Raw genomic sequence first — 72,089 nt, 5'->3', positions numbered from 1 at the left:
CCCAGTCTCACCATAATTCAATACTGGGGCAAAACGCGTAGCATCAGTATCGACCCGCTTCTTTCGAACTACATACAGCTTGATTCTCACGAAACCCGAGACATGTAGACAACTCGAAACGGGTTCGGCCATAATTCCTTCCACCCTATAATAATTTCCACCAATTCTCCTAACCCATATTTTCTCAAGTTCTTCTAAGTCATATTTGTTGGTCGGAACAAAATTGGCTACTACGTCAACTTCTTCGCCCAAAAACTCTTACATCGTCTCCGGTCGAAGAGGGGCATCTGTTGACACCCAATTTTGTCCCTCCTTTATTCCAATTCATTTCCTTGAGCTTCTAAGTTATTAATAAATCAAATATCTTATTTTTCACCCTTACTTTATTATAATTTCTACTACTATATTAATATTGTTAAATATTAATACGTCGTACATCGCTACTTACTTATTATATATTGATCATAAGATATAACTTAGGTAATATTTTACTCTATTATTACTTTGCTTATATTTTATATACTAATGATAAGATTATTATATTAACGTTAATTATGAAATTTATTATTATTGTTATTATTATTATTATTATTATTATTATTATTATTATTATTATTATTATTATTATTATTATTACTACATAATATATTTGATCTAATTTAGAAGCCCAAATTATTAATTCGGTCCATCTAATTAACCTTGTTTAGTCATGATTAAGAGTATAAATTAACTAGTCTTTTCTTAAATTTTGGTTACTAATTAAAACAAGTGTCAAGTCCTCACATATATACACATATATACATTAATACACACGTGTATACCTGTATATCAAGTATATAGGCCCCATTTCTGTTTCCATCCAATCTGGACCGAGCCCAATCCATTTAAGGATTTGACCCGGCCCAGTTCAACAAAATACAAAACGCCTTAAGCCTTCAGCCAAACAGCCCTAAAGGGCCATTTTTTTCACTTTCTCTACTAGGGTTGAAACCCTCACGCCGCCGCACAGCCCCTCTCTCTACTCTCTCTCTCTCCTTCACCATTTTCGGTTACAAAACACCTTCACTGCCTCGGTCTACCCATTTTCATACACAAGTTGTCTACACGTCTGTTTGACCTGAGCTCTGTCATTGACAGAGAAAGGTTTTCCCCTTTTTTGCTTCAAGATGTGTTGATTCTCAAAGATCAGGAATGGTCGAACCATTTTCGGTAACACCCGAATCGAATCACGTGAGGATTTGTTCAGATTTCAACGGTTCATTTTGATTCGTTTTCAAAAACCAAAATTCGAATCCCGCCCAATTTCGAACCGAGCAAACCCTAAATCATCCTATAAATATTCACGTTTTGATCCAGAAAAGGGGGTTCTTTTTTAGCCGCCTGGATTCCTCTAAAAATCAATATTTTTCTCAATACCTATACTGTCGGGTATTCTTTCGAAACATTAAAACATTTGTTACACTGTCGCTACTTCGAATTCGGGTGTAGATTCGAGAATCGAGCCCAGTTCGCTGCACTCGAAGAAGGTAAACAATCCTTCTTTAATTAGTTTAATTCCAGTTTTAGTAGTTTAAGAAGTGATTATGTGTTCATACATGCTGGTCGTTTCAGTTGGTCGGGTTGCAATTTAGTAACTTAGTATGTACATTCATGTTTTAATTAGTTTAACTTCGGTTTTTAATAATGTTTGTATGTGCATGTCTTAGTTTAGTTTTCCAGTTTAGTAGTTAACAGTCCTACACGTTTAAGTTTTAATCTGGTTTGTTTTAATTTCAGTTTATTAGTGTTTATGTGTTCATATGAGTTCATGCGTGGATGATTATATCAAATAGTAGTGTCACACGATATGTTAAACTGAAACATGATCCTGCGTGCTCAGATATTAGTTCAAAACAAAAATGTGAATCATCTAGATTGGGTCTGGTGTCTTTTAGGGTGTGCATTGTGAATGTTGGGAATTTGGAGCATGTGTATGAACTATGAAATATGATATAACGAATTAGTCCCTGTGTTTGAATCTGGTATCTCATTTCTATATTTGTCAAATATGTCCATTTACAAAATATGAATATCCCTGTTGAATGTTGTTGTTTTGTATGAATTGGTGTCGAGTTAACTGGTTCAGTCTCCTTTCCATATGGACTGAAGTCCTTACAAAGCAACTGTGTTTTAAAAAGTTTAAAAATGACAAGCATAATTTATGCAGTTTACTTGTGTAAAGAATGTCGATTGAGTTTCTTTTACTGCATTGCAGATTAAGCATACTGTTTCAAAATGCCTCTAAATACACCTCCTCTATGTATGGATTATAAGTCTGGATGTTAAAAGTGTCAATGTAGCTTAAGTGTAGATGAGAAATGGCTGTTTGCACCAGGGTCCTCCTTGTTCCTTTTCCTCTTAAGGTGTTTGTGTTATCTGTACTTGATACATAAGAATAGGTCTGAAATTTTGACATAATACCTTCTTGTATTCTAGTTTACTTGATCATTTATAAGACTATGCTAGTGTACAAGTGTTGAGCATATTTATAGTGTTCTCTTGTTTTGAAGTGGGATCTTCCCTATGCAAATCAGTCATTTCTTTGTGCTTGTCCTTTGTGTTATGTTTGAATATAAACCATCTTATCCATTTCCTTTGGGCTATATGTCTAGGTTAAATATAAACTGCTTATCTTACTTTGCCTTTGGATTTGCATAGTCAAAACCTAGGTATGATTATTGTATTGTAAACTAGGGGTGATAAATACATGTTGGGGAATCTCCACATATAGAAATGAAGTGTTTTCCCTTGCATGTTCTTCTTTGTCAATGCTTAGTAAATGGTTGAATGAGAATTATATATTAGGTATATGTTGTGAAAGCAAAGGTATATACATACCTCGTATAAGTATACAAGGGTATATCTTCTGTATATCAAGCGATACTTAATATATATCGGTGATTTAGTATGTATGAACAGGTTACATTTTTCCCTTTCCCTTTCACTGCCTTCATGCGAGTTGTTGGGCTACGAGCTATTCTTTCTTATTTATGATTGAAGATGTTAGGCCTGTTGGGTCGCATGACATTTTTGCAGGCCTTAACAGCCTGTTTGTCATCGTGAATTGTTTTTTAAATCGTGTGTGAATTGATCATTCTTGTGTTAAGCTTTTTTCTTGATTGAATTTGCTAAGCATGGATACCATCTAATCATTATTCTCCCTTTCTTTTACATGTACACTCCGAAGCAAAATGGAGTCTTCATAAAGACTCCCACTGCCCGAGCAGTCTCATTTGGAGACTATGCCGTCGCTAAATCCGATAACATCTCCTCCTCATTTCCCTCATATACTCCTCTCGAACTACAGCCAGACAGAGAACGAATGAGAGGGGTGATGCAAAACAGTGGACATCCTGATTATAGTTTTCAATATTCTTATTCTTATACACTGTTTATGTGGTTTTCTTTGTTTGTTTGGATGATTGTTTGACCATGATGCTAGATCTTGTGATAAGATTATTTTACCTAGAGCTTGACCCTATAAGAGTTAGTCTCAAGTGATTAATTTTAGGAAGCAATAACCAAGATGTGTTAATCATATTATTAATCGTAATTGAACAAATACTTTTAGTAAAAAATGGCTTTTATTTCAAGTAAGTTTCAACTTTAAAATCAGTTAAACAATTGGGAGTCTCTCGAGTTAGGGCACATTTTAAACCGGCTAAGTTTTCAAAAAAAAAAAAAGAGGTGATTTCAGACAAGCTTAATATTCGGATTTCATTAGGGACCAAGGTCGTTGAAATTTAATGAACTATTATCAAATTTTCCTAATCCTTTAAATCAAAGTCAGTTACTTCCTTTTGACATATATAACTATTTTCCAGCAAGTTTAATTCTTCTCAACTATTGCATTTTTTTTTTATTTTAGTATTTTTATCATCTATGTATAAGTCTTATAACTTCCACTCATATTTAGCATCAGTTAACTATTTTCCTCTCAACACTTGGACTTTAAAAATGATTATGTTTTATCTTATACTTAGCCTTATAAATAAGTCTGGTCGGTTAACCATTTTTAATGGATTCTAAAGGATGCCTAATACCTTCCCTTTAGATTAATTGAACCCGTACCTAGAATCATTTGGATTCACAGACCTTAAAACGGAGTTAAACTTTAGAAAATAACTTTAATTAACTTTAGGTGCCCTAATTCACCATAATTAATTAGGTGGCGAATCCTTAACTTTAATTAACCCCGGAATTACCGGAATGTTGTAAACTATTTTGACTTCGGTTAAAATAGGGTATAACAGCCGTTACGGTACTTTTGACCCCGTTGACATTTTCCCGAGCTTCATTAGCATAGATTAGACTTGCGGACACGGGTGGTATGATTTTCGAGGTCATCAGATGAGTATTAGATTGGTTTTTGTGAAAATAAGCCTTAAAGCGGAAAACGTTTGACTCATAGTTGACTTTTCGGTAAAAAGACGTTTTTTGAAAATCCATCGATCCCGAGAGGTTCAGATGGGTGTTTGTAACTTGTGGGTATGTTCAGTTCGGTTCTCAATACACTTGGGTGCGTTTTGGGACTTGGGCTGGAAAGTTGGTTTTAGGCTATTGGGGGTTAAATTGGTCAACGAGACCTTTTTTGAGAATTTCGAGCTCGCGAGTGAGTTTGTAGCGCATTTTCACATATGTATGCAAATTTGATTTGTGTCTGGGAGGTTCCGGAGTGGTCTCGGTTGTTGATTCGAAGTTTAGAAAACACCAAAAATTTCTGGTGGCTACCATAGTGGCGGGGTGACCGCCATAGCGGTGGGGTGACCGCCATCGCGGTGGCACCATAGCGGTGGGGTGACCGCCATAGCGGTGGTGCCATAGCGATGGTTTGACCACCGTAGCGGCCGATGGATCAGTTTCTTATTTAAATGCCTTATGGAAACCCTTATTCCTCCCATTCCTAATATTACATTTCTTTAGCATCTTGGAGACGATTTGAGGAGAGTTTGGTCAGATTTCTCATGAGGGTAAGTTCCCTAGTCTCAATTACCTTCATGTATCTTTCCTAAGTAAGAATTCATTGTTGTAAATTCATAGAACATGTAGAATAAAATAGGGTTTTATGGTTTCTTCTTTAAAAGGGTTTAAGTCTTTCTTGAGGAGTTATAATTGATGAATTTAGCTAAGTTAAGCATGGAATTGGTTAGATTAATGTTGTTAGGCTCGAATTTATCCATTTATTGGGATGAAATTGAAGAGGGAAAGTTGGGTTTTATGAGGAATTCCTAAAATGGGTTTTAGACTTCCTAAATAGAAATTATTGATGAAATTGGCAAGTATAACCTAAGATTCTGATTTATCCATTTTTGTTAAGCATAAATCTTCCATTAGTAGAGATTAATTCATGAATTAGAAAGTTAGGGTTTATACCCAAATTCGGGGGGTTTTCAATTTACATACGAATTTAGCTTAATCTCGAGTTAATCTATAAATTGATTAGTGGGTTTTGATCATCTATCTTGAATTGCATGATTCACTTTCAAATTTTTCGTTTTGGCCTTGTGGGCCTGTTTCCCCAAATTCCATAAGCTAAATTTAACCTAACTAGAAGTTATGCATTATGGGTATCATTCTTCATGATTTCTAATCTAGATTATGTTATAACTAAACTTTGAGTATTTCGAAGCGCAAAGGAAGGGAAAGGCTTTGTTGGGTTGTTCATGACTTGTACTCGGCCTTCCAGGTAGGTTATGGCTTACCTTCTCGGTTAAACTCCGGTTAACTACTCGTATGTAGTACTAGAAAATTGTTAGAGACATCATGGGAACCTTCGAGTATGAATTGGGATGGAATTCTTAGGTTGGTACTGTTGTGTCTTGTGTGTTCGGGCTTGTGACTTGTTAGAATCTCTAGGTTTATGCTTGGCTTTTCATATGTAAATTGGCGGTTTCTATGTATTATGGGAGACTAGTTAGAAGGAAAGGATTCATGCGATATTTGTACTGTGATGGCTGTCTTTGTGTGAATTTACTGGAATTCATATGTTATTTGTGACGTTAGACGCCCAATCAGTATTGAGCATCCACACCTAAGGTACAGCCCCCGGATTCAAATCAGCCACAAAGTTCACGAGGACTTGATATTTGATTGTAGTACGGGGCTTATATTCAATATCAAACTCACTTAACTCGACCGCGCACTTTGCCAAATTCCCTGACAATTCGAGTTTGTGAAGCACATTCCTCAAAGGGAACGTGGTTACTACGACAATTGGGAGGCATTAGAAATATGGCCGGAGCTTTCGCAAAGCCATTACTAAAGCGAAGGCCAGTCTTTCCAGGAGAGGGTACCATGTTTCGGCCCCAAACATAACTCAACTTACATAATAGACAGGAAATTGCGTATCTTGCTCTTCTTGTACCAGGACAACACTTACCGCTACCTCAGAAACGGTCAGGTAAACTAACAACAGCTCACCGTCTTTCAACTTTGAGATGAGTGGAGGAGAAGACAGGTACGCTCTGAGGTCTCGAAGCTCCTGCTGACACTCTGGCGTTCATTCAAAGTTGTTATTCTTTTTTAGCAAGGAAAAGAACTTATGGCACTTCTTTGAAGACCAGGATATAAACCTAATGAGTGCAACTATGCGGCCGGTTAACCACTGCACCACCTTCACATCCTCCAGCGTGTCCAAGAAGTCTTCTATAGCTTTTATCTTCTCCGGGTTTATTTCTATCCCCCTTTGAGAGACAAGGAAACCCGAGAACTTTTCGGATCCGACTCCGAATGCACATTTCTCCTGATTCAGCTTCATGTTATACTGCCTCAGAACCTTGAATGTTTCCTGCAATTGACTTAAATGGTCCCCAGTATGAAGACTCTTAACTAACATATCATCAATATATACTTCCATCGTTTTGCCTATTTATTTCACAAACATTTTGTTCACAACCCACTATAAGTGGCTTCAGCATTCTTCAACCCAAAGGGCATTACATTGTAAATATAAGTACCTAAATTGGTGGTGAAGGAAGTTTTCTCTTGGTCCTACGGGTGCATCCTTATTTGGTTATACCGAAGTAAGCATCGAAAACTCATTACTTCTTGACCGACTGTGGCATCAATCATTTGATCGATGCTTGAAAGCGGAAATGAATCCTTCAGACAAGCTTTGTTAAGGTCTTTAAAGTATATACACATTCTAAATTTATTGCCCTTTTTTGGTACTACGACTACGTTCGCCAACCAGTCTGAATATTATACCTCCAGATTAGATTATATATTTAACAAACAGGGCAACTCTTCCTTGATAAACCTATGACGGACTTCATCAATGGGCCCTTTCTTCTGGAGCACATCTGGGAAGTTGAGGTCCAGCCCGAGCTTGTGGGTTGCCACATTTGAGGGTATACCTATCATATCTTTATGGGACCAGGCGAAACAATCATTGTTATCGCTTAAATAATTAAGTATTATTTCCCTGAGCTACAGGGTTAGCCCCATGCCCAGGTTACCTTTCATTCTAGTTGTTTTGGATGCAAGGTGATCTGTTCGAGCTCCTCAGCCATAGACTTGGTGGTATCTGAATCATCGGCTGGCTGGAAGTATCTCGAGACTTCGTTCTCATCTTCAATCTCTTTCGATCCCACATCGTTCTTGATCTCTGACCAAACCTACTAAACTAGGCCTAATGTGGGACCCAAATCCTATAATTTCTATTGATCAAGTATGGTTGAACTTTCAACTCCTGTGGGCTTCGCGATCCGAACATTTCCTTTGACGTCGGCTACTCCCCTCTGATCTGCCTGATCCCCTCTGGAGTAGGAAATTTGAGTAGCAAATGGAGTGTTAAAGGGATAACCTTCATATCATATAGCCAAGGCCTCCCAAAGATTGTGTTATACTGTATATCGACATAGATTACATTGAACTTTGTTACCTTGATGCCCCTCCAGCTTTCACTAGCAAGTCGATCTCGCCTTTGTTAGTTTCACTAGACATATTGAAGCTAGCAAGAGTCCTTACTGCCGATATGATTTTCTCTAGAAGACCCATCCCCTCCACTACTTTCCAACGAGAATGTTAGTTGAGCTCCTCGGATCAACCATCACTCGCCTTACCCGACAGCTGCTAATAAGCACTGTGATAACCAAGGCATCATTGTGAGGTAGAGTAATGCCCGCCGCATCCTCGTTAGAGAAGTTAATAAAGTCTTCCTCTGGGAAGTCCTGAGTTCTTTTTTCCCATGTTACCAAAATCTTCATCTTCCTGGACGCGGTGAAGCTGGTCCGAAAAATCACGGATCTGCCATAAAATTATGTAAATGACATGTGGTGAAGCACCGGGTGCACTTTTTCTTTGTCTGATCCGGCTCTACCATAGTTATTCCTTGCCCTTTCGCTGAGGTACTCTCGAAGATGTCCTCTAGCGACCATATTGGCCACTTCCTCCTAGAGGTGTCAGCAATCGGTGGTTTTATGCTCTGGTCTCCCAAGGAACTCGCACCAAACCATCAGATCTCGAGTATTGGGATCTGACTGCAATTTCTTAGGAGGGCGTAATGCTTGATAAGCCTTCAACACGGACACCATTTGAGTTTCATTGATGCTGAAGTTATAATCTGCAAGTATAGGATACTCTATCCCCTTCAAAGCGGTCCCGAAAGCATTATTTTTAGGCTACAGCCTACGACCGTCCTTCCCAGGGTTCTCATTTTTGTTTACATATGGTGTTTGTAACGATCGGTAGCCTGACTTGCCATTGGTCGCTTCCGGAGGTCAGTATGGTTGGATATGATTCTTTGATGAATTTCAATTTAGCCCGAAGCCTTTGTCTGTCTTGGCAGGGAGATTTATTAAGGGCGCCCCCAGCAAGTGGTCCTCAACCCGGATCTTCGACTCATATCCATTATGCATGCCCTCCCAAGTAGTAGCCTGGAACTCCATGTGGTTCTCTTTGAGCTTTCTGGAACTATCTGAACTTAAGGGGTTCAATACCTTGGTGAAAGCTTTGGCTGCCTACTCGTCCGACACAGCAGATAGAAGCATGCGTTCCTTCTGAAACTGTGGAACGAAGTCCCGAAGGCATTCAGATTCTCCCTGCGCAATGTGAAAGATGTATGTTTTCCTGGTTTTTATCTTTCCTACACCGGCGTGAGCTTAGATGAATGTATCGGCCAACATGGCAAAGGAGTTGATTGAATGCTACAGCAGTTGGGAACACCATGTCAGAGCCCCCCGAGCGAGAGTCTCACTGAATTTCTTGATTAGGATTGACTCGATTTCCTTCTCCTTCAAGTAGTTTCCCGTCACCGCCAATGTGTAAGCCATGATATGTTCCTGTGGATCTATCGTCCCATCATATTTGGGAATGTCAGGCATCTTGAACCTCTTCGGGATCAACTCCGGAGCGGCTTCAAGTTTGTACGCCCGTTGAATGTTTTTTCTTGCTGATAAACTCAAATTACACCTATTAAATGGTGTAAATTGGACAATGTCAAATATATTAACCCAACTAGGTTGGGGTCGAATCCCACAGAAAATATGGTGTGAAAAGGTTACTACAGTAGTAAAGTAATTTCTTGCGGTCTAGTTTCGTATTCCGTTGAGTTGTAAAAGATTGTTATTCATTAACTAATTGCTTTGATTGTAATGAATATGATTAAAGAAACCAAGTTGTGTCCCCCTTTATATAGAGTGTATACTATGGGTATTGATCTTGATACATTTCTAATGGATCATTGTAAAAATATACTTAACCTCTAATTGAATCCCTAATATTTGTCAATGGTTAAGGACTATCTCTCTTTATGATTTTCCCAAATTTAAAAGAGTTGGTATAAAGAACAGTTAATATGTGCCAAGTAAATTCCTCTTATTCCTAAGTGAATCTATTAAACGAGGGTTAACGCCCTGAGTTCTTGTTACTTGTTCTTACCAAACCCTAGCTGATTTTCCCAAATAAATTAAGGTTTATGGCTTAAGTTAATGTTTGTAACCATCAACTAAAAATGAATAATGAAGAATAAGTAAATCCTAACAATCCATTATGCATATGTCAATCTCAATTCCCAATCACATAACACCCATCTTTGGGTTAACAACCTTAGTAGAGAAATTAGCTACTCATAATGAAGAAAGAATAACAAAATAATAAAGAATTCATATTTCTTACTATTGATTAAAATAAGATGAAAGTAAAAGTCTTGATCTCCAAAAGCTCCAAAAACAATGAAGTATTTAATGCTCTAGGTCAAAACACAAGTCTACAACTGATAATAAAATAAAACCCTACAAGGAACTATTTATAAGGTCCTAAAATGTGAAATGACACTTGGCAAAATTTCTCCTGACAGTATCAAAAACTGTCCGTATAACAAGATACGAACCGTATAAAAATTATACGATCACTTGGTCTCTTTTCTTTACTTCAAATCACGAACACAGGATACCGCCCGTATATAAATATACAGTCCGTAAAACTTGGCCATATTTTATCATCCTCAAACTTGACATTCTGCCTCAACTTCATCCACTAAATACGAGCTGGAATACGACTCGTATAACAAAATGTCGTCCGTATTTCTTGTCCGTAACTTAGCATCTCCAACTTCAACATTTTGTTGCCATTATCCTTAATCACGACCAGGAATACAGTCCGTATAAATTTATATGGTCCGTAATTCCTCACAATTTTTTGTGAGTTATGTTACTTCACTGGTTTTGTCTTTAACTCGTCGATTACCTGAAACACCATAGATACACATCAAAACAACACAAACTTGCTTAAAAACACGTAAAACTTATAGTTAAAAAGCATCATATGTGTCGTAATTTCACGGCACATCAATACCCCCAACTTAAGTCTTTACTTGTCCTCAAGCAAGTAATACAACAGAAACAACTCAACTAAACATAGATACACCATAGTAATAATGTTACAATGGTTTTGCTAAAAACTACCGGCATGCATCTCTTTCACAACTGACCCTCTCAATTTCACAATCTCAAACAAGATGTATCACTCAAAACATGTTACAATTCACAATGAAGCTTCAATCCATGACATAAAGTTATTAGAACTATCAATGCATAAACAAACACTACTTTGGATAATCACTTGTTTTCACAATTTCGTTCAACGCTAATACCCTCACGAAGACCAAAGAACGTCCCACACACATATATACAAGGATAAACGAGACAAAGACAAAGAAGAAGAGAAATGCTAACACTCACAAAGAGGTTCAAGTACTACAAATGCAAATGCCATATGCTTGCACCTATTTTCAATGCTTTCAACTTCAGACTGTTCGGTTGTGATCACATTAGGAATTTTTCAGGCTTGTAATATAGGCTTAGGGATGGGTATGATACATATTTAGATATTAGTGACTCACCCTCCTTGAACACTACATTTTACTTTCCTTGATATTCTTTCTCCTCTTTTCACTTCTTCAACTTCGATGTGGTTTCAACAAACTACTATGTATTAACTATCTTTTTGTGCAATGATTTTCTGATTTTTCTCTTCTTCTTCTTCTTTTTTTTTTTTTAAATTTTCAATATTATTATTATTATTTTATTTTTTCGATAGAAACTATATACAAACACAACCACATTGAATCCTTTACTAGGTCACTCACACCACCCCCAACTTAGGCTTTTAGCCTCTTTCTCACATATGTTTCACCCCCAACTTAGGATTTTCGGCCTCTTTCTATTCTTTTATATCGTCAAGGAGGGAACTGGTGCAAAGATAGAATAATTTCACACAAGGGTATGGGTTATTTAACGGCTAGCCAATGAAAAGGTTAAAGGCTCAAAGGGGGAAACTAGAGAATATATACATGAACGGGTAAGGCTTATAAGGCAATCAGGGCTTCAAATTCATACAAAGAAAGCCTAAGATCATTTCCACACTCAAACTATCCTTAGTAATCAAGCATGAGCAACAGGGCAAGTTCTAGATTGCAAGTATAAAATATGAACACATGCGAACGACTCACACAAACATTGGAATAAGGATTGTTTTATTGACTACCCAGGCACACATTCATCACACATAATAACCCAATATTCAAATGTCATAAAAAGAAGCATACATGTCAATACACTAACACATTTTGAGCATATACATCAATTTTTCAGAGAGGGTCATTTTTCATCAAAAACACAAAATCACATATGCATTGCCATAAGTTCATCAACCACTATCATATAAGTCATAATTACTCTATTTTACCTAAACAACCTAAACATGCCGGTTTCAAGAGAAATAAACCCCTCAAGAAAAGAACTCTAGCAAAGAAAGTCCTAAACCCATATATACAAATATACAGCTCTAGTAGCCCCACCCCCAACTAAAAAACTATGCATTGTCCCCAATGCATCAAAATAAGCATGAGTAGGGTGGCAACTTTGATCAGTTGGAGAACTGAATGAGACTTCTTAGTTTCAGCCATTATCGATTGGGTGGCAACTTTGATCTGTTTTGCCACATATGACCTGAATTGCTCTATAATAATACCAACCTGCTTCTCGGCCTTTCTTGCTATGATGGATACGTCCCAGAAGTTGTCTCTGGTCAATGTGAAGAGATCAGCCCCTCGCTGTGCTGTCGGTGGGGGTACAATTGAAGAAGTGGCACCTGCTGAAGAAGCAGGTACGGCTGTATCAGTGATGCAATATCAGCAATATCTGTAGCAGAAGTGAACACCGAAGCAGTGTCAGCAGCCACCGGGGTAGTAATGGAAGGTGCCTTAGTGGTGGCATCCCCCGTGGTCCCAAGACTCGACTCAAACTGAGTTTCATCATCATCAGCAGGTAGCTCTAGATCTTTGGCAGCATCATTTTTGCTCTTTCTCGAGTCACTAATACGAATGGCCTTAACAAAGTGATCTCAGTCGGGAATGCCTGTCACAAAGGCTCTCCGACACAACTCTATAATAAGGCATAGAAATAATAGAGAGATGGACGGCTGTGGTGCTCTCAACCTAATCTCCTCACTAATCAGACGGCCCAAATTCATAGGATGCCGGGACATCATTACTGTGATTGTCATAGCCTGGGCACTAGTAAGAGTGTTGTCATTTTGCATTGGTAGCACCCTGTATCTGACCAAATTCCACAAAACCTTGGCTTCAAAGGTGAGAGAACTCTTGTCAATATTTTGATTCGGACTGGTCGCCCAAGTTGGAGTACCCCGCGCTATTACAGCAGCCACCCACTGTAGCATAGTCCTCTCACTCTTCCTTTCTCTTTTGTCCATAAAGTCAGCCTCATTGATCGGATCCGCATAGTCATCACCAAAATAGACTCTATTGAAGGCCTTACTGGAAATGTCGACCTTAACGTTGCGGACAATAATATTCTCAAATAGTGGTACTTGTGCATGGCACACTTAGTCGTTTCATCAAAAGTAACACAACCCTATAATTGGCATAGAACTCTTGCACAAGTACCGAACAATAGTCTCTAGGAAGATTGCCAAATACTGCGAGCCGATACAACTGGAGTGCCTCAACAGTGTGAGGGTAGGCAGATAGGCCCTCGAACATCAATCGCCGCTCTTCCCAGATATTCCTTTGCGGCTTGCCCCCTCTCTTTGTTGGAGTTATCCCCGCTTCATACAATTTTTTGGCTCCCTTGGACCCGAAACGCAAAGCCTCCTCATCAAGTCGTTTACTCTTTATTTCTAATTTTCAGACCTCTTCTTCATCACCTGGAGCTGACAAACTAGGAGGAGTAGTTGAAGGCTCAGTAGAGCCACACGCCTATTCAGCCCTCTCAAACTCAGCATCCTCCGAAGCAGATGATGAAGATTCCCCCTGTTCAGACTAGAAGGAATCAGAAGCTGATGGTGTCATGATCGGGGGATCAGATGTTGTAGCCCCTCTGTTCTTCTTTTGCGGCATAACCTCCTCCTCCTCTTCAGACTAGGAGGGGGATTCATGCAATTTGTGTGTTACGTCAGCCCTATCTCAACCTCAGCCTCTTCTAGCTGGTTTGGGTCCACTACCTCTCCTTACGATGTGTTTTGCAGGCATATCTGTAAGAGAGGCATTGTTAGTACCAGGCCATAAAGAAAAAATACAAAGGAAAGACAAAATATTTTTGTACATTTTCTTTAGGTGGTCGTAAAAGAAATATACGGGTCGTATAAAACTATATGGTCCATATAAGCTTGTCGTAATATTTCCATCTCAGACATACGTTTAGAGATATGGTCCATATTTAAGAATATATGTCTAAGAGAAAAATATCAAGTTTTTATCTCAGAAATACGGTCTGTATTTAAGAATATATTTCTGGGAAAAAAACTAATCTTCTTGGCCAATTACAATATGACCCAGGATACGGTCCATATAGTATTAGACATTCCATATCATAGGTCATTTGTTTCTTATCGACCCCTGATTTTTTTATGTACAGTTTTGCTTCGGTTCAAAATCAAACACCACACACACATAATTTGTAATGGTTTCATTTCTCATGGGAGTTGGATTATTCAGGATCACTGGTATTTAATCGAACAATTAGCGGGCATAACAATTTCGGAATCTAAAGTCGAATTCGTCAATCGGAATGCCCTTAGACCCATTGGGGTTTCGATATACTCATCCCCAAGAGTCTTAAACCACATCAATTTGCTTATCCCCCACTAAAAAGAAATCATCAACCATGACTTTGACATTATTAAACCCTAGGTGTCAACATTACCCATCATCCCCACCAATTAAATCATACCATAATATGCAAATAAAAGGGATTAGAGCATCAACATCCTGTGTGGCGATGACTTGTGGACAACACTTGATGAAAACTAAGAGAAAAGCAAAGAAAAATCCTAAGCTAGAGCAGAGGGTAGTCGGGTTTGGCAGAGATGGTCAGTATGGATTTAGGTAATGAATTGTGAGTGTATTATGGGAATTTAAAGGGAAGAATATGGTAGTAAAAGGTGGGTGATCATGGGTTATAGCAGAGAATATGGGTGTTAATGTTTTACAAAATGGGGGAGGTGTAAGGCGTGATTGCCTTTTTGTTTAAAACCCTTCTACTCTTTTTTGGGCATAAGATACGGGCCGTATTTTGAAGTACGATCTGCATTTTTACTCAGTTTTGCGTGTGACTTACTGCTTTATGTTATGCCTAAATACGGACCGTATGATCGGTTGTATTTATAAAAACGGCCCATACTTTTGGTCGTATTTATGCATATCACAAAACAGTGTCCGCTTATTTTTTTTCTTACCTTTTACGCCTACAGAATATGGTTTGTATTACAGAATGCGGTACATCCTGACCGTATTTAAGCATATCACCAAAACAGTGAGTAACTTTTTTGTGCAACAGTATTACGGTCCAAATGTACGGTCAGTATAAATAAGTACGACCCGTTTTTCTACCTCTCACACTCAAGTTTTCCTGCATTATCATCCTACACCAAAGCAAACGTTAAACCACACAAAAGATACTAAAACTACAAAATAACCAACTACAAGAATTAAAAACCTTGGGTTGCCTCCCAAGCATCGCTTAATTTAACGTCGCGGCACAACGGTGTTACCGTTTTACTCCAGGTCAAGAATGTATCCATGCTTCAGCCTGTGTCTGTCAACGACCCTATCTCCATCAATGCACCAATAGTAGTGCTTCACCCTCTGGCCATTCACTCGAAATGTTCGAGTCCAATCCATGGTTTTCAATTCCATTTAGCCATTGGACAAAACACTTAACAATTCGAAGGGTCTGGACCATCTGGATTTCAATTTGCCCGGAAAGAGCTTTAGCCTTGAGTTATACAGCAGGACAGAATCACCCTTCTGAAAGTACCGCTTAAGGATCTTGACATGATGATAGTATTTCATCTTGTCCTTGTAGAAGGCTGCACTTTCATAGGCATGATACCAGAATTTATCCATTTCATTCATCTGAAACAACCTCAGCTTGGTTGCTTCTTCCCATTCCATGTTCAACTTCTTCAGTGCCCACAAGTCCTTGTGTTCAAGTTCGACTGGAAGATGGAACGCCTTGGCAAAAAACATCCTATAAGGAGAAGTCCCAATGGGCATTTTAAATGTTGTTCTATACGCCCAAAGAGCATCATCAAGTTTTCGAGCCCAGTCAGTTCTGTTTACATTGACCATCTTGGCCAAGATGCTCTTTATCTCCCGATTGGAGACTTCCACCTGGCCACTAGTTTGAGGGTGATATGGTGGCTACCTGATGATCAACACCATACTTTTCAAATGGTACTGCAAATGCCTTGTTATAGAAGTGTGTACCGCCATCACTGATAAGAGCCCGTGGGGTGTAGAATCAGGTGAAGATATTCTTCTTGAGAAATTGGATGACACTCTTCCCCTCATTATTGGGTAAAGCCACTACTTCTACCCACTTTGAAACAAAATCAACAGCTACCATAATGTATTTCATGCCACCGGAACTCACAAAGGGCCCCATGAAGTCAATACCCTAAACATCAAATAGTTCAACTTCCATTACGAAATTCATAGGCATCTCATGCCTCTTAGAAATCGTCCCTTAACGTTGGCATTGATCATAGGATTTCACCATTAAGTTCGCATCATGATAAAGCGTTGGCCAATAATACCCACACTCGATCACTTTAGTTGCAGTCCGATTTCCACAGGGGAGTCATGGCAGTCCTTCAAAATAGCCATCACTTCCAACTATAGGACACAGTGCCGAATGATATTGTCAGCGCATGTCCAGAACAAGTATGGCTCATCCCAATAGTACTGACAAGAGTTCCTCAAGAACTTCTTCTTCTGATATGTCTTGATTTCATCTGGAATAAGACCCGTCACCAAAAAGTTAGCGATATTTGCATACCATGATGCCATCTCTGATGACACCACTAGCACTCTCTCATCTGGAAATGCATCATCTATATCAAGCTCTTCTGACGGTCTCCTAGCTTCTTCATGCCGTGAGAGATGATTTATAACTTGATTTTCAGGCCCTTTGCGATCTTTCACCTCGAAGTCAAATTCTTGTAGCAAGAGGACCCATCTAATCAATCATGGTTTTGCATATTTCTTCGCCATCGGATACCTAAATACTGCATGATCAGTGTATACAACCATCTTGGACTCTAACAGATAGGCCCTGAATTTCTCTAACACAAAGACTATAGCAAGCAGCTTCTACTAAGTAACAGTATAATTCATCTGCACCGCATTGAGCATTTTCCTGGCATAGTAAATTAGGTGCATGATCTTATTATGCCTTTGACTAAGGACAACACCAATAGCAAAACCGCTCGTAGCACATATCAACTCGAATGGCAGTAACCAATATGGTGAAACAATAATAGGAGCAGAAGTAAGACGCTCCTTCAACTCATCAAACGCCTTGTGGCATTTCTTATAAAAGTCAAACTTAGCCTCATTTTCAGACGCCTCGTGGTATTTCTCATCAAAGTCAAACTTAGCCTCATCAAACGGCATATGGCATCTCATCAAAGGCCTTGTGGCATTTCTCATCAAAGTCAAACTTAGCCTCTTTTTCAAGAAGCTTGCACATAGGGCTAGCAATCTTGGAGAACTCCTTAATAAAGCGTCGATAGAAACCGGCATGCCCCAAGAAACTTCAAACTCTTTTCACATAGATGGGTGGAGGAAGCTTAGCAATGACATCAATTTTATCTTGATCAACCTCAATCCCTTTCTCAGAGATTTTGTGACCGAGGACGGTCCCTTTTTTACTGTAAAATGGAATCTCTCCCAATTAAGCACAGACTAGTCTCCTCACATCTCTTCAGCACTCAACCCAAGTGGTCAAGACATTCATCAAACGAATCACCCACAACTAAAGAATCATCCATAAAGACCTCCAAGAAGTCCTCAAGCATATCCGAGAAAATAGATATCATACACTGCTGGAACGTAGCCGGTGCATTACAAAGACCAAACGGCATCCGGCTGCAAGAAAGCGTCCCATAAGGACAAGTGAAAGCAGTCTTCTCTTGGTCTTCAAGAGTAATATTAATTTGGTTATTGCCAGAATACCCATCTAGGAAGCAATAGTATGACCTTCCCGCCAGTCGATTAAGCATCTGATCAATAAAAGGCATGGGGAAATGGTCTTTGCACATTGCAGAATTCAGCTTCCTATAATCCATAAATACACACCACCGGGTAACGGTTCTAGTTGGAATCGACTCATACTTAATATTAGGTACCACTGTGATACCTCCCTTCTTCGGAACACATTGAACGGGGTACCCATTTACAATCTACAATAGGATAAACATCGAACCGGGCTCACCCATTTACTAGCTACAATAGGATAAACAACTCCAGCATCTAACCACTTAATAATCTCTTTCTTGACCACCTCTTGCATGAGGGGATTCAATCTCCTCTGATGTTCAACACTCTATGTGCTATCCTCCTCGAGCTGAATTTTGTGCTCATAAATACTAGAAGGAATATCTCAAATGCCAGCAATGGTCCACCCAATCGCACGTCTATACTCTCTCAAAATCTCTAACAACTTTTTCATCTACTCATCATTCAACAATGCAGACATAATCACTGGTAAAGAATTATCCGGACCTAGAAATTCATACCTCAGATGTGAAGGAAGCTGCTTAAGCTCAAGCTTAGGCGGCTCTACAATAGATGGCTTCGCTGGAGGAGTCTTTCGGTTCTCAAGATCAAGATCCAGCTTCTTTAGCTAGTAAGAGTATAAAACCAACCCCACAAGATAATTAACAGTCTCCATGTAACCTTCCATATCATTAGCATTGAAGTTCACCAATAAGGCTTCTAGAGCCTCACCCAAACATTCTTCTTCCATTTTAAAACAGCCTCATCTATCAAATCAATAACTGAAATGCTTTCGTAAGCACTTAGTAGCTTCATTCCCTTGCTAGCCTGGAAAGTCACCTCTTCATCATTGACACGGAACTTGATCTCATTATTCTCTGAATCCATAAGAGCCCTTCCCGTAGAGAGAACAGGTCTCCCCAAAGTAATAGGAATATCTCGATCAACAGCACAATCAAGAATTACAAAATCTGGCGGTAGAAGGAATTCGCCAACCCGAACAAGCACATCATCAACAACCCCAACTGGCTTATTTATAGATCTATCAGCCATATTTAATATCATGGTAGTAGGTCTAGGCATTCCCAACCCGACTCCTTATAAATAGCAAGCGGAATGAGGTTAATGCTAGCCCCATTATCATATAAAACATGAGCAAAATCATGGTGACCAACAGTTTATGGAACAGTAAAGGCCCCTGGATCCTCTTTCTTCCGAACACTGATTGTAGATATGATAGAACTAACACGATGAGTCAGATTCACAGTGTCATGCTTGATCGGTTTCTTCTTTGTCAACAGCTCTCTTTAAAAATTTTACAAAACCCGACATCTCTTGGAAGGCATCAAGAAAAAGAATGCTCATTCATAGTTGCTTCAACTGATCATAGAACCTCTGACATTTAGCATTCTCAATCTTCTTCACTAACCTCTGTAGAAAGGGAGGTATAGATTTAAATAGTTGGGTCAAAGGGCGAAGAGCCCCTTTAACTGTTGCTTTGCTAATGTCACTACTACCTTCATGCTTTTTACAATTTTCCTGAATATTAGCAACCTACTTAGCAATAGAAACCTCTTTCTGGACCTCATCAACAATTGTTGGCACATCAGATTGTGTCTCTTCTTCTTCAGCAACTAGCTCGAGATTAGTCATCTTCTTCTCTTCACTTTGAAGTAGTTTCCTACTTCGATCGCTAATAAAAGCACACCTCACATAAGAATTACCTCCACCACACTTCGGATTTAGAATAGTGTCACTAGGAAGTCCTCCCTTCTGTAGAGGGTGTTGTTCTTTGGAAATATCTCGCATATGCGACTCGAGATTCTGAATGGAAGCGGTGTGAGATACCACAATTTCAGTCAGCCCCCTCAATGTTCTATCTGTTTTGTCTTGGTTGGCTAGCATCTTCTCAAGCATTCTCTCTAACTTAGAACTCCCTTACTCATTCGACTGACCTTTTAGGGGAATATCGGAATTGTAACTTCTATTTCTAAAGTTATTGTTATTGTTGTAGTTCCCTTGGTTCAAGCCACCATAGTTGTTGTAATTACCTTGTCCTTGTTGAGTTCTCCATTGATTCTGAACATAGTTAGCATCTGCAGACTGCATAGGAGGCCCCTCTTGAACTTAGTACATGCCCTTGGGCATTCCCGGAACTTCTTTAACAACATTAACTTTCTTCGCTTTCTTTTCTTCAAGTTTCTTGATCAGTAAAGAAATATTGGTTGCTATCTGAGCTAGTGTCTACTGAGTCTCTTGATTCTCCTTCACAATGTTATGGATCATTAGAGCTCCATAGGCTACACTGTCTGTGCCACCCAAATGCCATGCTTGATTGTGACTAGTAAGCTTATTAAGAAACTGAGTGATTCGGGCATATGTCTTGTCCATAAAGCACCCACCAGCTACATAATTCGCCATTGCTTGTGTCAATGGATCTAGCCCTCTATAGACCTTCTCCATCAATATATGTTCTGGAAAACCCATGATTTAGAGACTTCTGCAAATATTTCTTGAATCTCTTGTAAACTTCAAATAGTTGTTCCCTCGGAAGCTGTTGAAATCATATATCTTGTCACAAATTTGAGCTTTCTTGCTTGGCGAAAATCACTTCTTGAGAAAAACAGCAACCAGCTCTCCCCATGTATGAATAGTGTTGTGGGGAAGCTTCTCAAACTAAACTCTTGCTTCACCGGTTAAAGTGTATTTGAAAACTCTTCGCCGAATAGCATCATATGGAACACATTCTGCATATGTTGGGCACACACACCCACGAAATTCTTCAAATGTTGGTGAGGGTCATCATCAGTAAAGTTCCAAAAATATCCCTCAAATTTGAGCAATTGGTAGATAGTGGAGTCAATCTTGCAGTTTGCAGCATTCACCCTAGGTGGAACAATAGCAGTTGCACATTCCACCTCATCTAGCATATCCACAAAGACATTCTCAACCTCCGCATCAACTAGTGGGTCTTGCGCTTGGAAATTCCTATTACCACTTGCTCTATGTCCTTCTCTGTTGTTCATGATCACCTGGTTCACAGTAAACAGCAAACAAGGTGTGAAGGAATAGAAAAAGACTTTGAGTAAAGCACAAACTCTTTAGCAATTTCAAAACTGTATTCTCCCGAAATTTGATACGCTCAAATTACACCTATTAAATGACGTAAAGCGGACGATGTCAAATATAGTAATGCAACTAGTTTGGGATCGAATCCCACAGGGAATATGGTGTGAAAAGATTACTAAAGTAGTAGAGTACTTTCTTGCGGTCTAGTTTCGTATTCCGTTGAGTTGTAAAAGATTGTTTTTTATTAACTAATTGCTTTAATTGTAATGAATATGATTAAAGAAACCAAGGTTGTGCCCCGCTTTAGATAGATTGTATGCTATGGGTATTGATCTTGATATACTTCTAATGGATCGTTGTAAGAATGCACTTAACCTCTAACTGAATACCTAATATTTCCCAGTAGTTAAGGTCTATCTCTCATTATGATTTTCCCAACTATAAAAGAGCTGGTATAAAGAACGGTTAATATGTATCAAGTAAATTCCTCTTATTCCTAACTGAATCTATTCAACGAGGGTTAATGCCCCGAGTTCTTGTTACTTGTTCTTACCAAACCCTAGATTATTTTTCCAAATAAATTAAGGTTTATGGCTTAAGTTAATGTTTCCAACCATCAACTAACAATGAATAATGAAGAATAAGTAAACCCTGACAATCCATTATGCATATATCAATCTCAATTCTCAATCACATAACACCCATCTTTGGGTTCACAACCTTAGTAGAGAAGTTAGCTACTCATAATGAAGAAAGAATAACAAAATAAGAAAGAATTCATATTGCCTATTATTGATTAAAATAAGATGAAATTAAAAGTCTTGATCTCCAAAAGCTCCAAAAATAATGAAGTATTTAATGCTCTAGGTCAAAAGACTAGTCTAACAACTGATAATGAAATAAAACCCTACAAGGCACAATTTGTAAGTTCCCAAAAAACGTGAAATTACACTTGGCAAATTTTCCCCTGATGGCATCAAATATGGTCTGTATAATAAGATATGGACCGTATCAAAATTATACTATCACTTGGTCTCTTTTCTTTACTTCAAATCACGAACACAGGATACAACCTGTATATAAATATACGGTCCGTAAAACTTGGCCGTATGTTAGCACCTCAAACTTGACATTCTGCCTCAACTTCATCCTCTAAATACGAGCTGGAATACGGCCCGTATAACAAAACACGGTCCGTATTTCTTGTTCGTAACTTAGCATCTCCAACTTCAACATTTTGTTGCCATTATCCTTAATCACGACCAGGAATACGGTCTGTATAAATTTATACGGTCCGTAATTCCTCACCATTTTGTGCGAGTTATGCAACTTCACTAGTTTTGTCCTTTAACTCATCGATTACCTGAAACACAATACAAACACATCAAAACAACACAAACTTGCTTAAAAACAAGTAAAACTTATAGTCAAAAAGCATCATATGTGCCATAATTTCACGGCACATCACTTGCGTTGGGGCCCTCGATAACCGAGGGAGCCCCAAGAATTTGGCTCAAACGCCTTTGGAACTCCTCGGCATTCTTCTCGGCTTTCTTGGAAGTTTAATCTCTTGTCCTAGTGATTTCTCTCATAAAACTCTTGACTTCGGCTTGCAAGGAATCGTCAGGAATGGACTCACTGTCGGAGGCATCACAGTTCCTTCTTACGGTCTGACCGCTACCGACGGCGGCAGTGTTTCCACCAGTAGGAGTTGTGGGGACTCCGCCAAGAGCCGTGACTTTGACCTGTAGACCGGACGCGAGGGACGCAATGGTTTGTCTTATCTGATCCATCTCCTCCCTCAGCGAGTAATATCGCTCCCTTAGGATCTGCAATTATTCTCCATCAGTCCCGTCGGTAGGAATGTCGTCTTTGGTGGTGCGGCGGTCCTGCTCCCTTCCTGTTGCATCCCTGTTTGGATCTTGAGGGTGCAAACCATCCAATGGTATTTGGTGGGGCACGCCATCCGGACCTAATGGAACATTGCCTTAATTGTTTCCAGTATTCGTGTTGTCGTTTGCTCCTATCATACCTGATACTTAGGAAAACACGAAACTCAAGAAAAGTTAGCAAGACAAACAATGGTCACAATGACAACCACAACTATCCTGGCCCCACGGCGGGCGCCAAACTATTTACCCAAAAATCAGTTCAATTGAATTTGTGTTCGTGTTCAAGGACACGTGCATAAAAGTGACCAGGAAATTAGTACAGTATGCAAATAGTTTAGATTAAAATGAAATAAAGCAAAGCAAGGTTAAGAATAGCCTGAGCCTCGATTGAACCCGGTATTAGTTCCTCCGAACAAGCTAATGATTAATAACTTAGTAAAATAGAAAAGAACTTTAAAATAGAGCAACTGTATATGGGAGTTACGTATTCCTCTTGAATTTCGTGTCCTTACAATGGGGATGATAATCCATATTTATACTAAAACCTACGGGCACATATTTCATGTATTATGCCCCTACCTATAATGAGCATTAATTGTGTAATAATATTAAGCGATAAAGAGGACCATTAAGCCTAATAACACCAGAAGATAACATTCAACCCAATCCGTAATGGCCGCCCGTTGAGATCTCCTCCGTAGCTATTCCAATAGCCTTCCAGACCAAGCGGTACTTCCGGTGACACTAAGTGCTGACTCATCCTTGACTTATCCACTTAGCCACGTGGCTTAACAGTACTGCTCCAGTTGGGTTGTACAAATTTAGCCCAATACAATATGTCTTTTTTATTAGTACCGTTAATTCTAGAATGAGTTTTCTACTAAATGGAAAGTAATCTCTTGTGTATCTGCAGGAAATTCTTGGTCGGAAGATTGTTCAACTGGAATAGATTAACAATCCCCTAACTATTATCATTGCGAGTTTTACACCTAAAATGTTGGGTGTTTCTGTTACACCTCAGGACTATAACTCCTTTTAGATTAAAAATTTGTAGTTAAATATGTGGCAAAATATTTGAGATAACTTGCTGAGAGACACGTGGGAGATGAAAAAAGTCTTAAATGAGTACACCTGGCACATGGAGTTCATGGTAGTTCATGTGGTTCTGTAAACAACCAATAGTTTGGGTATGAAACTGGCAAAATAAAGATAGTTTAGGGAGTTCTTAACCTATTCACTGAAATTATTTTCCACGTGTACTGGCACTTGAAACTTTTTGTAGGAGCTTTTACGGTGTGATGTTCACATAGCATATATCATATTCCTTCATAGTAGTTAAGGAGGTTATGTGAACACTCAATAGTTTAGACAGGAAACTCAAAAATCGTTGATTATTTAGGAAATCTTTAACCTATTCACTCTTTATGTTTTGGATGTGCCTTTGCACTGGTAACTGTCATTGTCAGCTAAAGAAGTAAAAGAAATGGATACTTTTGTTGATAAGAACTGCAATGATCCTTATTTAGTTGTTCAGATGGGGATTGATTTATTCCTCTGATCTGATCTCCCCACATTGACATAATTGGGAGAATCCTACGCATCATTCGCCTTTGCACCCAAAGGCAAGTAGCATATTAATGAGGAAATTAAGATGCATGATGGCTAACAATGTAGAGTGGATTTTGTTAGCGCTAATTCTGCTGAAAATGAGAAGCATTATTTTTGGCTAAATATATTGGTAGCCCTTTAAATTTAAAAGGTAAATTGCATTTAGATACTCGAACTACAACTTGTTCCAATTGAGTAGCTAAACACGTAATAAAGCCTTCCTATTAATACTTGTGGCTCATATTTTTGAACAATCTTCTAAATGTGTTCTCAAGCGTCAATTAGGTAGTTAAGTTAACCGCATAAAATATTTCATCTCCGTTAACTATACACATCAGCCTCAATTGAAACATACTTGAGGTTTTACGACTTATTGAGGCTTATGTGTATAATTAATAGAAGCAACATACTTTAAGTGGTTAACTTATTTATGTAATTAACACTTGAAAACGTGCACAAAAGTTTTTTCAAACTTTGTACCAAAAATGTTTAATAGGAACACTTTGGCATGTGCTTAGTTGCTCAACTAGAATGAGTTGTAATTCGAGGGGTGTCTAAATGAAATTTATAAACAAGTTTAAGCATTGTCGATGTATTAAGCCATTATTTTTCAAATAACTAGTACCAATTGTTGTAAGGAATATCAATGATTTAGTCTATTTCCACTAACTTAAAATTTGGATTTGGATATATATATCTACAAGTAAAATAAATGATAAATGTTCACACTCTTTCTTTCTGCCAATTGTAATTTAGTTAAGTACAATAAAAGACTAATGTTCACACTCTATATTTTTGCCAAATATAGTTAAGTACAATAAATAAACAACAACAACAACAACATACCCAGTGAATCCCACAATATGGGGTCTGGAGTTGAGTACAATAAATAAAGATATATAATTATATAAATGCTCACACTACATTTCAACCAATTACGAGTCAAACACAAAGATTGTGAAGATAAACCAGAATTAAGTACACTATAATATAACGTGCTCTTCACTTCAAAGCTTCCCCTTGGGTAATTGTAAGACAAGAGTGTTGAATACAAACTTCTCATAGCCAGTGGTGGAGCGACAACTAGTGAAGGGATCAATTGAATTCTCTCCATTGAAAAGTTGTACTGCATGCACAAATAAGGTAAAATTATTGTATTCTTTATATAGAAGTTTTTGGATCCGCTTGACATAAGAATTTCTTTTAATTATAGTTGTAAAGATAGTTTAAAAATTGCTTTAGCGAGTAGAATTGAAGTTTTTGAATCTTTTATGTAATGCTTTGGTCAGCCACTACAATCATACTCCAATCGAGCAATGAATGTGAAAACCTCGCCGCAACCAACAAAAAGTATTTGGAGTATTTGCTAGGAGATGGATATAGAATTGGTTGAAGATCATAATCAGAGGCGAAACTAGAATTTTGAACTTAAGGGTTTTAGATTCTAGCAAAAAGAATTATTAGATTTTTGCCAAATTATTTATACTTATTAAGTGAATTTTTAACATAAATACAATTTAAATTTGCGCCAAGGGGTAAATTCTGCCGAACCCCTAGACGGAAGGTTAGCTTCGCCCCTGATCATAATAGTTATCCCTCCTAAGATAGTAATGAACCTGTCTATCTTCTGGCAAAACCTCAAATAGGTTCTGCTGAGGTAAAAACCTTCATTGGACATTTGGAGTTCTTCTATGAGCAAGCACCTGATGCTATAACAAGTTTATGTTTGCTTATGAGTGGTAAAATTAGTCATGTGGGTCATTCCGGGCACATACTATTTAAAAGTTGAACATATTTGAATTAAATATGTAGCTCAAATTAATTCACAAAGAAAAAAAACTTTTCTTTGTTTTATAAGAAAAATAAAGCCATAAAAAATTATTAAGAGTTGTGGTGGGATGGGTATAGTTCCTCCGTCCAAGTATGCAAAATATTGAAGAGAGTGCTTCCATCACAAATCATGATTAGTGCAGGCCTCAATATGAATATCACATACCGCGTAGGAAACAAAAAAAGCCATAATCAAAAAAAAAATGTGCTAATTTTATTTGGTAATTAAACAAATTATAAGAAAACAATAAAATAAATTAAACTTGATTAGAGTTGGGCGGTTAGATTATGATTCTTTATTTAGTTCATGTTGACCCAGTTCGTCTCAACCGAAGTAACATTTGGATTAAGTTTGACTCAAGCGAGTGAGTGAAAAAGCGGCAAGAATGAACGATCAACAAGAGGACCGAATTAACCCGCCCATGTATTTATTTAACCTTATTTTAACCATTCAAATTTAGTTTGACCCGTCAATTTAATGCGGTTAGCTTGTTTTGCTCTTTCACTTTCAACAATTGAAGTTAGCAACTATTTGAGTACACTTTTGGTCAATATAGTTATATGCTTTTTAAAAAAAAAAAATTGTCCCAAAAACTTGCTTTTTTATATTTAAAAATAATTTTATTTTTTTATTTTTTATTTTACGGTTAAGAGATGATTTATAGTCATATAAATATAAATGACTTATTTTAAACCACAAGTTTCAAAAGTCTTGTTTTCTTAATGTTCATACCCAAACAAATATAATATCATATAAAATGGGAAGGAAGGAGTATTACTTTTGACACAAAAATGAAAATTAAATTTACAGGTAAAAATCTATAACTACATCAAATTAGCAATTTCAGACTTTAGTTAAAATTCATCTAATCCTTCTCTCTCCTTCTTGTGATGGGAGGTGAGTGGGCAATTTCCATTGAGCGTACATTGTCTATCCTTAATGATTTTGATCGATTTAGTTAAAAAAAAATTAAAAACAACAATTGTTGGTTTTGGTTGAGCTTGAAAAAGCTTGTTGAAGAAGATGAGGTGGGCCAATTGATTTTTTAAGATTTACGTTGAATCTCACCATGAAAAATTATTTAAACTGTTATTAGAAAGCTATTTATTAAATTTGGAGTCATTTGTAGTTGATTTAGATCAATTTGAAGCAAAAAATGTATTGGTAAAATTTTTACGCAACAAGTTACGGCGGCCGGTCAGGATTTTGTAGTCACTTCGAGCGAGTTTGGATTTATGGTCATAATTCTGACAATCTATCAGAATTTGACCACAAATTCTAATAATCCCTCAGAATTGTGACAAGATAACTTTTGCCATCAATTTGAAATTTGCCAAGATATGTAGACAAATATTTTACCATTCATCAAGGATTTAGCCAGAAATTCTAGCGATTATTTCACAAGACAAGTTTTATCCATCAATTTTGATGGAATACAGGCATAAACAGCGGAAGCAAATAATCAGGATCGAACTTGCATGTAATATAGACAACACATAATCAAAGATATTGATCAAACATAAAATTGATACTTATCTCTTGAAGTGTGACCGCGACCAAGAATCGAATCTTCAACCACGAACACACACCATCTAAGAGATCGTCATCCTTCAGTTCCACAGTCTTCTGCTGCGTAACCCGAATAATACCAGAATTTGTGAAATTCGTGTGGGCGAATTTCTATGGAAAAGTTGAAGAAACTTCTAAAACCCTTAGCCTCCTTATGGAGTAAGACCCCTATTTTATAACTATAGGTTTTAGGGTTTTCCCCTTTTTCCAAAACCTGTTCGGTCTTTATTTTCCACCAAGAAATAATATTCCATTTAATTCTTTATTTTTCGGGCACAGCAGGGACCACAAAATTTAATTAACGAGGCTTCCTATTATGGAATTAATTCGAAATAACTGAATTAATCCTACCATAATAAATTACGAATTATTCCACTAAAAAATCGTAACTGCACTCCTCAGTTCAATTTCGAAATCATACATTAAAACTTATTTAATTCCCCATGTTAAGATTAATTACAGATACCAATAAATTAAATTAAATTACTGAAAATTTAATTCATTGACTAATTGAATCCTTTATATTTCCGCTTAACTTATATCATGTGACGGATACAAAATCCACCTGCAGGATTTTCACACGAGACTTATAAGCATTCATAAAGGGGTATCATCAATCTCAAAGTCGAGACATGGATTCTATCAACTAATTATTATTTCACAAATATAATTTGTCATTATCCAATTTACCAGGAATACATAGACCCGCAATTGAGTCGTACCTTTTAATAAATCAAAATAATGAACAAATCACATTGATCATAATAATTATATCAAGATTAAGAGTATAAGTACATTTAATGAACTAGACAATTTGTTTTACATGTTCAGTACAAAAACACTTATCTCTACTTGGTCTGTTCAATACATACAAAATGTACTAGCACAAGAAGATGGAATTATACCATTCCTATAATGAAGATACATTATATTAATCTTGGGCTACAATCATACCGATGGCTTTGTCCAATTTTCATCTTAGATTGTGAACATAAATTTTATACTTATAAGAACCGACGATTTAATCTTCCGTGTATAAGCTAAACTCTATACATTAAATCATGTACTATATAAGTAAAGGACACACATACTAGTACATGATCTATTTAACTTTTTAATAAACAATGAATAAATAATTGTTCTATAATAAATACTATATCCAAACACATGGTTAATAGTATATATCCCAACAATCTCCCTCTTAGATTTTTAACTACGACAATTGTTAGAATATATCATATCTAAACGCATGGTTAATGGCATATACCTCGACAATCTCCCACTCTAGACTTTTAACCATGCATCGACAACTTTCATATGTATTCTTTTTGCATGACTACCAAAAGTCTTAGTAGTGCGTCGTCGTAACTGGCCGGTTCTGTATTAAGATCTTCAGGGATCCTATCATGAAACTCTCCCAAAAAAATGTATCTCTTTTCAGGATCCTATCATGAGACTCTCCCAAGAGTATACACCGAACCGATCTTGATTATGTTCTCCCACTACGACTAAGTACTACTACTATTATAGTCACACTATCATATTCCTGAGTCTTAATATTATCTTCATAGCCTTTCGGTATTGAAATATTAACGACTTCATATAGTGTTATTTGCTCAACATCACTCCCACTACTTATACATAGTGAATTTCCTTACGCCTATTAACGTTTCTCCCACTATTTAAATGCAATGGAACGTCAATCCTGACTTGTTGGTTAGATGTTCTTGAACTTCTGAATTTTAGATGACTCATTTGTTATTTCTTTGCTCAGTTCCTATAAAACAAGTTTACATCTAAGAACTTGGTTTATTAAATAGTGCTTTTCTAAAAATCTAGCAATTGTATTAACAATTACTTTATTTTCTTTTAGGACAGTAAATAAACCTCCTTTCGTTCCCTTTGGATATCTAATAAACATGCGTACATCCGTTCTTGATTCCCACTTATCTCTTTTCCCTTTGAACACATGTGCTAGACAACCTCATATCCGAACATGTTGCAGATTTGGCTTACATCCAATCCACTGTTCTATGGGTATCAAAGGTACTAACTTAGAGGGAATTAAATTAAGAATGTAATTCGCAGTTTCTAAGATATATTCCAAAATGAAAAAGCAAATATAAATAAGCCAATCATTAATCTTACCACTTTCAAAAGAGTCATATTTCTTTTCTCTTCCACACCTATCTATTGTAGAATACTTGGTGTAGACAATTGAAAATGCAATCCCTCTATCTAATAAGTAACTAATGAACTCTACAAAGAGGTACTCGCCACTACGATCAAATCGCAGTGACTTAATGTATTTTCCCTGAAGCTTTTCATTTTCGCCTTAAATACCTTGAAATTTTCAAAACATTCGGACCTACAGAGCATCAAATAAATATATTCATACCATGAGTAATCTCTATGAATGTCACAGAATACTCAAAATCACCTCTTGCCTTGAAGTTCATTGTACCACACAAATCAGAATGGATTGGCTTAACTTATCATTAACTTTATTTCTTTTTAAGATAAAAGGTCTCTTAGTCATTTTGCCTTCTAAGTAGGACTCACAAGATGGTAGTGCATCCACTTTCAATGAACATTAAAAGTTCATCCTTTGACCAACATCCGGATTAAAATGACCTGACGATGCTGTTATCATCCAGATTAAAATGACCTAGATACAAGTGCCAACAGATAAGCTCATTCGATTCCCGAAAGAAAAAAAAATTCTTATGGGACAGATTAACATTATTCAGTTCAGGGGAAAATACATAAACACCCCCCAACGTATACTCGGATTAATTATGACGCACCCAACCTTTGCAGGCGACCTATTACCCCCTGGCCATATATTTTTTGTACTTTTGTACGATTTTTCGGCTGACGTGGCATAATCAAACTTTGATGCCCAGTTGCATAATGGAGAGTGTGACTCTCCGCCACATTGGCGCCACATCAGTGCCACGTCACTGCCACGTCTTCTTCTTCTTCTTCTTCTTCTTCTTCTTCTTCTTCTTCATTTCAAGAAATCAATCAACCCATTTTCCGCCATTAACACACACACATTCAATTTCATCATCAATCATAAAAAGCTTATTTTCAAGAAATCAACCAACCCATATTCTTCCTCCATTAACACACACACACATTCAACCCATTTTCTTCCTCTATTAACACACACACATTCAATTTCATCATCAATCATAAATATCTTTTCAAGAAATCAACCAACCCATTTTTTTTCCTTTCAATTAAAGCTTGATAATTTATCACTAATAGGATTAGCGATGAACTTTTTCTATTTAACGACATACAAATTCTATTATAAATTCCTTTTTCTTGTAGTGTTGCTCCATAACTGCCATACTTTCCCAGTCCATATTGATTGTATTATTGCACACCTTAAGAAAATACATTAATAGTCTCAATCACAAGAATATTTCTCTTAAATTTCATTTATTTGAGCAAGTAAGGGAGATTTGAAAGAAATAAAATAACTTCTTCTTTTTCCAAATTGTTAATTATTTTATACTAAATTCAATTTAGCAAAAGAACTGCTCAATATTTAGGATAGGTTTCGCAATAAGACTTACACATCCATGGATTGAAATAAAAAATAAAAAATAAATACTCAGTTGAGAATTGTAATCCATATTATTAATATGTTATTATTAAAATTTCTAAATGTGATTGCCACAAACAAAAACTAAACTTGTTCGATCTCCGACTCAAGTGCAATATTCAACCACCACGGGTCGTGATATTTAATTAGAGGTCCCGAATTCAAATTCTAAAAAAAAAAAAAATCTTTCTTCTACTCTTTTACTCTTGGGTTACAGAAAGAAAAAAAAATGGAGAAAACAAAGGAACCATGCTGTATGGACCATCTATAATGCAAAATGTTACAATTGCCATGAGGTGCAAGATCGAAATTTAACTTTCGATTCTCTTATTCCTTCCACTACTTTATAATTGGGTCCAGAAACAAAACAAACCAAAAGAAATTGCACGAACTGCCCTTCAAATGGACTAGATGCCCTTCAATGTGTGTGTTAATGGAGCAAGAAAATGGGTTGAATGTGTGTGTGTTAATGCAGGAAAAAAAATGGGTTGGCTGATTTCTTGAAAAGATATTTATGATTGATGATGAAATTGAATGTGTGTGTGTTAATGGAGGAAGAATATGGGTTGGTTGATTTCTTGAAAATAAACTTTTTATGATTAATGATGAAATTGAATGTGTGTGTGTTAACGAAGGAAAATGGGTTGATTGATTTCTTGAAATGAAGAAGAAGAAGAAGAAGAAGACGACGTGGCACTGACGTGGCGCCAATGTGGAGGAAAGTCCACTGTGCAACTTGGCATCAAAGTTTGTTTGTGCCACGTCAGCCGAAAAAGGGTACAAAAATACAGAAAAAATAAGTCCAGGGGGGTAATAGGTCACCCGCAAAGGTTGGGTGCGTCATAATTAATCCGAGCATATGTTTGGGGGGGGAGGTATTTATGTATTTTCCCTTCAGTTCAGAAGAGATATTAATTTAAAGTGTCCACACATCAATGTACCACAAGAGATAAAATGTTTATCAAACTCAATAACACAAGAGTTACAGGAAAAATAAACTAACTATCCATCTCTTGTTTGGTTAGAAACTGAAAATAAATTCTTTCTAACAGGAGTTACATATAATACATTCTTTAATTAACCTCTTATCTCTATCAGAAGAATTCTTGACTAGTAATAAGTGGGCTGGATAAAGTCTATTGAGAATTTGAGATATAATCATTAAATAGATCATTAGTTATGTAGTAAGAATAGTAAAATTCAAAACACACATCACACATACAACCATGCATACTGAATAGCTAGATTCGATAGGGAAACTTAACTATTCATGCAAACTATATGAGTCATGCCAGATAATTCACCCCATAAATTAAAAAGGGTCAACTCAGATGGAGAGTAAACTGCTTATTTAAGTTAGGTAAATATCACTTTTAATAAACCCTAGTTCCATTGAACTAATGTGTAACTCAGTTGGAGAGTCAAGACAAGCTATCAATTAACTAGGGACTGAAGCACAGTAATTTACCATAGTGAATCTATCCGATGGGGAAGAACACCTACGTCAACATATAAACTCATTATATCACTGTTATATACAATGGAGACCATAGAAAATGAACCCTACCACCACTATTTGAAGAAATGAAATTTTTATTTAATAAAAAATTTCTAATAAACAGCAAAACGACCAAAAAAAACCCATCTAAACGACCCCGAATGGCCAAAAAGGGCCAAGTTCATGAGCAAAACTCGTGAGTATTTCTCAGTGGGTTGTTTCCGATGAACCTACCAAATTTCGAATCAATTGGAGTTCGTCAAAAATCAAAATTCCGAAACCATGACCAATTTGGAAAGAGATTTTTTTTTTCCAGCCAAAACAGAATTAAAAAAACATATACATTTGTTCGGTAGTTCTCATCACATATCATCATTAGCCTACTAATATACATGAATCAAGAACAACGAATAAAATTTTAAAATATGTTTACATAATCTCAGTGTTGCTTTCTAGAAATTAGCATGTTTATGTAATCATTGAATGTAAAATTCAAAACACACCACATAGATATCCATGCATCTTGAACAACAAATTTCAATATAAAAGAACAATTCATGCAACATATATATGTGATGCCAGATATTCACTCTATAAATTTAAAACCAGAGCTAACTCAAACGAAGAGTATGCTGCTAATTTAAGCTAAGTGAATACCATTATTATTATCTCTAGTTTCATTGACCCAACATGTAACTCAGATGGAGAGTTAATACAAGTTATCAATAACTAGTGAATATACCTAGTGACAACCCATAATAAATCTATCCGATGGAGAGGAAGACCTAAAGTCAACACATAAATTTATTATTTCACTAGTATTTAGTCATGAAAACCATAAGGAAGAATCTCTATCACCATTAAATCATAGCCAAGTAAATTTTCCTAAAAAATTTTTTTTCATAAAACAAAAATTGCCCAAAACACCATCTAAACAATCCCAAATCACCGAAAAATGACATGATTCACCGCAAAGCAGTGACTATTGCTTAGTGGGTTATTTCCGATAAACAGAATTCAAATCAATTAGAGTTCGTAGAATTACAGATCTCTAAATCTATGACCAAATTCAAAAAATAACTTATTCAGGTGATTCAAGAAGGAAAAATATGATCTATATCCTTAATTATCACATATCAATTCATGTTAAACATCATATGTAATCATGTTCCAGATTTAACATTAATAAAACTGACATAAAAAGTAGTTTTTCATACTCGTTTTAATCCGAAAGAACAACATAAAACCCATCTAAACAGCCTCAAAGATTATTTCTTACTGGACGTTTCCAATGAACACACCAAATTTCAGGTCAATAAGAGTTCATGAAATTCTTGATCCCCACAACTAACCAAATTCGTCAAAATAACTGTTTTAGGCATAACTAAGGATTAAATAATCTGATTTAGGTTTCTATTCTCCTTTTATAATTATCCCATGCTCAAGGCATACATTGTGTCCCTTCTTCTGGGCAAGACACACAACACCTAAATACAACAAATTGTCCTCACAATTAATACACCTGAGAATCAAGATATTCCGTTTCTGCCTTTCGGGTGAAAACTTCGATATCTCTTCTCATGAATTAATTAAGTGCTACTAGTAACAAAAGATAAATTTTGTATCGATGGATAAAACACCACAACTAGTATACACTTATTCAAGAATAATTTTCACAATACATTGAGAATGTTTCAATGACTCAAATAAATAAACCATTTAAATGGTTCCTATTTATTAATCAAAAAAATCTCAATCCATGTATTGATATAATCTCACATGTATAATACTTTAAGAATTTTCAATGATTTCATAGAAATAGACCATTTCAATAAAAACTATTTATTAATCATAAAATTCTTAATTTATATAATATTATATACATGAACGAGAAAATAAGAAAAAAAAAATTGCTCGTCTAATTATAACCTGTTAAGACCATGGTCCAGCTCTTAATCAAACAAAATTCAGTAAGACAAGGTCCATCAAATATTTCAAGTAATGATGCTAACCTAAAATAATACTCACTATCAACCAAAAGGAAATATGAAACACAAGGCTTAAGGATACCTTTTATCGAATACCAGTGAGCAAAATTCACTTGATCCACCTGTCAACCTACATATTCCCTCCTTGTTTTTATTTTGTTTCATCCCTTTCCTTTTAAAAAAAAAATAGGCTGGACCAATCATAGTTAAGCCATATCAAAAAGAATTACTAGGAAAGACGGTAGTGGGTTTTCCCAAGGACCTAGGTGTTAATCCACGCCTAAACCACGCCGCCGCCGACCTTAGTCCTCTTTTCGAACCCTTGATCAAATTTTACAGAATCATGAAGCATTAAAAATGGCTGTCATTCGTGACTTAAAACCCGATGCCAACAAAAACACCTTTTACAGAATTCCCTTGTCAAACATCAAATTCGCCCAAAACAGCTACGGCGACATAGCTTCGAGGGCAAATTGATTCGTTTCACACCATGTGAATCACGACTCATACATATAATCGAACATATATATATTATTTAGATTATCTATTTGGATGTAAGCAGGCTCTTGATGCCAATTGATAGAATATAGACATAAACAAGGGAAACAAATAGCCAGGATCGAACTTGCATGTAATATCAATAACACATAATCAAAGATATTGATCAAACATAAAATTGATACTTATCTCTTGAAGCGTGACCGCGACCAAGAATCGAATCTTCATCCACGATATCGTCCTCCTTCAGTTCCAGTGTAACCCGAATAATACCAGAATTTGTGAAATTCGTGTGGGCGAATTTCTATGGAAAAGTTGAAGAAACTTCTAAAACCCTTAGCCCCCTTATGGAATAATATCCCTATTTTATAACTATAGGTTTTAGGGGTTTCCCCTTTTTCCAAAACATATTGGGTCTTTATTTTCCACCAAGAAATAATATTCCATTTAATTCTTTATTATTCGGGCACAGCAGGGACCGCGAAATTTAATTAACGATGCTTCCTATTATGGAATTAATTCAAAATATCTGAATTAATCCTACCATAATAAATTACGAATTATTCCGCTAAAAAATAGTAACTGCACTCCTCAGTTCAATTTTGAAATCATACATTAAAACTTATTTAACTCCCCATGTTAAGATTGATTACAGATACTAATCAATTAAATTAAATTACTGACAATTTAATTCATTGACTAATTGAATCCTTTATATCCGCTTAACTTATATCATGTGACGGATACAAAATCCACTTGCACGGTTTTCACACGAGACTTATAAGCATTCTTAAAGGGGTATCATCAATCTCAAAGTCGAGACATGAATTCTATTGAGTCGCAATTGAGTCGTATCTTTTAATAAATCAAAATAATGAACAAATCACATTGATCATAATAATTATATCAAGATTAAGAGTATAAGTACATTTAATGAACTAGAGAATTTGTTTTACATGTTCAGTACAAAAACACTTATCTCTACTTGGTCCGTTCAATACATACAAAATGTACTAGCACAAGAAGACGGAACTATACCATTCCCATAATGAAGATACATTATATTAATTTTGGGCTACAATCATACCGATGGCTTTGTCCAATTTTCATCTTAGATTGAGAACATAAATTTTATACTTATAAGAACCGACGATTTAGTCTTCCGTGTATAAGCTAAACTCTATACACTAAATCATTTACTATATAAGTAAACTAGTACATGATCTATTTAACTTTTTAATAAACAATGAATAAATAAGGGTAAATACATAAAAAAAAAAAAACCCAACGTATAGCCAGATTAATTATGACGCACTCAACCTTTGCGGGCGACCTATTACCCCCAGTCTTAATTTTTCAGTATTTTAGTACCATTTTCGACTGACGTGGCAAAAAACAATTATGGCGAGTCACTGACAGTGATGTGTCAGTGATGTGTCAGTGACGTGTCAATGACGTCAGTCAGAAAATGGTACTAAAATACTGAAAAATTAAGACTGGGGGGTAATAGGTCGCCCGCAAAGGTTGGGTGCGTCATAATTAATCTGGCTATACGTTGGGGGATTTTTTATGTATTATTCCAATAAATAATTGTTCTATAATAAAATACTATATCCAAACACATGATTAATAGTATATATCCCAACAATCTCCCTCTTAGACTTTTAACCACGACAATTGTTAGAATATATGGTATCTAAACGCATGGTTAATGGTATATACCCCAACAAATTTGATATCCCCACGATTTGTCAAAATTTTACTACGTAATTCTAATCGTGAACTTCTTCTAGTAAAACTGTTCTTAGCGGAATTAAAACTTAAATGGTGACACTGATTTTTTTTTTATTTTTGCAAATGTCCAGCGGCATAAAGGGATAATGATTCGGGCGATTTCACTGACTTAAGATCTTGATTTTGATTTATACATACATATATTACTAGAAAAATAATACAGTATAGTTAAGTACAATTTTGGATAGTAAATCCTTTTTGCTCCAACAAATATTTATGGGTAGTTTGGTACACGGATAAGGTGAATATATCAAGATTAAGCCTATGATTAAATTTATATTTTGTTGGCTGACAGTATAAATATATCTCAAGACAAATTTTACCGTCAACGAAACACAGTATATATTTAATCACGTATTTAATCTGATCTGTACCACCCTTATATTCTCTACTTCCTCAACTCTAGGAATTGCAAACTGCCAAATTTTCATCTTTATTTTCCTCAGCCGCCTCTCTCAAACCCCCACAACACAAAAGCTTCCAATTCCTTTTTCTCTCTTTATTGAGGTACTTTTCATCTTTAACATATCTATGATGACAATGATTGGAAAACTTTTTTTAATCTGTTTTTTGTTTCTGACATTAACATATGTAGTCGTTTTCTGTAGATGATATATAGAGTGTGCATATAGCTTTCTTTGTTTTACTCCTTTACTTTCAATGTGTCTAATTTAACCGTGATTATATCTATATATATTTGCCGTGACTTCTTTACTTTCGTAAATTCTTGTCTGACCTTCTTTGTCTTGTTTTATTTTGAGTTGTTGAGCCCAAGGTAGGAGTAAGGTCTGAGTACACTCCACCCTTCCCAGACCTCACTTGTTTGATTACACTGAGTATGTTATTGTTGTGTGTCTATATATATATATAGTCAAATCTCTATATAACAGCATCGTCGGGTCCGAAATTTTTTTATTGTTAGAGAATGGATGTTACACACGTATAACAGCATTGCCATAAAAAATAATATTTCGTTGTTATACGAAAAAAAGATGCATACAATCAAAATTTTCGTTTTTATTTATCAAATTCTAAGCTTAATCACACTTTGTATAACGAAAAAAAATCTTTTAATGATGGAAAAAAAATATATTCATATGATATTCTTTGTCATAAATAGTGTATTAAAGGATCAAATATTTGGTCAAATCTCAACACTTATTATTGGTAATCATGGATATTCTATTTTTATAAAGATGGTTAATTATTACATTACAAAAAAAGAAGATAGTTGTTATATGGGAGGTAATTTTACAAAGAGCGAACTGTTATAAAAGTGGATGTTGCTGTTATAGGTAAAATGCTGTTATAAAGAAGTAAAATATAATATAAAAAATCGGTTCCAAAAAAACCTGACTGTTATAGAGAGGTGCTGTTATATATAGATGTTGTTATAGAGAGGTCTAACTGTATATGGTTTTTCCTGTTCTGATTATCTCAATTTTGTTAATGGAGTTGCTTTAATGGATCTCCATTTCGTAAAATCAACCACTGATGCTTGAGTTAGAGTAGGTTGTCTACATCACACACCCTCCTTTCCCGGAATAGATTTAGAACTTATTTTTGCTAAATTAATAATTAATTAAGAAATATTTTTCAAAGCGTACAACAGAATTAGGATGGTAAAAAAGAAACCAAAAGCTGCTTGTTTAAAGAATCAAACTATTTCTGTCTGCTTTATCATCCTGCGTGAACACGGGATGCTTCGTACATCGAGTTGTCTTTTTTCTGCTCTAGACCCTCTATAGCAACTGTCCTTGTTCTGTATTATGACAATTCACAGTTTTCAGTGATTTTACCTTCCAAAAAAAAATAAAAAATTAAGATATGTACACCGACAACATAAAGGATTTTACAGTTCACCGTATTAACATGTTGAAACAGATAATCTGCCTTATTTCTCAAGTTACCGCCTTATCGGTATCACTTTTTATGGAGAATTACGCGTAGTTTTAGGTAACCCGATAGCTTAAAAGTTCTTTAACTGTCCGTGTATAGGAAGTTAATTTTTCTTTCTATTCTATTTTTGCTCCAACATCTAATGTGCTACAACAACATGATTCACTGACTCTGGATATTATGGGCATTAATCTTTTTCAGTTTCCTAAGTATTTTGCCTGCACGAATATCATTGTAGATGCAACAAACAATTGAGACTTAATTTTTTTTTATTTTTTTTTTGCTAGTTTTGCTAGAGTTCTTCCTACAAGTGTTGTCAGTCCACTTTGGCCAATCGGTACCCTTTATTTATCTCGTACGTCTTGATCTTGGAATAATTTATCTACTAGCATTCCCTTTTTATAATTTTAAGCCCATAAATGTTGCTAGTGTTTAGATTTTAATATCCAATATGTAATAGAGGTGTCTTATGTGTTTGTCTGGTTGTTTGGCCTTAGGCTGTCACATTAATTTGGTCTGGTTGACATTATGGGAGAAGCTAGAATGGAAAGCGATGATGACTACACGAAGGATGGGACTATGGACATCTATAAAAAACCTGCGAACAAGAAGAAAACCGGAACCTGGAAGGCCTGCCTCTTCATCCTTGGTGCGATTTTTCACTTAATACACAAAAGTAGTTGTGTATAATTCACTTATAGTTATAATAGAATAATGTCCTTGACATGGTAAGGTTGAATTTACAGGGGATGAAGGATGTGAGCGATTGGCATACTATGGGATGAGTACAAATTTGGTGAACTATATGCAGCAAAGGCTCAATCTAGGCAATGCTGCTGCTGCAAGAAGTGTAACAAATTGGTCAGGTACTTGCTATGTCACACCATTGATTGGAGCATTCTTGGCTGATTCCTATCTAGGGCGATACTGGACAATTGCTAGTTTCTCACTCCTTTATATCATTGTAAGTAAGAAGTAGCTTTTTTATCTTATCGTGTTCTTTGAATATGGAAACCACACGTCGGTACTTAGAATGCTGTGGTTTCCCGTTGGCTTTCGGATTAGAATAACAACAATCTGCGTATCCTTTAGCTTCAGATTGCATTTTCTATATTGTTGAGATCAGTGTTGTCAAAGGTTGTTTAGTACTTTTGCTTTCTTCAAACCTGTTCTGAAGACCGTTTTTCTTGAGCCAAGGGTCTATCAGAAACAACCTCTCTACCCCATAAATGGATAAGGTCTGCGTACACCCTATCCTCCCCAAACTAACACTTGTGGGACCACACTGGCTATGTTGTCAAAGTCTCATTTAAGGCACGCTTAAACCCAGCTTAGGGAGGGTGCTTCACCTCACTTAAGCTACGCTTCAGTGTAGGCAAAGCACTAAGGCGTGTGCCTCATTGCCCATGAGTTCTATCTTGAATCTAGTGGTACTAAACAACAAACATAATCGTCAAATAAATTTAGTTGTTAAGTAAAACATTATGAATGAACTTTTTATCTTTTTCTTGATATATTATATATATATATATATATATATATATATATATATATCTGTGTGTGTGTGTGTGTGTGTGTGTGTGTTAATTTTTCCCTTCATTGCACCTTTTTTTACTAAAGCCCACACTAAAATTGCGCTTTGCGCTTAAACCCCAATAGACCTGAATCGCTCTTTACAGCTTCTCGCCTTTGACAACACTGGCTGAGATTATGTCTCGCTGTTCAGATTTTCAAAGACCTATCAGCTTTGGCTTTCTCGAACACACATAGTCCTAAAATTATAAAGCAATTAGTGGTTCGATAAACTTATTCAAAACATAACAAGTTCTAATGATGTTTTCTACTCAAGCACGTAACGTAAGTATCTCCAAGAACTCGTAGGCTGATTTTGGCAGAGGAATTGATGAACTTATTTCTTTATGTAGGGAATGACACTCTTGACAATGTCCGCTTCTGTAATTGGACTAAAGCCAGCCTGTATTAACGGTACTTGCCACCCGACATCATCACAGAAAACAGCATTCTTTGTTTCGATCTACTTGATTGCCTTTGGAACTGGTGGCATCAAACCTTGTGTCTCTTCCTTTGGGGCAGATCAATTTGATGAGAATGATGAAAACGAAAAGAAAAAGAAGAGCTCTTTCTTTAACTGGTTTTACCTCTCAATCAATGTCGGTGCTCTTATCGCTTCATCAGTTTTAGTGTGGATACAAATGAACGTGGGCTGGGACTGGGGTTTCGGTGTTCCAGCTGTGGCTATGGCCATTGCACTAGTGTTTTTCTTTTCAGGTACCCATCTATACAGGCTCCAACCCCCAGGAGGGAGTCCGTTGACTCGCATATTGCAGGTATTTGTGGCATCTATCAGAAAATGTAATGTCAAACCTCCTCGTGACGAGTCTCTTCTTTATGAGACCGTTGATGTGGAATCCACCATCAAGGGAAGCCGCAAGCTTGAGCACTCGGAAGAGTTCAGGTATCTGTGAATCCCATTGTAACCTTTCTGAAGTAAATTTTTTAACAAGTTAGTGAAAACATAGTTCATGAACTATTACATTCATAATTGTGAAGGCTTGCAAGACTTCATCCTAAAAGAGTTTCATGCAAAGAGAAGGGAAGGACTTTGTATAATATTCTTTGGGATCTTTACACAAATAGCCAGCCGGATTCACTGTTTACTTTTTCTACCTGGTTACATAGATTATACACTGATTATACATGGCTATTTTTAGTTTAAGCGGTTAGATAGGTGGCTGTTTAGGTTAAAATTATTCAATTCTTCACCCGCATGCTATTCCATCCATTGGGTTTCAGCATTTTAATTTTTTTGCACAACGGCAATAGTATATAAAGTTCTACATCATAACTGTGAATGTTGCAACATTTTCATCCTCAAAAAAGTCCATACAGAAGAGAAGGATAGGGCTTTCTACAATTTTCTCTTATGCGTCGCTATTCTGTTCTATCCATCGCGTTTTGACATTTTAATATTCCACAATGGTAGTCGATTTTAGGTGATTAGAACTTGCTTGATCAAAAATACAATCGATGTTGTCTGGGGATCTTTGAAAATTTTCAGTTTTGATTACATATCGCGACACTTAAGTTTATTTCTGGATCATGTGCTCTTAGATATAGTGACATAACATTTTTCTTGGTCCTTTAAGCTTCAAAACCGGGTTATTTGCCATTTCCTTGTGTATATTCTCGTTGCATTAAAATCTCAGTTTTATTCTCCATTGTTGCAACTCTATTGTATACTAATTTACAGCATGTATTGGCCACTTCAACAATGAAACTCAGGTTCTTTGACAAGGCTGCTGTGGAAACTGGATCTGATAAAGTCAATGGATCGGTGAATCCGTGGAGGCTCTGCACTGTGACTCAAGTCGAGGAGGTCAAGTCCATCATTCGTCTACTCCCCGTGTGGGCTACTGGTATCGTGTTTTCGTGTGTCTACAGTCAGATGAGCACCATGTTTGTTCTACAAGGCAACCAAATGGACCAACACATTGGCCCTCACTTCACAATTCCATCAGCATGTCTATCCATATTCGACACGCTCAGCGTTATTTTCTGGGCACCTATTTATGACCTAGCCATCATTCCCTTGGCACGGAAGTTCACAGGTATGGGTGTCAAATGGGCGGGTCAAAAGTTATTTAGGCTGAAATGGGCTGACAAACGGGTCATAACTCGACCCATCCAATTTTTACTAAGTTTTAGTTTCTTTATTTGTTTTTCTATAAGTTGTTAAAGTACCTAATAATTTCTTTGTTGTGGCCATATGACACATATCAATAAACAAAAAGTCTTTTTATTAATATTTTGACAAGGTTTCTCATGGATCAATTTGGGCTACATATCAGCCCAGATTTTAAATAGGTTGAATTTGGGCGTGCCAAAATGGCTGACCTAACAAATGGGCGGGTCATATCTTCATGGAATAACTTTGTCACCCCTATTCACAGGCCACGAACGAGGATTCACTCAGCTGCAGAGGATGGGTATCGGTCTTGTTATTTCGATATTTGCCATGGCTGCTGCCGGGGTTCTGGAGGTCTATCGGCTTGACTATGTAAGGAGGAATAGCTATTATGACCTCAAGATCATTCCTATGTCGATTTTCTGGCAAGTGCCTCAATACTTCTTGATAGGATGCGCGGAAGTGTTCACATTCATCGGTCAGATGGAGTTCTTCTATGACCAGGCTCCTGATGCCATGAGAAGTTTGTGTTCAGCCCTCTGTCTTACTACGACCGCATTAGGTAATTACCTAAGTACACTCATCGTTACAATTGTGACCAACGTGACCACAAGGCATGGAAAGCTTGGATGGATTACGAATAACTTGAACAGAGGCCACCTTGACTACTTTTACTGGCTATTGGCAATCCTCAGCTTCATCAACTTTGTCGCCTATCTCTGGATTGCGAAATGGTACACTTACAAGAAGGTAACTGGGAAAGCCTTAACATGAATGCAAGTTAAATTTTGGAGACATGTTGATCGCCTCTCTGTAGGCGCTATTATTCTTCTGAAAACTCAAAAATTTCTGTAAATATGGATTAAAACTGCTGCTAGCTCCACGAGAATTATTCTATCCATGAATTTTATTTATAAACATCAGTTAAGTGGCCTGCTGGCTTTGGAACTAAACATCTTTATTTCCCTGTTGATTAGTCTTAGTCTTCTTTGTGACTTGCCCGTTCCCCTTCTTCTGTGAGAAGCCACTAAGGGCAGCCCGGTGCACTAAGGGGAAGGGCCGGACCATAAGGGTCTATTGTACGCAGCCTTAGCTTGCATTTCTGCAAGAGGCTGTTTCCACAGCTCGAACCCGTGACCTCCTGGTCACATGGCAGCAACTTTACCAGTTACGCCAAGGCTCCCCTTCTTCTGTGAGAAGCCACTATGATCGCATTTTTGACCCTCCTGGTCACATGGCAGCAACTTTACCAGTTACGCCAAGACTCCCCTTCTTCTGTGAGAAGCCACTATGATCGCATTTTTGACCTTAGTCCACGGTGTGGACCAGAACTCGCACACACTTGTAATAGCTTTGTTCAACTCGAGGTTTTCTTCCTCGAGTTCCAAATGGCACCTAGCATCTTCCATAGTTTTAATGCCAGTATTAGGGGTGTATAGAGCAAACCGACAAACTGCATCAAACCGATAATCCGAATCAAATCGAGATAAAAAGAAAAACCTGAACACTATTGGTTTGGTTTGGTTTTAACTAAAAAAAGTCGATCCGAATCAAACCATCCCGACATTATATTTATAAAATTTCAAACATATTTTATACATAAAAATATTTATTTATAATGTAATTTATAAATGTTTCTTAAGCTTTTGTCATAGTTTTTTGTCTTTTAACATATTATTTCAAGCTTGGAATTAAAAATTTTAATGGACCAATAAGTTTTATAGTCCAATGATACTAGTAACTCAAAAAACTCAACAAAAATCAAATCAATTCTAATGCTAACAAAAGTAATTCATATCTAACATTGAAATGACAATAATGTTGAAATCTATTCTTTAGTATTATATTAGTTTAGAAACTGAAAATACATAACTTAATTTTATTTTTTTCTTTTATATCTAGTCATGTAATTAATACTTATTAGCCGTACTTATTTTAGCATCACTTAGTCCTTTTAGATTATGATCATTTTCTACATGTCTTATAAATTAGCCGTATTTATTTAGCATAACTTAGTACTTTTAGATTATGATCATTTTAATTTATGCAATTTCATTAATTTTTTTCGTTGAATATTTTAGTACAATGTCATCTCTCATCTCACGTTTTGTGTTATTTTCTTAATAAATATCTTAATTAGATAGTCGTATCTTACTAAGATTAAAGAAATATTTGAAGTACAAGTTATATGTTTTGTATGAAGACTTTACCAGATAAAACCCAAAAAACCCGAGCAGCCCAAAAAACCCGAGAAAAGCCGAGGTTGAAAAACCTGACTTTCGTTGATTTGGTTTGGTTTATAAATTTAAAAACCTAATGCAATTGGTTTAATTTGGTCTTTAAAAAATTCGAACCAATCCGGTCCATGTACACCCCTAACTAGTATTACTGGTCAAATGCATCTTTATATGCTCCCAATTTGGGCTCAGAGAAACCAATTACGGCTTGGACTTGTTGCTCGTATGTTACTGTATGACCAACATTTTTTTAGTTCATTCACTGTATTCGACATGTGGTGGAGATGCATATGTATGGTGCCATCAGGGTGTTTATTTTTGGCCAAACCCATCGATAGACACCTGTGGTCATCCGATTCTTTCACTCGAATACTTCAACTAAACCTTATTTCATTTAGACACCTGAGGCAGGGCCTGGCTGTGCCATTTAAACACTTTTCGCTGAGTTGACAACTTGCGTGATTTTCACACCTACCTGCCGCTTGAAGAGCCCAAAAAATAGTTTTTTATTTTTTAAATTCTTTTTATTTCCTTCTTTATTCTTTTTCTCTTTCTTCTCCATTTGACAAACCTTCCACCATTGCTATCTTGTTCACCGGAAAAAGTCAAGACTGCCACCAACCTCTCTCTCCCTAAGCATTTACGGGACAAGAAAGATGATTTTTCTTTGGATAAATCTATTTAATAAACAGAAGACAAAAAAAAAATCCCAAAAAAAAAACTTGTCATTAATGGAGTCTTTAGAAAGCTTGAAGGTTTAAAATGGGTTAATTGATTTGATGAAAATTTTGAGAAATTAATGTTGAATTGCCTTTGGGTCTTCGTCGGGAATCTTTAGCTGAAGTTATAACAAATTTGGAGAAGCTTCTCTTGCAAATTTGGATTAAAATCATGATTGTAACTAAAACAACATGAAGATGGTGAAGAACACCAAGAACAACTATTCATCTCAGAATTTTCAATGTGTCCTTTTTTTGTATTTCTTTTTGTTAATAATGTATCCTTTTCTGATTGGGTGTAAATAAAGTTTTTTTTCTTTTTTCTTTTTGAGAGTTACTTTTAATTTGTTATTAAATATTTTAAAATATTGTTTTTTTAATTAAAAAAGACACATGTCCTCATTTTATTTGTCATTTGCCACGTCAGCAGCGAGTGTATTGCACACTTTATAAATTTGGTTGATTCGGCGAAAAATGTCTAAATGGCACCGTTGGACCCTCCCTCAGGTGTCTAAATGAAACAAGGTTTAGTTGAGGTGTTCAAGTGAAAGAACCGAACGGCCACAGGTGTCTATAGATGAATTTAGCCTTTATTTTTTAAGTGACAAACAAAAAAGAAAGCTCCTTAATTTAGCAACAGAATTATTTCTTTGTTTGTACATGTCCATTGTATTTTCATACTTTCGGAATTCTCTACAACATTGTTCGAGCTAGAAAAATCTTTCAAAAGAGATTTATTCAGCCAGCGTAATAACTTCAATCGATAGAAAAATCTTTCAAGACCTATTTTCCAAGCTTAGTAAGCTTCAATGTCTTTCACAAATTTGTCTATCTCAAGGAAATATTGGATTTTCATGCTCCATACTTTTCAAATTGCTATATTTGAATTTTTCGCCTTTGTAAAGCTCGGTGACAATATTCTTAGCATGGTTGACAAATTGATATAAACTAACATGAGACATTTATATATTTTTCTTATAGCCTCAAGTCATATATATACATACATACTAATCCTTAAAATCATTAAATATGTTAATATTTATTTCATATTAGATTTATAATAATTAAAGATTCACTAAGTCCCAATCATCATCTGAATTCTAATACGTTGTGAATCTAACAATCAATCATCCGAAGAACGATCATCTCAAATCACATAATTTTAAAACTAAACATAAGTTTGTAATACAAAGAAATACTCCCTATGTTTCAATTTATGTGAACCTATTTCCTTTTTAGTCCGTGCCCAAATGAATGACCTCTTTCCTAATTTGAAAACAAATTAACTTTATGAATGATTTGCAGCCACACAAACATTCAAGACTTATTTTGAACCACAAGTTTTAAAAGTCTTTCCTCTTTCTTAAATGTCGTGCTCAGTCAAATGAGTTCACATAAATTGAAACAGAGGAAGTATTTGATAAGAAATAATAGCATAAATCACTAGATAGAGTTCATACAAGTACACATACTTGTACAAACATAAGTCACATAAGCAACAAATAAGCAAATGCACGGACATAATTTTTCGTGAGTGACAAACACATATAGACATAACTTTTCGTTAGTGAAAAACACATATAGACATAACTTTTCGTGAGTGACAAACAATTTGCTCAATGTTTTGTGCATCTAATTAAGTAGAGGGGTGATTTGCACTTCTGTCCCTATTTTGTGCTGGTATTTAATTTTTTTTCACCTCATAACAAGTAACTTTTTCGCGGTGTATAAGTATATCGCAATATCCTACAAATTATAACCCACATGACTTTTGCCCATAAAAAACTTATGCCCCATTAAACATAAGTTCAATTTGGCAGGGCAAATATGAAAGACAAGCCCGTTTGAAGGATAATTCGTGCAATTTCATCTAATTAGAGTACATGAACGTGACAAAGGAGACTAGTGGCACTTTCGAGATGCCACCTTAAAAAAAAAATATTTTAAATTTCATTTGACTCGGGAAGAGATCTCCAACAAAAACCTCATCTTTTTGGTCATGATAAGATCTCCGTCAATGCCCAAGAAATATTGATTTAAGAGAGACTAAGTTATGTTAAGGAAGAATATAAACCTATCAAGAGTTAAGGTCTAACAGAATAATAAATTAATGGAATAATTACTTGACATAGCTACTTTTAAGAAATAATTATGGATAATAACTACCTTTCAATTTATTTATAGTAAGTAATTACAGTGATTTTGTAAATTACCATTTATAGCTATACAAAAATACATCAAGTTTATGTTGCTGGAGTGGTTATAAGGTGTAGCTCTGCCCCTGCCTGCCCAGGTTCAAATCCAACCAATCACATTACTTTAGCAAAAACACATGAGATACATATGAACCAAATACATATGAGATACATGCAAAGAAAGTTTAAATAATTATGAGCCACATTACTTTTCTTACGTATTTTTCCAGGTGTAGCTCTGCCCCTGCCTGCCCAGGTTCAAATCCAGTCAATCACATTACTTTAGCAAAAACACATGAGATACATATGAACCAAATACATATGAGATACATGCAAAGAAAGTTTAAATAAATATGAGCCACATTACTTTTCTTACGTATTTTTTCAGGTGTAGCTCTGCCCCTGCCTGCCCAGGTTCAAATCCAGCCAATCACATTACTTTAGCAAAAACACATGAGATACATATGAACCAACATATGAGATACATGCAAAGAAAGTTTAAATAAATATGAGCCACATTACTGTTCTTACGTATTTTTCCTTGCTTCTTCTCCTTGCATTTTGAGCATATCTGAGTGTATATGATGCCAAATAGATGTACAATTAAATGTAGCGAAAACACTGTCAAGAAGCTCAAATACATATGAGATACAAGATATATGAGCCAAATACAGCAAGCCATATGAGCCAAATACATATGAGATACATGCAAATAAAATTCAAATACGTGTCACATCAGATACAACTAAACATGTGCAGTCAAATACAGCGAAAACACTATCAAATACACGTGAATACACAAAAGGTAGCTAAATGGTAAAAGAGATAATAAGGTAATTATTCACGTAAGTTTACCTAAATTAACTAATTAATTTAAGTTTCGTCCAAGAAGAGGAAGCTAGTAAGACGTGACACACCATTGTAATGGCCCACCACGACTAACAGATAATGACCCATTCCCTTTTTTGTTTCTAAATTATCTGCAAATAAAATGGATAAGGTGCATTCAATCAGAGCTTCACAAAAACTTTCCATTCCCCCTTTTCATAGTTAACACTCACTACTTAGCACTGGCTAGTCTCCCACCAAACTGGATCAAAAATACAAAGAATGATTCATCTAAAAGCAATTCACTCCTCTTTGATACCAAAGCAACATGCTTTTCTAAACACAAGAGGCCTCTTCCAAAGGAAACAGCCAATTCTCTGCCTCTCCAAACCGAATGATTCAGATTCAGATTCGGACGCTCCTCCACCTCCGCCTCAAGGAGATGCCCGTCAGCAAGAACTGCTTGCAAGGATTGCCCAGCTTCAAACACAGAAAGTTCGTCTTACCGATTATTTAGACGAAAGATCTTCTTATCTATCCCAATTTGCTGAAGATGCCAATGCTGAAATTGACCAAATTGGTGAAAATGCCCTCAAAGAGCTTGATGAAGCTGGTGCAAGGGTCTGTCAACTCAACTGCAAATCAAACAGAAAGTGCAATTTAGATTCATTAAAATACACAGCTTTTGATTTGTTATTTTTGGGGGATACTTGCATTTTTGATCGCTCAAAGAATAATAGCCAGCAAATGTATAGGTTTTGTATATTAAGTATAAATATACATATGTATACACAAAATATACATATAATGTACATTATCAGCGTGTAGGTATAGGTTCTGTCTGTATAGCGCCTGTAATTAATTTTGGCTGACGGGCCAAAAAAGAAAAAGGCCCTTATTTTTTCTTTCTTTTTGGAGCAGATAATGGAAAACATAGAGAGCCGGATGCAAGCTTTCGAAGAATCAGTGGAGTTAAACAAACAGGAGATCGAAGAGAACGAAAAGAAGTTGGCGGACTTTGAAGGCCAAATTGAGGAGGAGAGAAATGAAGGGCTTTTCTTTAAGAACTTAGGGCAAAAACAACAACCGGTGGATAAAGCAAAAGCTAAGGAGGAAATGGAAAAGATTAAGCAACTCAGTAAAGAAACTGCTGAGTCAAAGACTAGAAGGAATATCTACCTTGGACTTATGGGCCTCGTGGTAGTTGCGATTACGAATGCCTTGATTTCTTCACCATCTGACTGGGGAAAGAGTGCAGTTCTTGGAGTGATCTTGGTGGGTTTGATTTCTCAAGTCATCTACGAGCAGAACATGTTATCAGAAACAGAAAGAAAGCAAAAGCAGACATCTGAAGAAGAGAAAAAGTGAAATCCTCTCTTCCACAGATTGTATAGAACAGCAAAATGATAGATATTAATGTAGCATGAGTTATAACCTCAAAATAAAACGTTATTATTAGAGGCTGATATATCATGCAAACTTTTCTCTTGCATCAGCATATCCAAGTTTTTTGGCAACTGAAGCCACCAAAGTTGGATTATTGTAGGATGCTTTATATTGATCAACAAAACAGGACATGCCAACTTTTACTTTCTAGAGGAAGGGTGAGCATCGGTTAGTTCGGTTTTTTTTCCGGTTTGAGTCATTTATTTTGAAAACATTCAACCTACTCCTTTTTCGAAAATGAGTTGGGTCAAAAGGAAAGAAGGATGGGCAAAATCAAAAATTAATTTGTGCACGTAAGAGTAGCTTGGTAGGAGACTTTTCTTCTCATTTCCACTAATAAGTAATTTATTGAATAATTACAGTTATACACATTGTTTTAAAAAAAAAAAAAAATTGTTTTCTATTACATAGGGGGTGGGGGGGGGGGGGGGGGGGGGGAATTACAACGTGGGGATTCGAACCTAGTCAACCAACTGAGCTACTAGATTCCTACAGATATACACATTTTTAACCTCTACTTTTTCATAATTTATAAAGAGGAGATAAAATATTTAGAAACCTTTGTTCAATTGGAATATAATCATCACTGGCTTATGTGCTTATTAACCGAAACATAGTCAGTTTTTGGCAGTGGGGGAAATATAAGTAGGTAATAAGCTCGTCTCTCGATGAGATTCCTGTAGTCCTTTTGAACACAGATTTTGCTTGTTGTTTAATGATCATTCCTGCCGATTTTATCGAAATGAAGTGGTAACCTTAGTATCTTAGTTCTAAAGAATTGTTAGTGGCTGAAAAGTAAAACTTTGTCTGCAGTCTAGATAGGTGTTTTCAAAATGGTGAGTACATCTGCTTTTATCTATTTCAATCATAAATAATCCCCACGCCCCCCTACCCAATCACCGCAGTCAATGGACTCGATTCTACAGTACCCATAATCAATTCTTTTTTTGACATTTTTCTTGTTTTCCCAAATATGTAGTTTGCAAAAGAAATCCAAGGACAATAGCAATACCTTAACCTTAAGAATAACTCATCCAAATAAACAGCCAGATTTTGTTGCACAAAAATCTCTGTTGCCTCTACTGTCCCCTCATTTTTTCTGCACAATAAAAAATTTATGGAATAATGTTTAGAGCACTTCACTAAACAAAAGCATAATCAAGCGGCATAATTCTTTCAATATCCAGTGACTTAGAGAAATTTTCAAGCACATTTCAGTCACATGGAATACCATTCAACCTGTATGCGAGTAGAGAGATTACTTACAACTTAAAACAAGAATTACTGTATAAAGGTCCGACAAACTTGCCTTGATAGTGAGAACAATAATCTCATCCCTGCAACTATGAAGATAAGCTTCTCTTAGTACATCGCCTGACTGTATACAGGAAAGCAAATATCTAGGTTACTGAAGAGCAACAGAAAGGAGATTCGGACCTGATAATTTAAAGTGGGTGATTGAAACCAATGAACTTAGAGATCAGATAAGTGTATTTTAACTAATTGGAGTTGAACTTCCTGCTCGGTGTAGAAATTGGTATCTGAAACCCACCGGGTGTGTACTTCATGAAACCGTGTTAGAGTTCAGCCATAAATAACTGCTCTGACAAGTATATTCCATGTAATTTTTGTTGGACGGATTTTTCTATTAAGGGCATCGTTAAAGAATAATATGGCATCTGACATTCTATGGCAAGAACAAAGCCCCTTAAGAGTAATATTATAAGAAATAATATCTGGTCGAAACCCGCATCTTAAAATCAGAGCCCAAACTGCTGAAGCATTTTTGCAGTCTCTAGCTTTATAAAATCCCTCCATAAGGGTGTTATACGTAACAAGATTCGGGCGACATTCCCACTGGCTCATGCTCAAAAAGAGCTGCAACGCATTCTCAAGGTTTCCAGCAGAGCAAAGGCCGTGAATTATAATGTTAACCATGGTCACATCAGGCTTGAATCCCTTATTAACAATTTGACTCAATAACTTCAGTGCCAGGTCAACCTTTTTGCTTTGGCAAAGGCCATCCATCAACAAGCTATACGTTATCATATCCGGGGTCCACCCTTTCTGCAGCATGTCCTCCACAAGCTTATACGCGTCACCAAATCTCTCAGCTTTGCATAACCCATCTATCAGGACATTATATGTTACTACTGTTGGCGAACAATTCCGACTACTCATTTCACCAAAAAATCTAAGCGCGTCCTGAATTTTAGATGCTTTGATAAATCCATTGATTAACGCATTGCAAACATGAGAACTTGGTTTACATCCCTGTTTAGCCATCAAACCAAAAATAGCAGTTGCTTCATCCAATCTTCCTTCTACGCACAACCCTTTAACAATAGATGAGTATGCATATGAATCCATTTTATTTTCTGCTTGCAAGACCTTCAAAGCCTTGTTCAGATACCCGTTCTTACACAACCCATGAATTAGAATTCCGTAAGACGTTGAATCAGCAACAACACCGTTCTCATTCATAAGTTTCCAAATAGAAATCGCTTCATCCACCATTCGATTCTCAAACAAACCTCTCATCAATATATTATAACTACTAACGCTTCGACAATCTTCCTTCCCCATCAACTCCCACAACTCAAAACACTTTTTAATCTCACCAACCTTACAATAACCATTAAGCAAAGCACCATACACCACAACATCAGGCGATAGTCCAGTCTCAATCATTTCATTAAAAATTCTCTCAGCCCCGTTAACATTCCCCAATTCACACAAACCATGAATCAATGTACTACACGTAAACAAGTCCATTTTTTGCGCATTTTTCTTCATCCTATCCCAAAGTTCCAATCCCTCATTAAACTTACCACACCTACACAATCCATTAATCATCACATTATAACTAACCACATTCGGATAAACACTCGACCCCTTTACCAACCTTTCCCAAATCTCCTTCCCTGTATCAAAATCACAGTTTCTCAAGAACCCATCGATTAAAATATTATAACACGTCACATCCGGACACAATCCTCTCTCAGACATTTCATCGAACACCTTTAACGCATCACCCAAACATCCGCTTTTCGCAAACCCATTAATCAAAGTTCCATAACTAAACACATCAGGCTTCAAATCACTCTCCCACATCCAATCCAACAACGCTTTCGCCTTATCGAACCGCCTTTTTTTACACTCAAATTTAATCAAAATATTCCAACTTTCCAAATTTGGAGACACACCCATTATCCTAAAATACTTAAAAAACAACTCAGCTTTATTAAACTGACCAGAAACAACAAAAGCATTAAACAATGTATTAAATGACCTAACACCAGGTTTACAACCAAAAATTTCATTCATATTTTGAAAAACATGCATAGCTTTATCAACCATTAAATACTTAGCATAACCTTTTATTACAGTTAATGCAACATCTTCAGTGCATATTGTTTTTTGGGTTTGAATCAGATTTACAATTCGGGTCATGTGTGGGATGTATTTCGGGTCGGGTGATGACCCGAGTTTTTTGAGAATGTGGTGGAATGTGATTGAGTCGTGTGTGTAATTTGGGTGTTGTGAAGCTATGTCGAATAAGGAAAGTGATGTGTTTGTGTTTTTTGAGGATTTTAGGAGTTTTAAAAGGCTTTTTGGGGTTAGTTTTTTGGGTAACATTTGGAGGTGTTTGGTAAGTTGGATTTTGGGGTGTCATTGTTGTTGCATTTTGTTAGGATTTATATGATGTTTGTGTGATTTGAAGGAAAGATTAAAGAAATGTTAGTGTAGTACGTGTAGATTTCTGGTTTTCACAACTTTCATTTCTCTTTGAGCTGCTGTCTTTGCCGAAAGAGTAGCGGCGGCAACCTACAAATACTAATACAATGCGTATTGCCGAATTCTGGTTTTAATGTCTTTTCAATGTCTGTGTCAGGTTGGCCAATGCATGGTCGGATCGGATTTAGCACATTTTTTATTATAATTTTGAATTTTGTAAAATGCAATCCGAATTTATTAATTTTTGATGTTTGGTTCTAATAAATATTTCGGATTTTCGGATCGAATTGTAAGCCTTATTAAGATGCTTATAACACTGCTTCAGCAAGACAATTATCCCAACATCTAATTCATAATCTTCATCAATCAATGTCTAATAAAATTTATTAGACATAACAGAGTAAACCGAAATTCTAAACAAATGTTTAATAACCTAAAATTAAAGTGTTACATTTTATATATATCCATGGATTTCGGGTCGGATTGGTTACAATTATACCAACCCGTATCTGATCCATATATCTAATTTTTTAGTTTTTTTTTTAAAAAAAACAACATAACCCATTCGAACCAAATATCCAAAATCCGCAATCTGACCATCCAAATAGCGTGGATTAATTTGAATTCTTGGATATATCGGAACTGTGCACAACCCTACTGTCAACTTGTACCTCACTAATGGCTCTGTCCATTAAAGGGTCGTTTGATAGCTGATTTGGAGGTGAGTTATGTAGGTATTAAATCCTGCATAAGTAATTAGTACCACATTGGGTAGATGATTAATATGTAAGTTATTCATGTATAAAATCAATACGGTGTTTCCTTTGCAATTTAAAACTAGCATAACTAACATGTTACACTTTAATAACATTATTTCACTTTAATATTTTTGACAAGTTTTATTTTAAATAATATTTTCCCTCCTCTACTTCAGACCAATTGTACAATGATTTTGATGTTACAAAACACAAAAAATATTTCTTAAAATGTAACAAGAACATTCTAAATTTTCACTTACCAAAGAATTATCGATTCGATAAGGTACACTTTCGTTACTTTAAACGTTCAATAAGTTTTTGGACCAAAGATTTCTTCTGTAAAGATTATGGATCAAAGGTTTCTTCAATATGATATTTCGTTTCTATCAACAAGTATTATTTTGTACAATTTCTTGAACAAGATATACAAATATCCATCCTTTTAATATCTATGTAAGCAAGAAACAAACAGAAAAATATATTTAAGATGATATATATTGAGATTATTTATATTTTGTATATTGTCTGTATATTGTATATTGTTGTATTGCTGCACTAGTTTAGTGGTTAGTGAGTTAGTTAGACAGTTAGTTAGGTTAGTTGCCAGCTATTAGGTTTGTGGCCAGCTGTCATCCAGCTGTTAGTGAAGTTAGTTAGTGGTAGATATTTTCCTTCTCTTTTTATTTTGTATATATAGTTCAATGATCAATCAATACAAGTTTGGGCTTTCAGTTTTATATTTTCCCAATCTGTGTTCATCATTTCTCTCTCATGGATTGAAAGCTTCCAGTTGAATTCACCATTAAAGCTCTAATTGAGCTCAAATCATAGTTCAAATCTTTTCATGGTATCAGAGCCCAGCTCTAATTTGTATTCCGGATTTGATTTTGTTTAATTAATTCACAACCAATTACGAAATTGTCTTTTCTTCTGATTCATACATGCAATTACAGATTTGAGTATTTTTTGTTCAAATCGAGGTTTTAGCATTCATCTCTCAATTTAGATTCTACTTTTCTACCTTGTTTTGAGATCGAAAGTTTAGGTATCATTTCTCAAATTAGATCCAAAATTTCACTTTGAAATCGATTAATTTTCCCTAATTTTTCACTCATGGTTGTTACTGATAAGGATGAACAAGCTGTTGACTCAAGTATTCCAATGTACATGCATCCATATGATAATGCAGGTGCATTGCTAGTACCGAGTATTTTTAATGGAATTGCTTATAGATCATGGAGGAGAGGAGTATTGAGATCCCTCTTAGTGAAAAATAAACTCGGTTTCATTAATGACGACTGTAAAAAACCAGATTCTAATTTTCCACGGTATCGATTGTGGGAGAGATGTGATAATATGGTCACATCATGGATTATGAATTCCTTAGGGAAAGAGATAGCTGATAGTGTAAAGTATGTTAATGATTCTGTAGAATTGTAGAATGAACTAGAAGATCAATATGATCAGACTAATGGTACAAGACTCTACCAAATTCAGAGGGAAATCAATGATTTGTCACAAGGAAACATGGACATTACTGGTTACTACACTAGGATGAAGCAGTTGTGGGAAGAGTTGAATAATCTAAATGCTAAAACACAGTGTAGTTGTAATTGCACTTGTGGAGCTAACGAGAATATGCATAAAGTAGAACAGGATAGAAAATTAGTTCAGTTCCTGATGGGATTAAATGAAGTTTATACTATTGTTAGATGAAGCATCTTAATGATGAATCCATTTCCTTCCTTGGCACAAGCCTTCTCATTATTAATCCAAGATGAGAAGCAAAGGGAAAGCAAGCCTAGTAACCAGTTGTATACTGGTTCAACATCTTTGAACCCAAACACGTCTGGATCAACATCCTTGAATGCAAGCACTTCAAACTCTGGTGGAGGAGGGAGTAGTGGGAATAATTTCAGAACCAACTACACTCCTCAAAATAACTACAATTCAAATACAAGCACAATTAGAATAATTTGTGACCATTGTAAAAAATCTAGTCACACCAAGGATGAATGTTACAAGCTTCATGGATATGCTCCAAATAATCACAATAGTTCTCAGAATCACAGTAACTTTAACTCTCAGAACTATCATAACTCTCAGAATTAGAACTTCAAGTACAGCAAAGAAAATCCTGATTGGAAAGCGAAAAGAGTAGCAAATAATGTACATGGATCACCAGCAGATATGCACACTATACAATCTGCAAAAGAGATGATACAGATCATAGGGAACCAACACAAAATATGACTCTTATCAAGGAAGAATATGGTTAACTGGTTAACCTGCTACAACACTTTCATGCTCGCACTAGAGGAGAGTCCTCAAACAACAACATCATCAATGGAGTTGTGAACTTTGTAGGTATTGTGGTATGTTCAAGCAAGATTACTTCTATTGATTTTGGTAAATTTTGATGCACATGTTCAAGATCAATTAATGACACATGGATCAGAGACTCAGGTGCATCAAGACATTTAGTAAAACTCATTTATCTAATATTAGACCATTACCATATCCTGTATTAATCACTCTTCCAAATGGTTGCAAGGTGAGCGAGACAGAATTTGGGAATGTGCATTTTACTTCTGAGATTATCCTATATACTGTCTTATTTGTTAATTCATTTAAGTATAACCTCATCTCAGTACATTGCTTGACTTCAAGCCTCAAAGGCATAATTTTCACAGATAATGTTTGTCTTCTGCAAGACCCTTCAATGAAGAGGCCTCTGGTAGTTGGTAGAGTAGAGGATGGATTATACCTCTTGTGCTCTCAATGTTTGAGGTCCTCTACTGCTGCACCAAAGAGTTTGAATTCTATTACTAGTACTGCCAATTCTGTATCTTGTCCTTGTCCCACTAAGTATGCAGATGCTAGTGGTTTTACCATTTTCAATAAAGTGCATGGCAACTCAAAATCTGTTGTAAATAGTATGAATAAAGTGCTTTAGTTGTCTTCTGTTAATTGTAAAACCTCGAAAACCTTCTAACTTAGCCTTATTCATGGTTCTGGGACTTAGAGGACAAGACAGGGGTTGTTGGGATTGAAACTTGGCCTCATATCGGTAAATTGACGTTTTACGATATTTGTACGGGTTGTACATTTATTTACGGGATGTACTTTGATTGTGTACCTCGTGAGGGGAAAAGTCAAGTTTCTGGAATTTGTCATCCCAGGTACGGCCCAAATATATGGGTCGTACAGTATTATACGGGACGTACCTCTCAGGTCGTACCTCACAGGCGAAAAATCATGGTTTCTGGAATTTGACATTCTAGGTACGGCCACAATTTACGGGCCTTACATTATTGTACGGGCTGGACATAGTGCCCGTACATTTCCTGACGCAGCAAAAAGTATAAATACGCAGGTTCAGTTCAAAATTCTATTTTTCATATTCCCAAGCCCTAGCCCAAAGGTTTTCTTCTCCTACCATTGAAATACACCAAGGTAAGCCTATTCCAAATATTCCAAGTGAATTCTAACACATATCCATGAATTCTAAATAGAAAGTCATTGTTCATAAACCTGGGTTTTTCAAGAAAACCCATCACAAGGATTCAAGATTAAAGCTTTTGGATTTCTTTTCAAGTTCAGACCTTTCCTACAAGTTTTGGAGCAATTAAGGTATTTGAGGGTTCTATCCATGTGTGGGAACATCATTGCTCTTCCCCATGCCACGTTCATCCATGAAAACATGAAGTTCCATAAACCTAGGGTTTCTATTTTAGTTCATGATGACCCTAAGTTACATATATCATGTTATACCATGTTTGTATTACTAATTCGTTATTGTACTCTTGATAGTCCATTTTGGTTATTGGAATCCGTCTGTAATCCATGAACACCCATGCTTTACATTCCATGGGTTCTTAAATAGAAGATATGAACTATTATGCTTATTTCCATGAAATTATACACGCTTCCATGTTTTTATACTAAGTTATACTATTATTACTCACAAATCATGTTTATGTAATTCACGGGCTTTCAAGCCAATTATATTCATGTTCATGGTTTGGGAGTTGCATAGATTATCGAGAAGACTCACACAGCCTGAAGCTACGTATGCCAGTGTAGGATAAGAATTGCTCCGCCCAATTAGGACGATTCCTTCATGTCTACCCATTGCGGGCTATTGGATCCATTTATGTCATGTTCATGTCTCGTACCCCGGCAAGGTATGAGATGGCTTAGCGGATCGGGCAGAGATCAAACGCCACGTGCTCACGTGGTGGTTACATATCGGTTATACTAAGGCTCTCCCACTTAAATGTTTTTTATCCATATATATATATATATATTCTTGTCAGATGATGCTCATGTTCTTGTTCAGCTTACAGTTTCAATTTAAGTTCTTGTTATTTCATGTGCCATGTTTATTTCATTCAGTTGCTTTACATCCCAGTACAATTTAAATGTACTGACGTCCCCTTTATTTCCCAGGGGCTTGCATTTCACGACGCATGTATTGATTTACATGACGACAAATCTGCTCTTTAGGACTATTCACGCATCAGCTGGTGGTGAGCCTTGTTCCATTCGGGATGTTATCTTTACTTTATTTTCATGTTAGTTATGCAGTCAAGGTATGCCGAGGGCCTTGTCCTGGTAAACAGTTTGGCAATCAGACTCATGTCAGAGGTTTCATAGACTAATTAGTTATGTCATGTCAGATGTTCAGTTGAGTTATCCTCGTTGGCTATATTACTATATTTCTGCATTCATGATATAATAATATTTTCAGACTATGATTATTTAATCATATGGTTTACTCACACCATGCATGTTTACATTATATTCCATATCAGTTCGTGCTCCATGTTCATTCAGCAAGTCATGTGGTTCGCCTGGTCATATGTAGCAAGACACCAAGTGTCGTGTTATGCTCAGGCCATGGTTCGGGGCATGACAAAGCTTAGTATCAGATCCTAGGTTCAAGTGTCTTAGGGATTCTATGAAACCGTGTCCAGTGGGGTCACTTTTATATGTGTGTGCGCGCCACACATATAAACAGTTGACCACCAAGACATTTAGGATTGTCTCACTTCTTTCCTACTCTAGATCGTGCAGTTAGAACTATGCTTTCAGGAATTCTTCTAACTTGTGTAAATTACGTATTTTAAAAAATGCCTGCGAAAAGAAATCACACCAAGAGAACTTCAGCTACTAGCCAGAGAGCTACTACTAATGCTACTCTAGAAGTGGAGCCTCAAGCTCAGAGGGCTGCATCAGATTCTGCACCCCCACTTACCGAAAGCCATGCGGAGGTATGTCCCACAATTACTCCACAACCCAATGCCTCAGACATGGATGTTAGGGGATCTATCCATTTGCTCATCCAAATTGTTTCTACCCAAGCACAATGTCAGGAAACGGCTCCTAGCACAGGTGCTAGTGGAGGGTCGAATAGTTCTAAGACTAAGGAATTTCTGCATATGAACCCTCTAGTGTTCACTGGAACTATTAAGGGGGAAGATCTTTAAAGTTTCATTGATAGGCTTCAGAAGGTTTTTCGTGTCATGCATGCTTCCAAAAAGGAGGCAGTAGAGTTGGGAGCTTATCAGTTGCAGGATGTTGCTCATACTTGGAATAAGACGTAGAAATAGTCTCGCGGGGAAGATGCGTCTCGAGCAACTTGGGATGATTTTGTAGATGCCCTCATTAATCACTTCCAGCTGCTTCAGTTCGGGGAGGAAAAGGCCTACGAATTTGAGAGGCTCAGGAAGAATGATTATTACCTCAAGTTTATGCATACGGTACCTGATATGAGGGCCAGAGTTAGGCAATTTGTGTTGGGCCTTATACCTGACTTGTATGGTGATGCAAATATTACTGCTCAGAATAGAGAAATGACCATCACCAAGATGGTTGCTTTCATTCAAGTTAATGAGGACAAATTGAAGGAAGAAGAGGCACTCCATAAAGAGAAGGACATGGAATTTAATAAAAGAGCTAAGTCTGCAAGTAATTTCAGTCATGGGGGAGGTAGAGGAAGGAAATTCTTCAACAATAGGTGATTAGGACCCGCTCCATCTAAATCCAGTGCCCTAGCCCCAAAGTTCAAAAATGATCAGAAGAGACAGAGTTTCAGGCCAGCAAGTTCCTATTCTCAGTCTAGTGTGGGTTATGAGAAGACTTATGATAATCCGGTTTGCAGCAAGTGTGGTAAGAGAAACCCAGGGGTAAAGGATCATGAATGTTCAAACTTTATGAGTCTAAGTATTGAAAGAAGAATGAAAATAAGCAACATAACTTTGATTTGCTCAAGTCCTGAACAATTTAGAGATATGGCTTTACCTTGGGACATAACTATTCTCTTTATTTTCCTATGTGTGTAAATAACTGATACAGTGATTACAATCCCTTGTTTGCAAACTGCCTAGGCTTAAAGATAGGCGCAAATAGAAATAAAAGCCTCATGATAATAATCTAAGTAAAAAAAGGAGTAGGAAGGAATGGAATAGAAGAAAGCAGTATTTGGGAACTAAAAAAGGAAAAACAATTTGTCTGTTGATTTGTAAACTGCCTAGTGTCATTTGGTGTGTGATTGGAAGAGGGAGTAATAAAAGGTCATAATTGTATGGGTGAGGTAAAAAACCACTTGGCTAGATGGGGAAAGTCTTTTTAAAGACACCTTAGGAGAGGATTGAGAAAGGGTCAAGCAATAGGATTGAGAAATGGTCAAGCATTGCTTGACCCATAGTATCTTTTCTCCCAAATGAAAGGTTGTCATGGCATCCCTGTCAAAGTCTATGAGGTATATCCTCTCACCCTTTTCACTTTGAGATCATCTTGTCATCCTATTAAGGTTGTTGAGTCTTAAAGGATAGAATTGTTTATACACTTGTAATGGACTGTTGGAACTGATTTGGCTTGTTTGTTGTGTCCGTCTTAATATGCCTTAAGGAGATGTTTGGATTAGTTGGAAACTATAATAAAACTGGAAAAGAAAGTTTTTTTTTTTGGGACACTACTTGTTTTTTATAAATAACAATGGAGGATCCCTTCCTCTTTGTGAAAAGAACATGATGGCATATGACAGAACCTTTAGCAACCACTTATGTTAGGTTTATGATTTGGATCCTACGTAGATTCTGTGTGTTTTTTTGTGATTTCAATCTATGTTTTGAAAAGTGATATGTTTCTCCCTTTCCCCCTAAGTCCTAACAAGTGAATCTTTTAAAAGGTGAGAATGTCCATGGTGTTGTTTTGGTCAGGATGGCAATGTGGGTTGATGGAGGGTATATTTTACCCTTTTTCTCTCTATGATTCTTTAAACAATAAATCATGCTTTCTTTCCATTTCTTTCTTTGAACAAAGGCATGAGTCCATTAATATAGAAGCCCAACAATAGATAAAGTTGGCCCTAGTCATGTTTGAATGAAGTTGTTTTCCTCCTGTGCAACATATAAAGTTAGAAATATGTGATACTTATGCAAGTTTTAAAGAAAAGATGAAGATCAGGAATAAGGTCATAGCTAAGATTAAGTGCATTCCTTAAGTCAATTTAAACTTTCCTGCAAATAAGATAGAATCAAGAGTAAAGGTTAGGACACCTAGAATAAGAAGAATGTAGGATCCGTGTGCATTTTGAAACTCTGATCTTCCTACTTGCTTAAGTCATGTATTGGGGTGAAACTGATTGTGTCCAAGATTCATATACTCCATATGGGAATATAATAGCTCAAAGGATCCTGGGCAGTTGGATCTATAAACAATCCTAACCTGGTTTCTATTGTTGCTTGTGTGTCATACCAATAAAGGACTCTGGTTTGTGCCTGCTTGGCTTTGGTTGTGCTGTGGCTGTTAAGATTAGAGTTTGTATCTACCTGTTTATTCTTTGCCTTTATAAGAGGAATCACTTAGACTTGGAATATAATGTCTTGAAGATAACAAAGTAATCACTTGAATTATCCATAGACCATTTGAGAGTTATGCTTAGATAGTTACATGTATACTCTATGTATGCTGAACCTGTTATGATAACATTATGCTCAGAGAATGATTTTTCCCTTTGTATTTTTATGCTTTATCATATCTGCCTGATTTCATGTTGTTTAGAACTGCATTTGACTGATCTGTTGTGGTTTGTTTGGTTAAAATTTGGCTTAGGCTATGTTGTGTGTGTGTGTGAATCTGTGTCTTCCCTGTTTGTTGGTTGAGAGGCATGTTCGGTAAGGGAGGTCTAGTTTGAACCCTTCCCTGGTGACCAGCCATGCCGGAGGTTCATGAAACCTCTTGGAACTTGTGCGGCATCAAGATTAAAGGGGGGTGATGACTTGGCCTCCCACCACCTAGTTTGGGATGTTGAGTTTGAGGACATGGAAACACATATGCTTCACATGGTCTCTTGAATAAATATGATATACTGTTTATATATGTTGTCTATTCACGCATAGAATAGGATTTATAAAACAGTAGTATACTTTGTATATTATGTGTGCATATCATATGTATGATAGGAACAAAAAATATAAATTAATCGGGGTCTTTTGTTTTTTCCCCTCTCTACTGCGTGGCAACTTGGGCCGAGGTCCAGCTATCTTATTGGGCTAGAAACCCAACAAGGAAAATTTTCTTCAAACGTCTTTAGGTCCAAAAGGAAGAAAGGGAAGCTAATATATTGAAGGCCCAATCATGCGTAAAAATGATATGAAGGCCCAGCCATGGGTGAAAATGGTTGGGGTTTGGTACACCCCATCTTATTTTATTCAATTCCATCGTATTTCTGTTATGTTTGGCTTCCTTGTATTGTGCTTGTTATTTGTAAACCCACAAATATTATTGGAACCTTTATTATGAATTAGGCATCTTAGGCAAACGGTGCATATGCTGTTTAGATTGACTTTAGCACCTGAAATTTTTTCAAAACCTTGAGAACTCTACTGATTTTGAAGATTTAAAAATGGGAGGCAACTGCTGAAATCATAATAAGTAATAAACTGGAAAAGATTTTGGGAATGCTAAAAATGGTATAGACAACTTGTGTAAAACTTAGAGGATGAATAGATTAGGCGAAAGGCTTCTTTTTTAAAAACAATTTGAAAGCATATCTTTTCTGGTTTTGGGTTTTGGTAAAAAGCTTCGATATTTTTGGGTCGTAGCCCACTTGTCTTTACTCAAGAAAACAAATGCTCGTTACAATGTTTTGGGTTAGAGCCCGTTCGGTCTGTTAATTGAAAACAAATAATGAAAGGTCTCATTTAGGACTAACACCCCGTTTGTTTTTACATAAATCTGTGACCAAATAAATGTGGCTAAGGCCTATTTTTTTTTTTAAATGGTTAGAAATAGGGCGTGTTTAGGCCAATAGCCCATACAACTTGTTTTTTTTTTTTTAAGAAAACCCAAATAAAGTTAACTTCTTGGGGTTAAGACCCACTTGGCCTTTTTCCTAAAAATCACAGTCAATATTTTCTGGGCTAAGGCCCACGATTTCAACAAATAAACAAGGCATTTGATAAGACAGAACTGATTTTGAAATAAAGCTCTTATTTCTTAAGTAAAATTGTAACTTTGTTATAAAATAGACATATTTATGCAAGTAAGTTTTAAAGGAGCATATGCGATATTTTAGACCATGGGTACAATTCATCTTTTTCCTAAAATACCAATCGCACGAAATATATAAAGAGTTCTTTTCTTTAAAAATCAAAACAATCCGAATTATGCTTAATTATAAAAGTTTAGGTAAGGATATTCTGAAAGTGTACTAAACAGATTAACCCGGCCACGTGTGAGTAAAGCATAGATAAAACTTGGTCATCCTAAATCCGAAAATAACTGAACTTTCTATCTTTTCCGATAGGAAAAAACTACTATCCTTATATATAAAAGGAATTAATTATACCCGGATATCATAAATTCGAACTTAAATACCTATATATAAAGGGAATATATTCAACTCTTTTCAAAAATGATATGCAACATGACAAATCTTTTGCGGAAAATAAACACTAAATTAATAGATCATGCAACTACTCACACATTGGAACTCGAAGGTCAACCGTATAGTATGGATCCTTAATACTAGGGTGTCTAACACCTTCCCTAGAAGATCACCAGAACCCTTACCTAGAACTTTGGATTAAAAAGGATTTTTCACGTTGTATGAATAAACCTTTCAAAATCGATTTTCCTAATTTTCTAAAAATTAGGTGGCGATTGTTTTAAAACAAAGTCTGAAAGAGCACCAACAAGTTCGAAGTAGCTTTTTCCGAGTGCTAACCCCGCCCGCGAAAATGCGAACCATAACAAGTGGAAAGTAACAATACAGTATAATAGGCCAAAGCATGAAATCGAGACTCATACTCTGCAGCAGATAACTTTCTCTGCTCCAAGGCAGAGAACTCATCCCTTATGTCTCTCAAGCTAATAGGGACATACTTCTCTAGAAAGTCTTGATAGAACCGATCCATGTCAAAGGAGGTGACTAGGCTAGTCGACAATTAATGTAAGACCTCCACCACTGCTTGGCATCCCCAATCAACTGAAAAGAAATATAATCCACCCCGTGAAACTCCACTACATGGCAACTGATGATGAACTCATACGCATCCTCTTCCAGAGTACCATAAAACCAGGGAAGACTCGTTCTGGTGAACTGAGCAAACATCTTTTAATCATCGTGGGTCATAACTGGCCCAAGGACTAGTCGAGAAGAAAAATCAGGTGTTGGGATCACATCAATACGGGGAGCCACAGCAGCTGCAGGCTGCACCCCTAGAGTCTAAAACTGATCAGGAGTCTGACCTCCAGCTCTATTCTGTGACCCATCCGGTATGGCCTGAAATGTGCCAGCCTGGGTCCAACCCTCAAGAAGACTCAAGTTGTATACCATGTCATCCTGTAGCACTGGCGTAACAATGATCTCAGGAAGTGCATAGGCTGGTCCCAGCTCCTCTTTCTCAAAAGTTTCATCCTGATGCTCTGCCTCTAGCTCAGGAGATAATGATCTAGCACGGGCCTGGAAGCCGTTGGTGCGCAGCCCCTAGTCGGTGCTGCTCTATAGGGTCAACCCCTACTACGGCTTCTGCCTTTACCACATGCAACAGTCTCAGCCACAGGTGCTAGTGCCTTATCCCTAGTCGTATTCACGCGTGTCCTTACTATCTGTGAGAGAATAGAGCATGAAATTAGATACCAATTTGAACAAAATAGCACGATAGGAATAAAAGAAGATAAGTTTCCTCAATGTCCTATAGCCTTTCGAGGATGGGTGCGAACATCTACCTACCCATCCGCAAAATTTAATATACATTACTCTTGTGCTTATAAGACCAGTGAACCTAGGTATCTGATACCAATTTGTCACAATCCAATTCACGGATCATGATGGCACCTACTCTATCCCCCCGGTAGGTGAACCATCACCAAATCATCAATCATTTTTAAAAAAGACTAATACAGAAATTAAGTGCATCAATACAATTTAACAATCTTCATAGTATAAATAAGTGTGGAAAAGATAACTTAGTCTTTACAATCCCCAAAACCTGGTTTAACTCATACAAGAGTTTCTACATATAGTGCAAGTATGAAATACAAAATAGAAAACTGTCTAAAATGATAATAACAAAATCATAAGATATGAGGAGATCCAGGGCTGCAGAAGTGTCTGATGGCTCACCCTAAAATCTCAAAATAGATAACCTCGGGATCAGCCATGAGGCCTAGTGCTAGAACAAGGATCGGTATCTGCACCCAAAGAAAGTGTAGCCAGTGTAGTATGAGTACGACAACTAGTACTGGTAGCTATTATAGGACGACAACGAATGGGACAAATATATAGAATATAAAGATCGAAGTTAAACATTCAATCCATGATTTCAACTTAGCTTCATCAACTATGTCTAATTGAATCACATTTCACACCAAAACAAACAAGCATATATCATATAAGGAAAATAAGAGACAAATGGATATATGAGTATATGAATGCAATGCATTAGACAATATTAACCTGGCACACACACGCTAGTGGTCATTCCATCTAGTCGCGACCCATAGGGGACTTGTGAGGTCTATGTACCTGTCACTATACTGCCTAAGGTCCTTTCCCTTCGGACTGTGACCGCTCACTGTATCTCTCGACTTTACTAGCGAACTGTGAGAGACTTACTGTACCGCCGAACTATGAGAACAATAACCTTGCCTCATTTCGATCCGTATACCATCTCGTATCCTTCCTTTGTCATAACTTTTCCCAATATGCATATGAATAGGAAATGAATGCAGCATTATAATATCTTATGTCAATAGCATTATGAATGTCATGTATGAATATGTGTCAAACTAGATACATAGTTTGACACATATGTTAACTCATATATCCAGAAAAATTTCGTTTCATAATTATACAAGATATGGAGCAATGAGGTAATCAAAATCAATCATGAAAAGTATAAGTTAAACACGGCTATCATATCCCACTTAAACAACAATCATACCAACCTAAGTGGATTTATCACCACAATCACGCCCGAAGGCTCAACATGTTTTCCCCGTCATTCTAGCTACCTTACAAAATACACTGGTACCCACCAAAGTGCTCATCGCTATCACTTACGTGGGATCCCCATCATATCCAATACCCTTTCAAATTTGTAAACTATATATCCCCTCCAATCAGAGTCTAAAAAATAAACCGCAACCTATCTCGAGGCCGAACAGGAGAGACGAACTCTCAAGCCAACACCTTTCCTTTTCAGAGTGCTTCCATGCCATCAAAGTCTATTAAATATGAAATCTTTGTTAAAATACGGTTCTACGAATATCCATATTGCTATAAGAAGGATTCGAGTCTAGAAAGTCAACCTAAAACCCCGAAGGTCAAAATTATAATTTTATTGTGAAATCAAGTTCAACATGATCAAAATAGTGTTCTGCGAGATCATACGAATTAACCAATACCCATATTGCTATACTTTGGTCTGAAACCCAAAAATGAACCCAAATAATCAAACCCCAGCCCCAAGGGTAAAACTGGAATTTTAGTGTCACGACCCATTTTCACTAAGTCGCGCAGACACCTACCTTTCCCATCTCAGTAGGCAGACCCTTATCCTAACAATCATAAAACATAAGTAAAGCGAAAGAAAATAGAATAACTTAAGTCTCATAATAATGATATAAAGAAATGCGGAAGTAATGAGAATCCAACCCCAGTATCTGGTCTGGTCATACAAGAGCATCTAAACCAAAATACTACCAGTCTGAATAGTGATAATAATACATAAGTAGTCTTAAATCATATCTCAGAATGACAAGTGTTACACCTCAGAATTTCGGGTTGTACGATGAATAGACTAACGCAAGTCGAGGTGTATATGATGCCCTACAAGTAAGAAGGGATACTTAATGATTCTAATTAAGATTCCAAAGACATTTGAGGTGAGATAAGAAAGCTCGTTGGAGAATAAGGTAGAAAGTACCTTACCCTGTGTACAAATGTACCAGCAGGTATTCCCAATGATTTACGGGGTTAGAAGTTGAATGAATCAAATCGATGCAATCTGAACTGATTCAGGAAATTCTGCAAACACCAGTCAGTGTCGACGGGCCATCGACATATCGATGGACCGTCACTGTGCACCGTCAATATGTTTCTGCAACCTGAAATCTGCAGGCACAAATCGACGGGACATGTCGACGGAACCATCGACCCGTTCGTCGAACCGCCTCCCTGTAATTTTCTGGTTCCAGCTATAAATGAACGACCTTTGTTCATAATTTTCAGATTTCACTTTCTCTTCAACTCTTGAAACCTATAGAATATTCCCCATATCATATTAGTATATATCCAAGAGAAATCAAGGATTAATCACCAATAATCAAGGGAAATCAAGTGTATGGGTGCTCATTAGGGTTAATGGAAGCTAGAAATTCCTTAGGAAGTGAAATTGAGCTTTTCTCCAAGTGAAGTATTTTCATCCAAAGACCATTCCTATGTGATCAAAGGTGAGTTTCACATTTAATTCATGTTACTAAGAATAATGAGTAGTTGAAAGACTTGGATTATGGAAGAAAGTAGAGTATAAAGTTCAAATATGGAAATAATGGAATTCTTGAGTGGTAACTTGACTTGAGTCATAGTTCTTGACATACCATGAGTGTAATGTTGTTGTGAATGATGCAAATGATGTTAAAGGAGTGTAATATGAGAATGAATATGAAGTTGTGTTGCAATTATGATTATGGGTGACTTTGAAAGGGAATGTTGGGAATTGAATAATGTTTAACTTGATAAAGTTTATCAATTGTAATATCGTGGATGTTATTATTGATGTTTGGGAGTTGTTTATTATATAGAAATGGTTGTTGAAACAAAGGAAACACTACCTAATTTTCTTTAGCCCTTGGTTGTTTTAGCTGAGGCCTAAGTATGTTTCCAGTTATCTAATTTTCGTACGCATTCTCTTGAATGTAGAATCGTCAGCTTGGAAGGAGAACGCTAGTTGTTGAGGAGACGTGAAGGTATGTAAGGCCAACCCCTTTTTTTCTAAGGCATCATTCTTATAACATGATTTCCTCTATCTTTTCATGACTTTCTTACATTTCAAAAGTTACAAGTCTATGATCATTAAGAACTTCTCATGAGTTACGGATAAGAGATGTGTTATGAAAATGTCAATGATAATGATAATTCTATGTCCCGAACTCTAAAGCTTATGAAAGGATGCTATTACGAGATTAGTGATCTTGATGTATGATTTCCTTGGTTGTTATTCATCATTGGTAGTTTCACCTCATAATGCTAGTTCCTTCGAGGTGAGACATGATGATTATGACTGTTCCATAAGATAATCGGAGGTTACCGACCTTACGTCACTCCGATAACGTTATGACTTTTACTTGAGCTCTTATGCATGCTTCATGTTAAGTATATTATGATGATTACACCGTGCCTATATGGAAAAGCAGCATCGCTGAGGGCGGCGGCTTATTACACTGTGTCTATATGGCACGGGCATCACCACTACGGTGGGCGGCATATGGATGATGACAGCACCACTAGTGGGCGGCGTGAGATGATTACTCCAGACAGTTTATGCATATATGTGTGATATGCTTTAAAGGTAAAAGTGAGCATCCATGCTTCCGCCTCAAGAGGCAAGTAGTTATAGTTATCCTTTCTTCTTATGCTTTCTATACTTCCTTATTATGTTATCATATATGTCTTACATACTCAGTACATTGTTCGTACTGACATCCTTTCTTTTATGGACGCTGTGTTCTTGTCCACAGGTAGATAGGGAGATGACCCGGACAGCTAGAAGCCTTACCAGCAGCTGTACAGGAGCACTCCACTACTCCGGAGTTACCGCTCATTAGTATATTCTTTTGTGTACATGTTTGGGGCATGGCGGGGTCCTGTCCCGTCCCTATGATCTCAGTATTCTAGTAGAGGCTCGTAGATACATATGTGTGGGTAGTAGGTGCTATGTGATCTTATTAGTGGATATTCGGTATATAATTTTTGTAGCCTTGTGGGCCTATGCGTATTTATATGTATAATTTGGGAGATGTTGGTGATCATTTCATAGTAAGTTTCCTTTAAGAGATTAGTTTGTTTGGGATGAGTATGAAGGCTAGAATGATATGCGGTGCTCGGTAGTAAGCTCTGGGTACCCGTCATGGCCCCTAGTCGGGTCGTGACAAAAGTGATATCAGAGCAGTTCCGTCCTAGGCTGTGTCCATGAGCCGTGTGTAGTAGAGTCTTGTTTATGGGTGTGAAGCGCGCCACACTTATAAACAAGAGGCTGCAGGGCATTTAGGAATGATGACCATCTTTCTTCTTCATAGATCGTGCGATAGAGCTATAATTTAAGAATTCCCTTTTCCTAAACGTGCGTCATGTTTTTCAGCAAAGTTGATGAAAGGAAAAGCTACAGCAGCCCAGAAGGGCAAGATAGTGGTCGAAGAGAGGACTGAACGAGAGCCTCCTACGGATATGGAGGAGGGCGAGCCCCAGAGTAAGGCCCTTTTTCGGTCCTCTCATACTTCACCCACTCCGGGGGAGCAGAGAGGAGCCTCAACTTTAGCTCCAGCACCCCCAGTTCCTCTACCTGATGCCTCAAGCCAGGATATAAGGCAGGCCATCCTTTTGCTGACCCAGTTAGTAGTCGCTCAAGCTCAGCGGCAGGATGCGGGCCATGGTAACAAGAGTTGGAGGAAGAGAGTCAGGTCTTCAGGGTTTGACCATGAGTCTAGGGGGGCTCCGAGGCAGCAATTCTTTATGCACTCAACTCGTTCAACAGCTAGTGCGCCACCACAGTTTTCTGGAACTAGGGTTGATAGATGTGCTTGCTTGGGGCAAGTTCAGAGTTTTAGAGTTCCTAATTCCCAGAATAGGGCTGATTCAAGCAAGATGAGATTACCCGTACCACGGTGTACTTGGTGTGGCAGGTTACATTCTGGACCATGTCGCTTGGGTTCGGATGTTTGTTATGCCTGCGCTCGGCCAGGCCATATAAAGCGCGACTGTCCATCGCTACATGGTAGAGATAAGGTTCGGCCTATGGGATTAGCAGTTGGCTCTTCATTATCGGTGCGCCTCTGAGGCAAAGCTTGCAGACACCAGCAGGCCGTGGCAGAGGTAGAGAAGGAGTATCCGGTTCGAGTGGTCCTCAGCACCGCCTTTATACACCAGCGGGACCACAGGATCTTGAGTCTTGCCTTGATGCTATCACATGTATATTATCGGTATCCCCCTTATGATATATATGCATTGATTGATTTTGGATTTACTTCGTTATATATATATATATATATATCACTACAAGAAAAAAGGCTTTTAACGAGGGGAAATACAGTCGTTATAAGTCCAAATCCGGTCACTAAATGCTTGTAACGACCGGAGAAAAATCGGTCGTCACCGATCGCCCAAAGCCTTGTCGTTAAAAGTGAACGACAGGATTGAGAAACCGGTCGTTAAAGATTCTTTGGCGACGACATAAGTTCCAATCATTAAATTCTTCTTTAGCGACCAAATTATCCCTTCGCTGATTATAATTCCGGTCATTAACTCCTTTAATAGCGATAACTAGATTTTACGTTCTCGAATTGCTATTGAACTTTTAACATCTAGAAAGTAGTAATTGTTTTTTCATTGAATTCAAGCGCACACAAACA

The 72,089-nt window shown here is 36.7% G+C and overlaps 4 protein-coding genes and 1 long non-coding RNA gene across 8 annotated transcripts; 3 read left to right on the top strand and 2 right to left on the bottom strand.

Annotated features, from left to right (window-relative positions):
• Nucleotides 1–25,569: 25,569 nt before the first annotated feature.
• LOC132630704 (protein NRT1/ PTR FAMILY 8.1-like) lies at nt 25,570–43,999 on the top strand. 3 transcript variants are annotated; one of them, XM_060346267.1, is made up of 7 exons: nt 37,745–37,928; nt 39,608–39,675; nt 39,818–39,969; nt 40,067–40,284; nt 41,246–41,796; nt 42,624–42,949; nt 43,292–43,999. In XM_060346267.1, the coding sequence occupies exons 3-7, from the start codon at nt 39,849–39,851 to the stop codon at nt 43,798–43,800; spliced, it is 1,725 nt and encodes a 574-aa protein (XP_060202250.1). In that variant the 5' UTR covers nt 37,745–37,928; nt 39,608–39,675; nt 39,818–39,848; the 3' UTR covers nt 43,801–43,999. The 3 variants fall into 3 exon arrangements, with proteins under 3 accessions (XP_060202251.1, XP_060202250.1, XP_060202249.1); XM_060346268.1 differs by lacking the exons at nt 37,745–37,928; nt 39,608–39,675 and adding an exon at nt 25,570–25,770; XM_060346266.1 differs by lacking the exon at nt 39,608–39,675 and having other exon boundaries at nt 37,746–37,928.
• Nucleotides 44,000–48,890: 4,891 nt separating this feature from the next.
• Nucleotides 48,891–50,303, bottom strand: LOC132630703 (uncharacterized). The gene is made up of 2 exons (XR_009578658.1): nt 50,185–50,303; nt 48,891–49,640 (listed from the first exon to the last, which is right to left on the bottom strand). It is a non-coding gene; the product is annotated as an uncharacterized LOC132630703 (long non-coding RNA).
• On the top strand, nt 49,288–50,465 carry LOC132630702 (uncharacterized). The gene is made up of 2 exons (XM_060346265.1): nt 49,288–49,626; nt 49,927–50,465. The coding sequence occupies exons 1-2, from the start codon at nt 49,288–49,290 to the stop codon at nt 50,371–50,373; spliced, it is 786 nt and encodes a 261-aa protein (XP_060202248.1). The 3' UTR covers nt 50,374–50,465.
• A 1,252-nt stretch (nt 50,466–51,717) lies between these two features.
• On the bottom strand, nt 51,718–54,304 carry LOC132630701 (pentatricopeptide repeat-containing protein At3g09060). Of its 2 annotated transcripts, none has more exons than XM_060346264.1 (2): nt 51,889–54,304; nt 51,718–51,794 (listed from the first exon to the last, which is right to left on the bottom strand). In XM_060346264.1, exon 1 carries the CDS (start codon nt 54,088–54,090, stop codon nt 52,036–52,038), a length of 2,055 nt encoding a protein of 684 aa, XP_060202247.1. In that variant the 5' UTR covers nt 54,091–54,304; the 3' UTR covers nt 51,718–51,794; nt 51,889–52,035. The 2 variants fall into 2 exon arrangements, with proteins under 2 accessions (XP_060202247.1, XP_060202246.1); XM_060346263.1 differs by having other exon boundaries at nt 51,718–51,788.
• A 1,756-nt stretch (nt 54,305–56,060) lies between these two features.
• On the top strand, nt 56,061–56,663 carry LOC132630462 (uncharacterized). The gene is made up of 2 exons (XM_060346025.1): nt 56,061–56,306; nt 56,388–56,663. Exons 1-2 carry the CDS (start codon nt 56,061–56,063, stop codon nt 56,661–56,663), a joined length of 522 nt encoding a protein of 173 aa, XP_060202008.1.
• The last annotated feature ends 15,426 nt before the right edge of the window (nt 56,664–72,089 follow it).

This window comes from Lycium barbarum, chromosome 3 (assembly GCF_019175385.1).
Source record: "Lycium barbarum isolate Lr01 chromosome 3, ASM1917538v2, whole genome shotgun sequence".
NCBI lineage: Eukaryota > Viridiplantae > Streptophyta > Magnoliopsida > Solanales > Solanaceae > Lycium > Lycium barbarum.
This window is presented reverse-complemented; position numbering and strand designations above follow the sequence as displayed.

Excerpts from the sequence above, each read along its gene's own strand:
- LOC132630704 (XM_060346268.1), top strand. The coding sequence starts at position 39,849 with ATGGGAGAAGCTAGAATGGAAAGCGATGATGACTACACGAAGGATGGG. Across the intron at positions 39,970-40,066 it reads GGCCTGCCTCTTCATCCTTG|GGGATGAAGGATGTGAGCGA; the intron begins GTGCGATTTTTC and ends TTGAATTTACAG. Across the intron at positions 41,797-42,623 it reads GAGCACTCGGAAGAGTTCAG|GTTCTTTGACAAGGCTGCTG; the intron begins GTATCTGTGAAT and ends AATGAAACTCAG.
- LOC132630702 (XM_060346265.1), top strand. The coding sequence starts at position 49,288 with ATGATTCATCTAAAAGCAATTCACTCCTCTTTGATACCAAAGCAACAT. Across the intron at positions 49,627-49,926 it reads TTGATGAAGCTGGTGCAAGG|ATAATGGAAAACATAGAGAG; the intron begins GTCTGTCAACTC and ends TTTTTGGAGCAG.
- LOC132630701 (XM_060346264.1), bottom strand. The coding sequence starts at position 54,090 with ATGTTACCCAAAAAACTAACCCCAAAAAGCCTTTTAAAACTCCTAAAA.
- LOC132630462 (XM_060346025.1), top strand. The coding sequence starts at position 56,061 with ATGGTTGTTACTGATAAGGATGAACAAGCTGTTGACTCAAGTATTCCA. Across the intron at positions 56,307-56,387 it reads GGGAGAGATGTGATAATATG|AATGAACTAGAAGATCAATA; the intron begins GTCACATCATGG and ends GTAGAATTGTAG.